The sequence below is a fragment of the Equus asinus genome, chromosome 14 (assembly GCF_041296235.1).
Source record: "Equus asinus isolate D_3611 breed Donkey chromosome 14, EquAss-T2T_v2, whole genome shotgun sequence".
Classification (NCBI taxonomy): Eukaryota; Metazoa; Chordata; class Mammalia; order Perissodactyla; family Equidae; genus Equus; species Equus asinus.
Genome location: NC_091803.1, coordinates 16089972 through 16157784, shown reverse-complemented (window position 1 = coordinate 16157784; position 67813 = coordinate 16089972). Strand labels below are relative to the sequence as shown.

At 55.4% G+C, this 67813-nt stretch overlaps 3 protein-coding genes across 10 annotated transcripts in view; all 3 read left to right on the top strand.

Annotated features, from left to right (window-relative positions):
* Positions 1 to 6552, top strand: part of ZP3 (zona pellucida glycoprotein 3) — an 8490-nt gene extending 1938 nt beyond the window's left edge. The window contains exons 2-8 of the mRNA XM_014854017.3: positions 267 to 385; positions 2147 to 2250; positions 2327 to 2504; positions 2603 to 2720; positions 5496 to 5587; positions 5723 to 5859; positions 6209 to 6552. Coding sequence (XP_014709503.2) covers positions 267 to 385; positions 2147 to 2250; positions 2327 to 2504; positions 2603 to 2720; positions 5496 to 5587; positions 5723 to 5859; positions 6209 to 6429 — 969 coding nt within the window. The 3' untranslated portion in view covers positions 6430 to 6552. The remainder of the gene's footprint in view (positions 1 to 266; positions 386 to 2146; positions 2251 to 2326; positions 2505 to 2602; positions 2721 to 5495; positions 5588 to 5722; positions 5860 to 6208) is intronic.
* Positions 6553 to 15789: 9237 nt separating this feature from the next.
* On the top strand, positions 15790 to 50549 carry DTX2 (deltex E3 ubiquitin ligase 2). Of its 7 annotated transcripts, none has more exons than XM_070484405.1 (11): positions 15790 to 15958; positions 17178 to 17264; positions 28390 to 28738; positions 30422 to 31061; positions 37197 to 37297; positions 41857 to 41997; positions 44894 to 44967; positions 46326 to 46484; positions 47164 to 47325; positions 48550 to 48639; positions 49875 to 50549. In XM_070484405.1, the coding sequence occupies exons 3-11, from the start codon at positions 28471 to 28473 to the stop codon at positions 50100 to 50102; spliced, it is 1863 nt and encodes a 620-aa protein (XP_070340506.1). In that variant the 5' UTR covers positions 15790 to 15958; positions 17178 to 17264; positions 28390 to 28470; the 3' UTR covers positions 50103 to 50549. The 7 variants fall into 7 exon arrangements, with proteins under 7 accessions (XP_070340506.1, XP_014709395.1, XP_014709392.1 ...); XM_014853906.3 differs by having other exon boundaries at positions 15799 to 15958; positions 17100 to 17264; XM_014853909.3 differs by lacking the exon at positions 41857 to 41997 and having other exon boundaries at positions 15795 to 15958; positions 17100 to 17264.
* Positions 50550 to 52801: 2252 nt separating this feature from the next.
* UPK3B (uroplakin 3B) lies at positions 52802 to 58252 on the top strand. 2 transcript variants are annotated; one of them, XM_014853911.3, is made up of 6 exons: positions 52802 to 53314; positions 53481 to 53630; positions 53899 to 54133; positions 55268 to 55347; positions 56170 to 56299; positions 56757 to 58252. In XM_014853911.3, the coding sequence occupies exons 1-6, from the start codon at positions 53230 to 53232 to the stop codon at positions 56914 to 56916; spliced, it is 840 nt and encodes a 279-aa protein (XP_014709397.1). In that variant the 5' UTR covers positions 52802 to 53229; the 3' UTR covers positions 56917 to 58252. The 2 variants fall into 2 exon arrangements, with proteins under 2 accessions (XP_014709397.1, XP_070340511.1); XM_070484410.1 differs by having other exon boundaries at positions 52860 to 53314; positions 55268 to 55518; positions 56757 to 58248.
* Positions 58253 to 67813: the final 9561 nt, after the last annotated feature.

Here is a 67813-nt window from a genome sequence, read left to right as displayed (position 1 = left end):
GGGACTTCTTAGCCCCAGGCTTCTCCTGAAAAAAGAAACTGTCTTGGGGTGGGGGTGGCAGCCTGAGAAGAGGAGCCTCGTCAGGTCCAGACCCCTGCCGCGATGTCAACACCTCAGGGTGGAACAGACTGAGGAGGAAGGTGGTACCCGGTCAGGCTCTCCATGAGTCACCGGCAGAGCGGGCTTTGTCTCCAGGGCCTGTGTTCTCTCCACCCCAGCGGGCTGCCGGTGATGCTGGCAGGGTTAACCCCATCCCTCCCCTTCAGGTGACTGAGGATGCCCTCGTGTACAGCACCTTCCTGCTCCACAACCCCCGCCCCGTGGGAAACCTGTCCATCCTGAGAACTAACCGCGCCGAGGTTCCCATCGAGTGTCGCTACCCCAGGTCAGTGTGGGACCAGGCCTGTTGCTGCCCGCACGTGGTGCAGAGGCGCCTCAGCAGCACGTTGGCCTCCTGGCGGAACGGCTGTGAGCAGGTGGAAGGGCTGTGGTCACTGCCCTCAGCCCCTGGTGGGAGTCGGGGGCCTGCTGAGTCTGCTCGGAGCCTCTGAAATGCACCAGGGCCTCAGCTGCCTGGGAGTGGAGGCTGCAGGGCTGTCCAGCAGAGTCTTTCACTAGTGCAGGGGTATGTTCCGGGCTCTGAACTTGGCTGTGGCAACCAGCAACTTGCCTATGGCTTCTCCCAAGACGCAGGTGCAGGTGGGGAAGAGCCTCAAGCCCTGAGCACTAAGCACGTGCCTGTGAACTTGAGCACTGAGATGGGAGGAGGGTGACTATGCCCAGTGCCCGGCCCGGTGCTGGGCTGAGGGCACTGCACAAGCCTCCATCCCTGCCTGCTCCTCCGGGAGGAGGTAGGGGAGATGGTGCTGAGACCATGAGGGCACAAGGGGTAGCCTCATGCCTGGGGAGGGCTTCCCAGAACAGATCCTGGGAGGGGGCTCGGGGACAAGTGGTCCGGGCAGAGCCACTCACACCTGAGGAGGACAGCATGTCACTGATCGGGGCTGCAGCCTGGGGGCCTGGAGCTCAGGGCCTCGTCAACAAGGAGGGGGACAGGTGGGCTCTAAATGCCCATCAGATGCAGTGAAGGTGTTCAGGCTCACTCTTCAGTGAGTGCCCCTTCCGAGGACCAAGCAGAGTGGGTGAGGACTGTTTCTCAACTGAGAAGGTGAGCTGGTAGCTGGTGCAGAAGATGGATGAGAGCTGGTCCAGCTGGGAGACTGGGATGAGATGAGTTCTGACCTGCAGCAGCAGGGCTGGAGGGGGCCGACTTGAGGGAGTTAGGGGGAACTGGAGGAGCTCAGTGTCTGACCGTGTTGGGTGGAGGAGACGGAGGAGCCCAGGGCAAGATGCCCAGCTCGCCCTCTTACTGGCCGGAGAGGCCGAAGCTCTTCTAGGACCACGGCTGTCGCTCACATAAAACTAGCTCTGCCTGGGACTGAGCTGAGGACGCTGGCTCACCCGATGGCTGCAGACAGGGCAGGGTGGCCTGCCACGGGCTGGGAGGCTTAACCAAGCTCCAGCTACCCAAGGTCTGGATCTGAGCAGATGCGTCACTTGGATGTAGCCTCTTCCATGGGACCCGGTGGGTTCAGCGGGGCAGACATCTGGAGACATCCACCTGCTCCCAAGGACCTTCCTGCCCCGGCTCAGGCTGTCTCAGTGGCTTCTCAAGAACCAGAGGCCTGTCTGCATTTATGTCTGAAGGACCTCCTTGTCTAGGACTCGCCTCAAGGATCCTGAGTGGTGCAGAGACGGCCTGCTGCCTCAGGCCCCACACCTGAGCCTCCAGGTTAACCTTAACGAGGAGCAGATCTGGGTCTAGCAACTAACTGGATGTATCGGTCTTCACGCTGCAGCCCAGGTGTCGGCATGGCTGGGTTGGTTGGGCCTAGGTGTCGTCATGGCTGGGTTTGTTGGACCCAGGTGTCGTCATGGCTGGGTTGGTTGGGCCCACTCATAGATGTCGAGTTCAGGAGATCAAGGGACAGGCTCTGGCTTCAGGTATGTGTTCAACAGGCTTGGACCAGCTGCCTGGACAAGCTACACCTGAGGCTCTGCAATGAAGTAGAAATTAGACCTCCTCCAAGGTGGGGTCAGATGGGGTGAGCCGGGCCAGTGTGGGCAGCCGCTGTTCTCTTCCCAGGCAGGGCAACGTGAGCAGCCAGGCCATCCTGCCCACGTGGGTGCCCTTCCGGACCACGATGTTCTCGGAGGAGAAGTTGGTTTTCTCTCTGCTCCTGATGGAAGGTAAGCAAGGAGGGCTGGCAAGGGGAGCTGGCAGGGAGAGTTCTGGCAATCTTGCATCCCTGGCTGTGCCTTTCAGAGGACTGGGGCACTGAGAAGAGGTCCCCCACCTTCCAGCTGGGAGAAATAGCCCACCTGCAGGCCGAAGTCCACACGGGCAGCCACGTGCCACTGCGACTGTTCGTGGACCACTGTGTGGCCACGCTGACACCAGACCGGAACGCCTCCCCTTATCACACCATCGTGGACTTCCACGGGTGAGGGCTGGGCTCCCATTCTAGAGAACCTTTGTAACAACATGACCGTGCCACCTTCCTCAGCCTTTAACCCTATTCTTCACCTGTTCTCTTCCCAGTTGTCTCGTGGATGGTCTCTCCGATGCCTCTTCTGCTTTCAAAGCCCCCAGACCCGGGCCAGAGACTCTCCAGTTCATGGTGGCTGTGTTCCACTTTGCTAATGACTCCAGAAACATGGTAATGGTTCTTTTTGATAGCTGGGAATAAGACTTGAACCATAGGGCGGGCTCACCAGGTTTGCTCTCTGCTGCGGTCTTTCGCTAGCCATCTCCTTAACAACTGGACAGCTCTGCCCCATCCTAGCAACTCCACAAACTTACCAAGTAGATAAAGCCATGGGCTCTAGTGAGATCCTTAAGGAGAAGGCACAGGTGACTCAGAGCCCTAGGAAAGTAGGAAATCCATGTGGATGGTGTGTCAGGAGTCCTGGAAATAGAACAAACTAGGAGAAGAGGAACCCAGGAGATTCAGCTGACAGCTCAGATGGGGACCAACAACCATGGCATCTGGGGACCAGGTCACTCACCCTGTCCTTGTCAGGGTCAGTAGGGCCAGAACCCAGATGATGGGTTTAGTAAAGGAGTTGACAAAAGCAAGTGTCCACCTTCCTGGAGCTTTCTGGAAGTCAAGAAAGTGGGTATGAACTCTTACACAGGCTAGCCTCTTGAACTTCACCATAGGCTAGACCAGTGACTTTTTTGAAACTTGAGTGCATCAGCCACCTGGAGGGCTTGTTGAAGGAGCTCGCTGGGCCCCATCCCCCGGGTTTGGTTGAGTAGGTCTGGAGTTGAGCCTAGAATCTGCATTCCTAAGTCTGCAGGTGCATGTTGTTTGGGGCCACCCTTTGAGAACCACTCAGCTAGAAAGCTCAGGTTGAAACTAAGGGAGGTGGAGGAGGAGGGAGCCACCGTGTGGCCTGTTCCTGATGGCTGAGACGGGGACAGACAGGCAGGTCAAAGGACTGGCCTCTAGCCAGAAAGTGCCAGTAGAATCTTACAAATAAAACGTAGCTTTTAAACAAGTTCCCCAAGATAGGAGTGGGGCATGTTGAAGGCTGGAATCGCTGGTCAGGAAAAAATGATTAAAGCAGGCGTTTTCAGGTCTGGCTCTATACTAGTCACCTGGAAAGGTCAAAACTGATGCTTGCATATAATACCATACATTTTCACTCAGTTGGGGTAGGGCCTAGCATCACCTTTCCCCAACATCTTATGAAAGTCTTCAAACATTAAGTTGAAAGAACTTGACAGCAAACACCTATGCACCTACTGTCTAGGTTCTACCATTAATTGTTTACTATCATCCATCTGCTAGTCTATCTTGTTTTACTTGGAAATGCATCAAAAATCACAAGCTCCCAGGTGCCTCTAGTAAGCAGCCAGATTTGCAAACCACCGAACCAGAGGCTCCTACGGCTGGGTGGCATTAAGAGACAAACTGGATTTGTAGAAGAGAACATCGTTGCTGCCTCGCCTTGCCCAGCAGTTCTGTCCTGAGAACAAGTTGCTTGATATAGACTGATAGTCAACAGCAGGAGGAGCATGAATTGAAGCTATTGGTGACGTGTCCTGAAGCTTCAGATGGCAGGTCCTGGGTTGAATGGGGCTGGGGATAAAAGAACAGACTCGAAGAAAGGGCCCTGGTCCCCACATCAATGACCTTGGGTCCTAGGGTAGAGGATCCTGGTTGGGGTAGAGAGTTGACGTTGCCTTCAGAGGTAATCCTGTGGGGAGGAGGAGGAATGGATGAGGTTTCATACAGGTGGTGGCCATCACCATGGGTGAAACTGGAGCTGGTATCTGCATGTCCAGGGATTGTAGGGGGAGTAACCAAGAGACCAGAGGACACTGCTGATCAATGGAAGGTAGCCTGAGCTCAGGGAGGGTTCTCCTTCAAAGGTGGGTGGGATGGCCTGGCTGACTCCTGCCATGGCACAAGGGAGAAGGAAGGCCCTTATTCAAAAGCTAACAGGGTGGGCCGACCCAGTGGCGCAGCGGTTAAGTGTGCATGTTCTGCTTTAGCGGCCCGGGGTTTGCCGATTCTGATCCTGGGTGCGGACGTGGCACAGCTTGGCATGCCATGCTGTGGTAGGCATCCCACATATAAAGTAGAGGAAGATGAGCACAGATGTTAGCTCAGGGCCAGTCTTCCTCAGCAAAAAGAGGATCGGCAGCAGTTAGCTCAGGGCTAATCTTCCTCAAAAAAAAAAAAAAAACTAACAGGGAACCACCCTAGGGTCTTAGGCCCCAGTTAGCATCAGAAAAATGGGAAGAAGCTGAGCATAAAAGCAGTTGCCTTCCTGGAATAGGGAATCTAAAGGACCCTGAAGCCCTTCTCTGGTGGGGCAGATGGACGGCAGGTGGCCAGAAGCGTATCCTGGCCTGTTCAAGTTCCTGAAATGGTTTCCCTGTCTGCCGGTGCACTTGGCCACTAGGTGGTGGCCAAGATTTGTGGCTCTGCAGAAGGCTTCAGAGAGAAGGGGGTGGAACTTCATGCCCTGGCAGGGTCGGTAGGGGCCTGTGGAAGCCCTACCCAGGGTTTGAAGGGGAACCCCTGGCTGGGGATGCCTCTGCTAAGAGGACCCGGGCCCACCTAGGCCCTGGCTCTGTCAAAGTTCCCCCTATCCCAGGGGGCTGGATGGGAATTGGCCCCTATGGGCTTGATCCCTGGCTCTGTCCTGAGGTTCTGACTTAGTGGGACCAGGGCTGGGCATGTGAAGTGACTAGACAAGTCTGGAAAAGACTGGGGGGGATAGAGGTGATGGGTTCCAACTTAGAATCCAACTGGCTACTTGCTCTGAAGTTTGGGGCAGGTTAAACTCTGAACCTCTCTTGCCTAATCTCTAAAATGGCTCTTCCCACCCCACAGGTTAAGGTTTATGTAAGAAGTGGCTTATTATAGTCAGTGGCACAGCCTAGAACTCTGCCTGGTCATAGCTGCTCTTATTTCCAGGTATATATCACCTGCCATCTGAAGGTCACTCTGGCTGACCACGTCCCAGACCAACTAAACAAAGCCTGTTCCTTCAGCAAGTCCTCGAATAGGTGAGACCAGATGGGACAGGGCTGGGGCAGAAAACCAAATCTGCCACCCTCGTGTCTATCCCCTCAAAGTGCACATTATCAGCAACTGCTTCTTGCACGCGACATAGATGTCTAACCCTTGTCTTTCCCTCTCAGCTGGTCCCCAGTAGAAGGCCCTGCTGACATCTGTCAATGCTGTGGCAACGGTAGCTGTGGCACTCCGGGCCATTCCGGCACGCAGTCCCGCACAGTGAGACAGTGGCACAAGTCTGCTTCCCGCAATCGCAGGCACGGTAGGTCTTAGGACGGCCGCAGGGCTGTTGCTCTCACCTCAGTCTTGGGTAGGGGGACATTCTTCTCCCTTGTCGCCTATTTAATGCTGCTCACCCCTAAGGGGATGCAGGCTGGGGCTTTCTTACATAAAAGTCCTGGGGCTAAGTGGGGGGGCCCTAAGCCTCCACCCAAGTGTCAGCCAGGGCAGCTCTGCTGTCATCCTGGGATTCTGACCCACAATTGCGGGTAGGGGAGAATGCCGCTCTTAGAACAAAACCTTACCAGTCCAGCCCACAGAGGCCCAGCAAAACCCCTAAGCCGATTCCTGGTTAAGCGACTAAGGTGAGCCCTGGATGTCTTGTCTTCCAGTGACAGAAGAAGCAGACGTCACGGTGGGGCCGCTGATCTTCCTGGGAAAGGCCAGTGACCGTGCTGAGGAGGGGTCGACCTCTTCTCCCGCCTCCGTGATGCTGGGCCTAGGCCTGGCTGCAGTGGGATCCCTCACCCTGGCTATGGTTGGCCTGGGTCTCGCCAGGAGGCGCCGGGCTGCTTCCCACCCTGTGCTGTGCCCCGTGTCTGCTCCCCAATAAAAGAAGAAAGTGACCTCTGGGGTGGAGCATAGTGGCTACTGGGAGGGGGGCAGACCGTAAAACAGCACCATGGGTTCAGAAACCCAGTCTAAGTGCAGCTGTGCCTCTAGTGTCTACACAGTGGAGAGGCCAGACTGGCTTGTGAAGGCAAGCCAGCACTTTCCTGGCTTTGGGTAACACGTCCTTCCCGGGGGCAAGGCTCATCTTCCCAGGGGCAACAATAGTCCTGTGTCTCTAAGGGGCTGAGATAAAAGCTGTTGGGGCTGGTGGGGTCCACCCAACTTTTGCCCAACTTCTAGGCTGGCCAAGTGTCTTGCGTATCTCCGGGCCCAGTGGATCTGGCTCTGGGGGTGGTGGAAGGAAGGAAAGAACTTCTAGTCCCCTTCTCTAGGGGCAGCGGGCAGAAAGCCACATGTCCACATGCCAGAGGTCCAAGGGCCAGAGGGGACCGGGTCTAGGGTAGTGGTCTGAGCAGGGCTCACCTTGCAGAGAAGCACTTCTGAGGGTGGTGAGCGTGCTGTGGCTAAGTCACTCTGAGGTGGGTGCCTTGGCAGGGCTGGGACCTGCTTCGGGCTACCTGTCACCGAGGGGAGCTGCCTCTCGGCCTTTGCCACCTTCACGTCGGTCTCCCCACAGAGGCTGCTGTCCTCCCCCAGATCCTGGCCACAGCCCCTGGGAGTGCTCAGCAAGGGAGTGAAACCCACGGAGCTTGTGGCGCCCACTGCAGGGCAGGTGGTCAAGCTCCCTCTGCTAGTGCTGTGAAGGCCCTCACTGTGGCCTGGCCCTTAGCTGGCTCCAACCTCACCCAGACCCCACTTCTTACTGAGTGAAGGTCGTCTTCGCTGTGGAATCCCAGCTTTGCTAGTTACCTGCTGTGAGCCCAAGGGTCCTCAGAGGCAAAACAGGGCTGGAACCTTCTGGGCACAGTGGTTAGGCATAAACTGATCAGAGCCAAACGGCTCTCAAATACACGCAGAGCAAGGTTTTGTGTGATTCTGGGTCTGGGAGGTGCAGGAAGGCCCTTGACCTAGGTCCTTGCCCCTCCAAGTGTGGCCTGTGAGCACCATTGGCATGACCTGGGGATTTGTGGGAAGGGCAGAGTTGAGGGTCCCACCCCAGACCTAAGCCTCTATGTCTTGACAAGATCCCCAGGTGACTCACACGTGTGTTGAAGTGTACTGGGCCAGGGGATTTGCATCAAGAAGGAATCATGCCCCCAAAGCAGGTTATGGTGTGCTGCATGAGGCAGTAAAAGACTAGGGGTAGGAAGGGTGGGCTTCCTGGAGGTGGCGGTCTTAGAGCAAATCTTCAAAGACCTAGCAGGTCCTAGCTGGACAAAATGGGGGAGATGAGTGTGGAGGGAGGTGAGAATGGGGAGAACCTGTGCCCTGGGGCAGTGGAGGGCCTCGATGTCCAAAGAGGGGAGAGGGAAGCCTCAGGGCTGACGATGGCAACGTGGAAAGGACACTGAAGTGCTCTCAGTGCCATGGATGGACCGTCCCCGTCAGGGAAATGAATTGGAGGAGCAGAGAAGGTAGCCTGGAGGCTGAGAGAAAGCCAGCCGGGCTCCCTGCCCTTGTCTGGCTTGCAGGTCACCTCATCCGTAAGATGGGGGTAACAGGTGACAAATAGAAATCAATCAAATATATTGGAGTATATGAGGAAGCCATTTGGTGTAAACCTAATTCGGCCTGACTTTTTCCAAAGGGGCCTGGTATGGCCATTGAGCATGCATTGTATATCTGCTTTAAGCATTTCCTATGGCAAGAATGAATGCCCTTAAGATAAAAGTGCAACTCCCCACACACACATTGGCGTTTCCTTAAGGATAAGCATCTCTCCCAGGTTAGGAACTGATTGCTGTGCTCACCTGTGACCACCCAGCTCAAGACGACAGACCTGCCACCCTGTTGTATCCACTGAGACAGCAGACCCACTACCTGCTGCGTCCATCAATCGCTGTGCAGACAGAGCAGTCTTGTGACTATTGTAAAAGGGACATTTCAATCATGTGAAACATCCTCTTTGGGGGTATATAACCACTCTGTCACCCCACTTCTTTGGTGCCCTTCCTTCCTTGGGGAAGGAAGGCCCTGGGCCACGGTCCTCACATTTAGGCTCAGAATAAAGTCACCCAAATTTCCATTTATAGGTTGGTTATGGATTGTTTTTGTTGACACAGGACTGTCTGGAGGTTGTGAGCAGGGCACTTGGTGGGCTCCTGGTCCATGCACAGGACTCTTGGGGCCAGATGGCCTGTCTCACCTCCCCCCCCAGCTCTACCCCGACTCTGTTTCCTCTCTTAGCATCGTCCTGCTTCAGATGGGGGAGTTCTTGACTTCAGGGTTATCGTGAGGACTAATGTGATACTTGGTACCCAGCATGTGTTCAGTTGGAGCTGCTCTCTAAGCTAGGGCTACTCCCAAGACATCCTGGGGGACTGTCCCTGCCACAAACACGCCTCCATTATTTGCCCTCCTGTTCCCGGGTGTTGCAACATTCTGGAAACTCATCTCTCGTTCAGCTTCTGCTGTCCTCAGCAGAAAGAGGAAGTGGCTGTGTATGGTGTGGGGAGGAAGTGTGACTAGGACATGACCCTGAGTGTCAGCCCCAGGCAGTTCCAGATGGGCCTCAGCTCAGGCTGAACCTGGCCCCGGTCAGGGCAGGAGAGGCAGCCGCCGGCAGTAACGTCACAGGGCCCTGCTTTCCGACCTCAAGGTGGAACTTGAGCAGGAAAGGGAGGGAGATGGCAGGCAGCCAAGGGTTGTCCCAATTTCTATCACCTCTCCCTGTTGTTTGGGGGAGCTTCCCATTATATCCTGTGCAACTCTCGGTGAATCAACACTTTGTGGGTTTAAAATTTTGCTTTTGTGCTTCCTGGTAGCCAGGGAAAAAAGGGAAATGAGGTATGTTAATGGACAATGGGGGGAAAATCATGATCATATAAATACAAAATGAAAATGTGTCAAACATCTTGTTTTAACTCATTCACTGAGGGAAACTGTAAGATGGAAAAAAACTGGTTCAAGGGAGAATTCAAAGACCAGACTTCTACAAAGCTAATCAGGAAAGGCAGAAGTGAATTTGCCGATAGATGCAAAAATGGCTTCTTCCATAGGGCAGAAGTCAATTGCATCTCTATACAGAAAAGAATCATTTGCAGTCATTTGCATGACTATCAGTTTTCTGCAATTCACAGAATTGCAAAATACCTTAGTCAAATACTAGGAAAGGCACCAATTTATGGACTCAGATAATCTGGGAAGGTGACAGCCAGGAATCTTTTTGCCCATTTCAGACTTTTTCCTGATAGTTGTTAGATTTGTCACATATTTTTAGTAATAAATTCTAAGCAACTCCTAGGCTAGTGGAAGTTTTCAGAGGGAGGTAATACCAGCAGAAAGATAGCACTGCGTCTCCCAAGATAACATTGTGCCCTCAGCCCTAGGCTAGGAAGCCTGGCTTGTCCACACACCACAGCTGACCCCTTGAGCAATTCTAGATCCCAACCAGGGTGCCAGAGCATTAATTCACAACCAGAACAATAACTACGGATGAGGGGAACAGGCCCAGTGCGATTGCTGAGTGTTAAACTTCTCTGATGAGTGAACTGAGCGCACGTCAGTTAATTTCAGACCTGCAGCAAGGGAACTCGAAAGAAGGACGAGCCAGTTCCAAATGTGTTCCAAGGGGCCGGAACTTACACAAGGCAGTGCTGTTTCAGGAGGCTGCTTCACTCCTCAGGGCTGCAAAGCCATCACGCTTTTGTTGACTGTGTGGCTCACACCTGGGTCCGGAGCCGGCACCTTGCCCAGAGATGCCAGGTGCTGTCTCTTAATCAGAAATAATGAGCAAGGCAGCTGTGGCTTCTCATCAGCCAATCCCTCCAGCGTGTCAGATGGGGGCCAATTAGCAGAGGCACCAAGCAACAGAATTCTGCCTTCGCAAGCAAAACATCCAAAAGTGCTGAGCCCCTTCGCAGTGACACTGGACCCCAGCGTCTTACCTTTCCCCAGCTTTACATTGGTCTTTTCTTGGTCCTGGGTGAGCCGGGGCTGGTTCCAGGATTGGAACCTCCCGAAGCAGCAAGCCCTGACACCTGGAGTGGAGTTCAAGGACTTTTTTTTTCAATCTAAGTTTCTTTGGCCACCACCACTCCCCACGGCCAACAGCCACATTCTTTCTTGGACCACGTCATTCATTCTCAGTTGCTTGGCCTCGAAGGCCTGTGGGCGGCACAGACTCCAGCCTTTGAGACATTAAAAAAAAAGGCTCCCCTTCTGGGGAGACCATTTAGGACACAGCCCCTGCCAGGAATGTTTCAGCTCCTGCGCACCCCGAGGCTTCGTGCCTTTGCACAAGGTACACCTAAGCTGCCCTACTGTGTGTGTGGGGGGGGGTGGGGGGGCAACCTCACATTTTTCTAGTAGAAAAAAACGGCATGAGTACATAGGAAATTTTAAAAAATTCTCAGCTCATCCCCGTCCTTCTCGGAGTTTCTTAGGTTTCCTCCCAGAAACTTTCTATGCCTGCAAGCCTGGCTGTGCATTAAAAACAAACCCCAAAAACACAAATAGGTGCCCCTCTGCTCTGAAAGTTCCTTTTTTACTTGACAATAGATCTTGGCCACCTGTTCCATCAGCACCTGTGTCTTCCTCATTCTTTCTACCCAGTGTTCCCTGGTTACTTGCCCAGCCCGCCTCTGCAGGGCAGGTCAGCGGTTTTGGGTCTTTTCCTATGTATATTGGCTTAAAGTTCTGTTTGCAAGTGGCCAGTCCTGTTTTCCTCCTTTCCAGCTTCCTGAGGGACATCCTGCTGCAGCCTCAGAACACAGCGCACTCACTCTTTCCTGGCTAAAACCGAAGAGGCCGTGCCCCGCCCCCCGCCACTTGCTGCTGCCCTATTTTGCTCCCTTTCACGATCAGAACTCTTTATTTTTCCCAAATAAAAATAGTCTTTCTTTTCAGGTTATAAAAATGGAACTATTCATTGGGACACTCAAATGATACAGGAAAAGGATAAAGAAAGTGAAAAATCACCTGCTGTCCCCCCACCCCGAGCTGTTACCTACCGTGTGGGCTAGCATGCTTCAGACACACACAGCTGTGGGCAACCTTATGTAAGTGGCGTCATCCCACACGAGTGGGTGTATCCTCTGCTGGCCCCTGCCCCCCGGCCCCCAGTGTATGGAACACAAAAGTTGTTCTTGAAAAAGTTGTCTCTACACTCCCAGACTGCATTCCTAGCCTTCACAACCACAGACATCTGCTCCAGCCCCTACCTCTCAATGGAAACCACTCTGTGGTCACCAATGGCCTCCCTGTACCTAAGTCAGAAGTTGGAGGCCTTTCTTTTTTTTCTCTTTTTTTGAGGAAGATTAGCCCTGAGCTAACATCTGCTGCCAATCCTCTTTTTGCTGAGGAAGACTGGCCCTGAGTTACCATCCGTGCCCATCTTCCTCTACTTTATATGTGGGACGCCTACCACAGCATGGCTTGCTGAGCGGTGCCATGTCCGCACCTGGGATCTGAACTGGTGAACCCCGGACCTCTGAAGCAGAACGTGCAAACAACTGCTGCACCACGGGGCCAGCCCCTTGGGACCTTTCTTGAAGTCAGCTGTTCAACTGAAAAAATGAGCCCAGAACTGGGAGGCCCTCCCAGGGGACCAGCTGGTTGGGCCTCTCAGAAGTGTCTGTCAGCACTGAGCACTGCCTTCTGGGACATTCTCCTTGGTTCTCTGCCATCATGCTCACCCGATGTTCCCCAGTCCCGCCTCTCTCCAGACACTTCTATCTCTCACCTGTTCTTCGAGAGTCAGAGTTCCTCAGTCCTGGATTTCTCTTTCTCATCCTCTGTGGTCCTCTCAGATGAATTCATTGCCTGTGACTCCTGAATCCCTGTTTCTGGCCCAGATCTCTCGAGAATCTCACATCTGGATGTTCTTCCCGCTCTCCTACCTCACGCTCAACTTGTTGACGAACCCACCCCTTTTCTAGTGTTCTCCATCTTGTGGAAGGGCACTCCCATGCACCCAGGTTGTGTCCTGCTTCCTGCCTCTGTGAAACTTCTCTACTCCAGCCTTTACCCTGGCTCCCACACTGGTCCCCAACCTTGGCAGCCCCAGGAAGCCTTCCCCGGAGCTCCTCCAGCTCGCTGTGCTTAGAGTCCTCCCCTCGGAAGAGCCTGGGCTCCAGAGCCTTTCCAGCCCAGCCTCCTCCATTGTTCTCTCCGAGGCTCTAGGTGAGTGTGCAGTGGGGTTTTTGGACAATAACTATTACTCCAGTGTTTGGCTGAGGGAAAAGGAAGCACTTAAGAAAATATGTTTTGGATGTTGAGAGGTTTCTCTAATGCATCAGACCATTTCCTCTGCAACCCCCTGGCAATGAGGCCAGTCACATGAGGGTGCTCAAATCTGGAGTTAGACACCACCTCGATTTAAAGACCAACTCTGCCAGTTGTCAACTGTGTGACTTTAGACACATTGCTTAAGCTCTGGGCCTCAGTATCCTCATCTTTAAAATGGGGATAATTTGGGCCAGCCCGGAGGTGCAGCAGTTAAGTTCGCACATTCCACTTTGGAGGCCTGGGGTTCACCGGTTCGGATCCCGGGTGCGGACATGGCACCGCTTGACATGCCATGCTGTGTCAGGCATCTCACATATAATGTAGAGGAAGATGGGCACAGATGTTAGCTCAGGGCCAGTCTTCCTCAGCAAAAAGAGGATTGGCAGCAGTTAGCTCAGGACTAATCTTCCTCAAAAAAAAAAGATTGAAAAAAGAAAAATAAAATAAAATGGGGATAATGATAGCACTGACCTCCTTGAGGGGATTCAATGAGGTGATGCATGGCAAGTGCATGGCATATATTAGGTGCTCGAGGAATGTTACAGATGGTGTCAATGCAAATAATCCATAACCAATCTATAAATGAAAATTTGGGTGAGTTTATTCTGAGCCAAAATGTGAGGACCATGGCCTGGGGCCTTTCTTCCCTGAGGAAGGAAGGGCACCAAAGAAGTGGGGTGGACAGAGAGGTTATATATCCTCAAAGAGGATGTTTCACATATGATTGAAATGTCCCTTTTACAATAGTCACGTGACTGCTCTGTCTGCACAGCAGGGTGGCAGTTCTATTGTCTTAAGGTGGGTGGTCACAGGTTGGCAGAGCAATCAGTTCCTAGCCTAAGGAAAGATGCTTATCCTTAAGGAAATGCCAATTTGGGGGGAAGGTGCACCTTTATTTTAAGGGCACTGATCTTGCCATAGGAAATGTTTAAAGCAGATATACAATGCCTGCTCAATGGCCATGTCAGGTTCTTTTAGAAAAACAAAGTCAGGCCGAATTAGGTTTACACCGAATGGCTTCTTCATACACTCCAATATATCCTATTGCTTGCCATTTCTATTTGTCAATGGTTATGGCTGAGAAAACTGCCACTTTCAGAGGGGAGGGGAAACGTTCCCATCCTAATCTGTAGCATTGCAGCCATCTAATATAAATCACAGGTAAAATGCTACCCTTCATTTCTCGAGGGAGGGCTGGCTCTGGGCGTAAGTGGGAGAACGTGACTCTGGTGCAGTCCTAGACTCAGGCCTGGGCCCTCTAAGTCAGCTCCTGGGCGGTAGATGCCTGGCCTAGGGCACTAAAGATGGCCTGATGCAGGCCCTCGTCCTTTCACGAACTTTGGGCGGGTTACTCCCCCTCTCGGGCCTCAGCTTCCTCTTCTATAAAACAAAGTGTTAGAACTGGATGATGGGGGAGGTCTCTTCTTCCAGCTCTAGCAGTCTAAATCTTCCTCAAATCCCTGATAAAGTATGAGTGACTTTAGATTACGTAAGGATACTTACCTAGACTCCAAGATTCAGAGGACTCTGAACCCCCTGAAACTGTATGCAATATTGTGTGCGTGTTAGGGGCTGGCCCGGTGGTGCAGCAGTTAAGTTCACACATTCCGATTCGGTGGCCGGGGGTTCACCAGTTCAGATCCCGGGTGCGGACATGGCACTGCTTGGCAAACCATGTTGTGGCAGGTGTCCCACATATAAAGTAGAGGAAGATGGGCACGAATGTTCACTCAGGGCCAGTCTTTCTCAGCAAAAAGAGGAGGATTGGCAGCAGATGTTAGCTCAGAGCTAATCTTCCTCAAAAAAATAAAGTAATTAATTAATTTTAAAAAAGATTGTATGTGTGTGTAATGTGTGGGTACACGTGTGAATAGTTACAGCAAACGTTTTTCTGGGAGTAGCTATCTTGAGCTTTGTAAAGGAGGTCTGTGATCCCAAAAGATTAGTCACCAGCCTCGTTCAAGTCTTATCACCTTTGACCTGGATTACAGCAACAGCCTCCAAACTGGTTTCCTGGTTCTTTTCTCTCTCTTTAATTTATCCTCCCCCACCACACAGGGTACCCTTCTAGAGTGCTATGCTGACCCTGTCATTCCCCTGCTAAACTCCTTCCATTGGCTCCAGTTGCCTAAATTCCTTGCATGGCATTTAAAGTTCATCATAATCTTACTCAGCCTTCTCCTCATACTCATATCCTGCCACACCCTAATTCATTTTCTCTGTCCTCATCCCCTCCATGTACCCTCTGTCCTGGCCACAAGGACAGCAATTTCACTGCTTCCTGAATGTTTCGGGCACTTTCCTAGCTCTCTTCCTCTGCAAGGGCTTCCCTGTACTCCATCTGTCAAACCCCTACATGGGCTTCAAAATCCAACTCGGGGGTCACCTCCTTTGTGATGACTTTCTGACACTAGCCCTGCCCCCCCATTAGGCACACCCTTCTGCGCTCCCACTTTTTAAAAATTTTTTCATTTTTTTATTTTTCCTCTTTCTCCCCAAAGGCCCCCCCGCCCCCGCCCTGTACATAGTTGTGTATTTTTTTTTTAGTTGTGGGTCCTTCTAGTTGTGGCATGTGGGTTGCCGCCTCAGCATGGCCTGACCAGCGGTGCCATGTCCGCGCCCAAGATCAGAACGGGCGAAACCCTGGGCCGCCAAAGCAGAGCACAGGAACTTAACCACTCGGCCACAGGGCTGGCCCCCGTGCTCCCACTTCTTGATCACATTTATCCCACTATATTGTAATTGTGTGTTTAAATGTCTGTCAAGTAGATACGAAGCTCTCCCAGAAGAGAAAACAAGTTTCTGATTCACCTTTTAATCCTCAGTACCTAGCACGCGGCCTGGCACCATGTCTGTGACGGTAAAAACTATTTAAAATGAGTCGGCAAATTAACGAAAGAGTAAGTAACGCGTGAACAGGCTAAGAAAAATAGATACACCTGACTAGGTGTGTGTCGAGTTCAGCCCCGCCCCCCGCAGCGCCACCGGAACTACATTTCCCAGAAGGCCCCGCGTCCTGAGCATGCGCACCGGGGCACAAGGAAGCTGCGACGCCGAGTTTCACTCGGGCTGCCTCCTCCTTAGAGTCAGAGCGGCAGCCGGAGCGGAGCCCAGGCCGAGCTCGAGCTGCTGCCCGAGCGCGGCGGTCTCCTCAGCCTGCCCCCTCGCCGTCCTCAGCCTCGGTGAGAGGGGCAGGCAGGCCACGGGCTCGTCGCCAGAGCTGGGGTCCCGAGGGCTCGGGGGAGACCGAGCCGAGCTGGGGCCGGAAGGGGGCGGGTGTGGGAGTGAGGGAGGGCTGGGCCGGGCCGAGGGGAGCCCCGGGGTGAGGTCCGGGGGGATTGTGAGGACTGGCCTCCAGGCTGGAGGTCCCGGAGGCGGGAGTTGGGGGAACTGGGAGGCGCTGGGAGCTCGGGGCAGGACTGGGTGCTGGGTGCGAGGGTGAGCGCCGGGGTGGAAGCCGAAGAGCTCTCAGGGGAGGGGCGCAGACCCCGAGTTTGGGTCTGTCGGGAGGCGTGCACCCTTCCCACAGGCCCCGGAGGAGGCGGTGGAGAGGTTTGCCACCGGGCTGCCTGGTTAGGGTGCGGGTTCTGCTGGGGTCTGCCTCCTGGTGGACGACTCGCTGGAGCCGGGGGCTGTACTTCAGAGGAGTTTGCCTCCGAACTCTGCTTCCCTCGTCTCCAGTAGGGTCCGCTTTCCAGGAAGCTGCTGTTCCTGAGGCCCGGGGTCACTTTTGGGGGGTCGTGGATGCTGAAGAGAACCTAGGAGACTTTTTCTGGAGCTCCCGTTTCATCCCGCCTTTCTCAGCCACCTACTGTCCTCCACACTGATTCCACTTCCCCAAGTGCCGGTGCCAGTGGAAAGTGTGTGTGCACGGACACTTAGACCCTTGAGAAACTCGGTATTGCTGCGTGCCATCCTAGCTCCTCTAGAGTTCTGTGAGGTGGACTTTCTGATAGCCAAAACCAGGCTTTACTTAAACCGTCAGGGTAACTGTAACTAGGCCTCTTCTTTATTTGCTGTGTGACCTTCGTCAGACTTTTACCCTCTCTGCTAATTTCCTGGGGACCTACACTGCAGACTGGCTTATGAAGTCCTTTTAGGCCTTTCTGTGAAAGGGCTGAGGTTTTTTTTAACTATCCCCTTGATTATTGTAGTGGGCAGAGGGAGACTATTGTACTTCTGCTCTGCCCAGGCTGTTGAACAATAAATCTGGTGGTTTCCAGTCCCCAGCCGTAGCACACGGACCCAACATCTGTGCATTCGTTTTCACCAACTGCTGTTTCTCAATTTAAAACCTGACCATCTTCTTCCTTGTTGGCAAAGGTGCCTTGGAATTTGTGTTGCTGAGTCAGCAAGACTTTCAGATTTGCCCAGTTTTTGTTGTTTGCATTTTATATCAAGATGGGAACTCAAACAAGTCATTCCTCCTAAGGATCTGGTGTCTCCATCCAGAAGGGACAGTTTGTGCCGGCTCTCCAGAGAGAAAAGGTGAGAGCCACGGGGAGCTGACACGGCTGCCTCTCAATCTGGTTTTCATTAGAGAAGGTGGGGACTGATGAGGGGGGAATGTGAGGTCTCCAGAATAAAGGTGAGCCCTGGGAGTTGATTGTTGATTGCGAACTCTCTCAAATAAATTCAAGTGGCTTCTTGCCAACAGCTTCTCCTGTTTAACCAGTCTTAGAAGATCCTTTCCACTTTAACACATGCTTTTCGGGATGAAGGACATAGGTCATGGTTTCTGCATTTGAACTGGAAAGTTTTATTTCTTTTGTTACATGGACACAACAGGATGCCTCCTTTGCGTCAAGCCCCACGCTCAGTCCTGGGGGTAGAGAGATGAGGAACCAGGGCTCTGTCGTCTGGGAGCTCATTGCTTGGTGGAAAAGACAGACGAACCATAGATAGTGAGAAGGTGTTGTCAGTGGGATGTGTGTTGGGAGGTGGGGGACTCACAGGGCAGAACCCCCACTCCTCCAAGAACGGGTAGGAGGGGAAGCTAGGAAGGTCAGAAAGGCTTCTGGAAGATGATAACTAAGGTGAGTTGTGAAGACAGAGTAGGACCCAGAAAGTGGGGGAGTAGGCTGGCGGAAGAGTTGGCGTGCGCGGTGTCGTGAAGCTCCATGGCACTCGTGGGCCCCTGTAAGCAGCTCATGTGGCTGGAGCAACAAGGCTTGGGTGTAGGGTGGAGGAGGCTGGAAGGGGAGGCGAGGGCTGAGTGTGAGGGTTTTGCGGCCCACGCCAAGGCTCTGGGGCGCAGCGGATTTTAGCAGAATTCCACGCTGGGCATTTTCAGTGAGCACACTGGCTGGAAAGTGGCGTGCATTCGATTGGATTGTTTTCTTTGTGACTATTCCTTCCATCGAGCCTGCCCCTGACACGGGGGTGGACGTGAGATTTTGCCCTCAGGTTCATAGTCTCGTTGAAGAGCTAGAATGGATATAGAGAACTGTAAGGGACCGACAGAATGCTGTGGAAGTTAGTAAGAGGTGTGTTCTTTCAGCTGGGCACCTCAAGGCATCGTGGAGGTGCTGTTTAAATTGGGCCTTGGAAGTATGGGTCAGGTGAGGATGGAGGTGGGCAAACCGGATGTATGTGAGGGTAGCGGGTCATCACTTCAACTCTGGGAGGGATCAAGAAGGGGGAGATGAAGATGCAAGAGTGTATTGAAGGGAAGTGCCCTGGCAAGTACTCTTGATAGGGAGGCATTGCAATGGGCTTTGAGTGTCAACCCAAGGAACTTGAACTTTGTCCCCGAAGTCCAGCACAGGTGTGGAGGAGACAGGGTCAGAGCAATACTTCAGGAAGCTCAGTCTTGCACCCGCCTCTGAGATGGACTAGGAGAGACAAGAATTAGAGAGGCCAGTGGGAGAGAGGACTGAGCAAGGTCGCAGCCAGATGCTGGCCGCTGGGGCTGAGGAGGTGAGGGGGGAGCAGAGAGGAAGCCGAGGCAGCTGTGGGGCTGTAGGGGAGAAGCTGAGGAGCGGGAATCCCAGGTTTTCTCCTAACTGCTTGGGGCAGAGTGGAGCCAGGGAATCTCGGAGGAAAAGGAGAGTTAGGAAGGGAGGGTGTTTGGCTTCAGACACGCACATGGTGCTCAGGGCGCCAACAGGGGTGGGGCCGTGGACTAGGGAGAAAAGTCCTCATTCATTCCACACGCGCCTGCAGAAATCGGGGGCCAGGCCTAGGAGTACAAAGATGAAGGAAACGGTCTCTTTTGTGTGTTTGTTTTCATTTTTACCTCAGGTAGACAGAAATAGATTAATACACACTCATTGGTGGTCACGTGTGGCTTGCTTTTACTTATTTACTAAGTTATTTTTAGTGAATGTATTAAGCTCCTGCATTCCATCCACCCAAAACAAAAGCTAGGGTCTTGAAACAAAATTTACATCTAATCATTTCATCTTTCCCCTGTTCCCACCTGAGATAACCATGGTCTCCTTGCTTTCATTTATATATAGTTTGGTACCTGTGTATTCTAAGGAAAGTAAAAAAATATATAGGTAAGATTTATCCATGTTATTGCATGGCATCTGGTTCATTTGTATTGACTACTGAGGAATATTCCATGGTGTGCACATGGTTTATGCGTCTGATCCTCTGTCCACGGGCACTTGGTGCTTTCTGGGTTTTTGCTATTGCTAGCGTGTTGCTGTGGACATTTGCAACCATGGTTCCTCTTGTACGTGTGCAGAAGTGTCCTTGGGTCTGAACTTCGGGGTGTTATTTTGCTGGGTCATAGGGTAAATAATGTTTGTAGATGTTGCCAGACTTTTCTGAGGTGGTCGTACCAATTTCCACTCCACCACCAGCAGAGTTTGGGACTTCCAGTTGCTCCACATTCTTCCCAAAATTTGCTGTATGTAAGCTTTTAAAATTTTTGCCAATCAAGTGGGTATAGAATGGATTCTTTGGAATCTTGATTTCTATGTCCCCGAGCCCTGACATTGAACATCTCTTCATAAGTTTATTGGCATATGTGTTTCCTGTGAAATATTTGTTCATGTCTTTCACCAAATTTTCTATGGGTTTCCTGGTGCTTTTTAAAAAAAATTGGTTTGTAGGAGTTCTTTTTTTTTTAGGATTGTATTTTTTTTTCCTTTTTCTCCCCAAGGCCCCCTGGTACACAGTTGTGTATTTTTAGTTGTGTGTCTTTCTAGTTGTGGCATGTGGGATGCCATCTCAGCATGGCTGCGCCCAGGACCTGAACCGGCGAAACCTTGGCCGAAGCGGAGTGCCCAAACTTGACCACTCGGCCGGGTCCCTCTTTTTTTTTTTTAAAGATTGGCACCTGAGCTAACATCTGTTGCCAATCTTCTTTTTTTTCTCTTGTTCTCCCTAAAGTGTCTCCCCCACCCCCCGCCCCCGTACATAGTTGTATATTCTAGTGGTGGGTGCCTCTGGTTGTGCTGTGTGGGACACCGTCTCAGCGTGGCCTGACGAGCAGTGCCGTGTCCACACCCAGGATCCGAACCGACGAAACCCTGGGCTGCCAAAGCAGAGCGCGTGAACTTAACCACTCGGCCACGGGGCCAGCCCTGTAGGAGTTCTTTATATATTCTTGATTTTAATCCTTTGTGCTTATTGTAAATATCTGCTTCCAGCTTGTAACTTATCTTTGTACTTTCTTTAAGGCATGTTTTGTTGAACAACCATACTTAATTTTAACATAATGAAATGTATTTTATCATTTATGGTCAGTGTTGTGTGTCTTGTTCGAAAAATCTTTCCCTGATGGCCTAGCGGTTAAAGTTCAGCACACTCTGCTTCGGCGGCCTGGGTTCGGTTCCTGGGCGTGGAGCCACACCACCTGTGTGTCAGTAGCTGTGATGTGGCGGCAGCTCCCGTAGAAGAACCAGAAGGACTTGCAATTAAAATATACAACTATGGGCTGGGGCATTGGGGAAAAAAAAAGTAGAGAGGAAGATTGGCAACAGATGTTAGCTCAGAGTGAATCTTTCCCAGCAAAAAAAAAAAAAAAAAAACTTTTCCTGGCCATAATGCTTGCCTTTCAGGAACCTATGTCCTAGTGGAGGGGACGGTAGATCATTGCACTCAGAAGTCACTTGGTTGTTGGTTGTTACAAGTGCCACTTCTCCCTGTGGGTGTAGGAAACATTTCACAGGGCAGAGAGCCTCAAGCTGGGAATTAAGAAATAAGTAAGTGGACAGGTGGGATGGACACTCTCGGTGGGGGTGAGGGGCATGAAGAAGCCTGGCCAGTTCGGGGCCCTTCATGGAGTTGCTGATGGCTGGAGCAGAGAGTCGGGGGACTCAGGCAGGTATCTGAAGAAAGATTTGGGTGATCTGCATGCATGGGATTATGGAAGCTGTGGGAACAGGGAAAAGGGTCCAGGGGAAGTGTGCAGAGCTAGAGAGGTAGGCCAGGGCCTGATTTCCCCATGTAGGGGGAGGTGTCGAGGCCTGGTCTGGCTCTGGGAAGCAGTTGGGGTGCCTGGGGGTGGCCCTGACAACATGCTGTGTTTCATCCTCAGGTGCTGGGCAAAGACTGACATGTCTGCAGAGGGCAGGGCGTGTTGTTGGGGAGGCTAGCCGGAGGCGTAAGCGCTCGCCCACTTTGTGATAGAGAAATGGGTTGAGAGAAGGATTTCTCAACTCGATGGCAGTGGGCGCGCTGTGATAGCTGTGGAGAGGCAGTAGGGCAGGGTTGGCACACCATGTGCCGTGGGCCAAATCCCGCCCCCAGCCTGTTTTTGTTAATAAAATTTTATTGGAACACAACTACTCTGGTTAGTTTACATGTTGTCTATGGCTGTTTTCACACTATAATGGCAGAGTCGCGTAGTTGCAACAGACGCTTTTTGTCCTGCAAAGCTTAAAATACAGTCACGTGCCGCATAATGATGTTTCAGTCGACAACAGACCGCATATAAGACAGGGTTCCCTAAGATTGTAGTGGATCCTAGGTGTGTAGTCGGCTATACCATCTACGTTTGTGTAAGTACGCTCTGTGGTGTTCGCACAACCACAAAATCGCCTAACAGTGCATGTGTTTCTCAGAACGGATCCCCGTCGTGAGTGTGTACTTTCTGGCCCTTTACAGGAAGTGTTTGCTGACTGACCCCTGCCACGAGGAGTCATGGTAACTGTGGCAACCTGCAGAGGACGTCCCTGTCCTCGTGGTGGTTCAGCTAGTTGTTGCTGGCTGGGTAATGAATCTAGGTCAGGCCAGCAAATGTTGCCAACTTTTCTGGTTTTCAAGAGAAGCTGGAGATCTGGACTTTGTTTTTTGGTTTTTTTTTAATGGCAAATATTCCGAGTTTTAAACATTGGCTCAATTTTAAAAAACTGAAAATTATGTTGGCAGACACACATCTGGCCTGCTGATTTGCCCAGTATCAGTTCACCCCTTCTGTCTTGGTGGACTCTGGAAACTGATTCGCATTTACATATACAGCTTATTCTTGGGCAAGTTGCTTATCTTCTTTTGCCTCACTTTTCTCATTTATAAAATTAGAGATTAACACCCGCCCCCTGGGATCATGAGGATTAAATGAGAACATGTATGAGGTACTTAGCACGCTGACTGGTGCATAGTAAGGTCTTTGTTGGTAGCCGTTGCTGTGCTCACTGCCAGTGCACCTGCCACTGCTGCCACAGTCCCCCTTTTGGCCCATGCGTAGACCTGGGAACGGGGGCTCTGCCCTCGGACTACATGTGGGTGGTCGGGTTGCTCCTGGCGGAGAAAGAGCTGCAGGTTCTTGGTGCTGATGGAGGAGGTGCCCACAAGGGAATTGTAGGTTGCTGGAGCCCGCCCCAGGCCACCCTGTGGCTTCCTGAGCTCCGTTTGGAAGGTTCTGCCCTGACCTGCCCCTGGGGGGCTCAAGGCGGGCACCAGCTAGAAGACGAGTTGTCACTTCCCTTCCAGCAGCCCAGTGTGCAAGGGACAAGTCGTGTGTTAGTTTCCTTCCGTCTCAGAGACCTAGTAAGTCCTGGGTGGCGTGGGCTTGAGCCAGTTCTCTCAAGACAAAAGGCCCATCTTGCAGTGCTCAACCTTGCAATGGTTTAGGCACCTGCATGGTCTGTTTTACGCATTTTCTTGGAGCCCAGGGATGGGGGATGCGTCTCTTGGCAGGGAGATGCTGTGGTACTTTGACAAGTCCTGTTATTAGTGAAACTCCCCTGGGGTAGTAGCAGCCGCTTAAAGTAATGATGGTGGAGCCGGCCCAGTGGTGCAGCAGTTAAGTTCACATGTTCCATTTCAGCGGCCCGGGGTTTGCTGGTTTGGATCCTGGGTGCAGACCTACACACCACTTGTCAGGCCATGCTGTGGCAGGCATCACACATAGAAAGTAGAGGAAGATGGCCATGGATGTTAGCTCAGGGCCAGTCTTCCTCAGCAAAAAAAAAAAAAAAAAAAAAAAAAGGGAGAAGAAAAAAAAAAAGGATTGGCAGTGGATGTTAGCTTACCCCCAAAAATTAATAAAAAATAATAAAGTGACAATGGTAGGTAACAGTGGTGGTGGTCGGGTTTATATTTATGATCTTTTAAAAGTGTTGGGCATTTTAAAGAGGTTTGTTTCCGATAACAGAAGTGATACTTTCTCACTTTAGAAAATGTGAAAAGTTCAGATATATAAGGAAGTTGAACAAAAGGTCTCCTATCGTTTCTCCACTCAAAGGCAGCCGTTGTTAACATTTTGGTACATTTCTATTGAGTTTCCTCTGTGCTTCTCTTCTACCTGGTTAAAATAGTGCCGTGGTGAATATGTCTGTATGTCAAAGTTTTTCTGTAATCTCCTTAAGTTAGATTCTTTACTGGGTCAAAGGAAGTGAACATTTTTAAACCTTTTGGTACATTACCAAACTGTTCTCTGGAAAGGTTTTATCCTTCCCAGCCGTGTGAAGTCTCAGTGTACTCTTCCCAGCGCTGAGTGTTGAAATTAAGTTATTTTTACTATTTTGATAGGCAAAAAATAACATTTCATTGTTTTAAATTTGTATTAAAAAGCGATTTCAGTAAAGGAGATGGTTTCTTGGATGTTCCTGTGCGGCCTTCCTCTTTCCCAGGTCCGTGGGGAGGCTTCCTGACGGTGCTGGGGGCCGCCTGCGCTGTCAGGAGTCCTCGCAGGCCGTGCTGTAGTTAAGGTCATGCTCACCGTGTCACCTGCTTGGCGTGGGGTGTGGAGTTTCAGGCCCAGGAAAGTGCCCGAAAGAGGCAGCTCAGGAAATAGGACTTGAAGTCACCTCCTGGTCTCACTGGTTTCCAATCCCTCTGTTCTGCAAAGATTAGGAATGGAGGCCACTTTTGTGTCGAAAAGAGCACCCGCACGTTTCTGCGTCTTGCATATCAGTGGGTGGCGTGTGAACACATTTGGAGGAAAGTTCTGCTCATACAAGGCTGGAAAGCCCATCCCACTGCCTGAGTAGTAGAGCGTGGAGAAGGGGAGGTGACTGTCCCGAGGTCACCGATCATGGGGGAGGCCGAGTGGAGGTGCCCCTTGCTGCGGCACAGGGGTGAGCTGGGCTCCTCTCTGCTCAGGACAGCCGGGGAGCACAGTGCGGCAGCAGTGGGGACTGAAGGTAAATGGCCGGGCCCAGGCAGAGTCCAGGCTGTTACATATTTTGGTGGGCTCGGGAGTGTTGAAACGGGCTTCTCACTTGTTGGCAAGTTGATAATCTCTTGATCTGAGCACCGGTTTAGAAACCACACCTGGGGCCTTCTTCCCGGAGGCCGCAACTGCACCGGGACCGTTTGGGTGGTTCTCCCTCCCCGAGGCCCACAGTTAGGCAGGATGATTTTCGCTAAGATTCTTGTGCCAGCTCAGACCTTGTTCTAAAGCTTTTCTAAATCCTCTGCAAATAGAAGGGCTCTTGGTGGGCACGTGCAACTTTTTTCTTCTGTGTGAAAATGGTTGGCTGGCGGCCTTCCTCTGTGCCTCAGAGCCACAGCGCTGGGCACAGGGCTTTGCAGCTATGTCTGACAGGAGAATGCAGGGGAAAGCAGGATGGTTTTCTCGTGGTCAAAGTTGTTGATATTTTTAAAAAAATAACTTTGTTCTGATCATGAAAGGACATATGATCGTTGTAGAACATTTGCAAGTACAGAAAGAGCTAAAGAAAAATGATCCTAGAATTTAATCACTCCTATTAAAAGAGTGTACCTCCCAGCCGTTTAAAAATTTTTTTATATAAGATCGAAACAACACAGGCTTCATGGTTCCACAGACTGGCCGCCTGGCCTTGGATAAGTTCTGAATTTCTTTTGGCCTCAGCTCTCTCGTTTGTAGAATGGGGATAGTCCCTACCTGCGAGGGCAGTTGAGGGTTGAGAGAACTGGATGACAAAAGCACCAGTGTGTGCCACATGGTAGGTGCTCAGTAAATGGCACACTCACCTGCCTGAGAGCATAGTGTGTCCAGTTACGCATCCTGTGTTAACTTGTGAGCATGATCTCAGGTCTGTAAGCCTTTTGCTAAACATTTTGCAGGGCTTGTATCTCCTCATTAGGATGTACCATAATTTATGAAGAATTCTCTTATTGTAAGATGTTTAGGTTGTCTCCAAATTGAGGCTTTTCTCCATGGCCGATTATAATATAATTGTCATAATTAAGAACACCCTAAATAGCCGCCATTCTTAGGAGCCAAGACAAATTAGGTTTTTGAACTGCAGCTTCGTGATGGCAGAGGTTTTGCAGAGAATGGGCGCATTGACACAACTGCTGTGTGTGCATAATTGCTGTGTTCAAGTGGAACACCAGTGGGTGTTTCTGGGCATTGCACCAAACGTGCCCCAGGCCCCCAGAGCGGAAGGTTCTCCTTGCTTTCGTCCTCTGGGGGTTCAGACCCTCTGGGATATTGGGCATTTGAAGAGCCGCGGCCCCAGCTTAGGTCTGCCGCAGCTCTGCCCTCAGGAAGTTCCTGCTCCAATGGGGAGACATACTGAAACCAGTAAATACAGTCGTGTTTGGGTGAGCAGGTTATGCAGTGAAGACACACTGGAGGGTGGAGTCAGCCCTTTCTGGTGGGTCAGAGGGCTCAGGAGAGGAGGTGGCTGAGTCTGGAAAAATGGCTGTTTGCTTGGGGGCTCAGGTGGAGAGAGGACAGGAGTCTGGACACATATACCAGCAGGATCAATGGCTGGGAGGCGAGAAATGGCTCCGAATCTTCTGGCATTTGCTGGATTTTGACAGGGCTGGATATAGGTACCAAGGGTGGAGGCCTTGGTATGAGTGGGGACCGTGGCCAGTCATGGGGGGGGCTTGTACACCATGACCTCCTCATCTCTGGGTCTCCAGGACCCCGACAGGGCCTGGACCATGGTGGGCCCAGAGTCTGGGGGCTGAACGCTTTCATGAAAAGCTTTAGCTGAAGTTCTTGACTGTGTTTCGCAGGCTGTTTGGCAGAGCTCTGCGAGTTGGTTCATCTGGGGATGTGTGGGCATGCTGGGACATCTACATGCGCTGGTGTGTGGGAGGTCCCTGCTGCTTGAGGGATGAGTGACGCTGCCAGGAGGAAAGTCCGGACTCAGGAGTAGTTGGCTCCGAAGCCAGTCCTGTGATTTGTTCTTGGATGTGGTTACAGAGACTCCTAATTGCAGGCACTGAGTTAATAAGCCAACCAGCCATCCTGAGGGCATCCCAGGTCTAATCTTCCAGGGCTGGATATGGGCTTTTGTTGGAACAATTGGCAGCTCAGTGGCAGGCCTGCCACCCACAGGTGTGCTCAGGGTGATTGCAGGCCTGACTCATGGCCTGCGTTCTCATACTGTGTAGCCTGGGGCCGCCCGGGGCCGCCACTCCTCACCCAGGCTGGAAGGGTGGGTAGGTGTGGGGGGTGAGGGCAGGGAAAGGGAGGGAGGCCAAGGTGCTTGGTGAGCTTAAATACCATCCTCAAGATGATGCCACAGCAAGCGGAGCAAGGAAGCGGCGAGGTGACGCCAGAGCCCGTGCCTGCTCCTCTTCACCGCTGCTCCAGCTCTCCCTCCCTTGGGGGGCAGCTGCCTGTGGCTTCTCACCGAAACCTTGATGGTGTCTGCAGTCCGAGGGACAGCAGCACAAGCTCAGTCCCAGCCCTGTTACTTGCCACGTAAGCAAGCCATTGTAACTCCCTGGGCCTCTGCAAAATGAGGATAAAATTCGATGTGTGTGCTTAAGGGGGTTGTGTGGTAATCAGAGCAGATGGTGTGACTAGGAACCTGTTGGCACCAGGGCCCTGCGAGGAGCTAAGGGGACTTGGGGCTTGAGATGAGGGTTCCTCTCTCCCTTCCTTCTTCTGCCCAAGTGGGGCCTGTAAGTGGAGCCTAAGGCAGAGCTCAGGCTGAGCCTTCCTCTCTAAGAAAATGGGCGTTAGAGCTAGATCGATCTGGGTTGGTTCTCTGTGCTGCCACTTAGCAGAATACTGTGACCTTCAATAAGACCTTGACTTCTTTGAGCCTTGGTTTCCTGTCCATAAAGTGGGAGAAGTACCATCTGTCAGTCTGTTAGGCTGAAATGAGACGGGTACATTTGGCGTCTGTCACTAAATGTTGGTCCTGTTCCTCTTGACTCTAGAGCTGGTGCTCCGGGGTACCACACGATGGAATGCGTTCACAGACCTCTTTGCTCCTTCAGATAGCCGCAGAACGTAGAATCATCCTCCACTTGCGTTCAGCCGTGTTTTGAACTATGACCCTTATACATGACAAGGCTTGTGCTGGGCTTGGCGATACGGCTGTGGACAAGGCAGTCTCCTGGGTGGCTGCCATCTGGGGGGGCAGAGAGACATGGAACGTCATTGTACTTATGTGTGGATGGGCATTAGCCTTCTGGTTGGTGCGGCCAAGGAGAAGTTCATGTGCCGAGTGGCCGGGGAAGGGCTCCCTGAATGGCGCAGGCTGGGCTTGAAGGACGGTAGAGTTTCCAAGGGAAGAGGGAGGGGTGGAGTGACTGGGAGAAAGTCTCAGGAGATGAATGTAAGCTCTCTGGACCTGCCTGCTGGCCAGTGAAGCACAGGCACAGGGAGAGGGATGCAGAGAGGCCAGGGAGGGAGGGCTTTGGCATGCTGAGATTTTAATGTCCGCCTAGGGCATCCTTTGTGGTTAATGATGCCGGAAGGGGCAGCCTGGAGACCTGGGTGGAGCTAGGACCCATGCTTTAGTCCCAGCTCTGCCACTGACCCCCTGGGTGTCCTTGAGCCTCTGGTTCTTTCTGACACAGTTTGTTCCCATCTGTAGCCTAGCAGGTGTTAATAAACAAACCAGCTTTGGAAACCGTAGAGCCCTCACACAGATCTCAGGGGTCATCATGGCCTTGGCCCACGAAGGATTTGGGGTGACTCATGAAAATACATACAGTATAAAAGGATACACATGTAGTAGTTGGGTCAGAGGGAAATTATTGGTAAAAAGACAAGCTGGGCTGATGATTAGGACCCAAAATTCACTCTACTGTATCTTCCTGAACATCCGCAGAGGTAGGTAGGCTGCTTGGTTGACTCTGAATTCTTCGTGGCTGACTGAGCAAAAAGCAGGATCAGGTACTTGATTCACGATGCCCTTAAGGTGTTTGGAAAAAACCGACTGTGGAAGAGCATGATTTTTTCCCTGCTCTGAGGCCATCTCTGGCAGGGCCACTGTGTGTGTCGGTAACTGCTTGTCTGTCCTGTTTACAGGTCTGCTGGAAGCACTGGGCGATGAACCCAAGACTCCAGCCCAGAGTGGTCTAAAGCTGTTTGGGAGGAGTCCTGGGGAAGATGGCCATGGCCCCAAGCCCTTCCCTGGCTCAGGTGTATGCCAGCCCCGTGGCAGTGGCCGTGTGGGAATGGCAGGACGGGCTGGGCACCTGGCATCCCTACAGTGCCACTGTCTGCAGCTACATCGAGCAGCAATTTGTCCAGCAGAAGGGCCAGCGCTTTGGCCTAGGGAGCCTGGCCCACAGCATCCCCTTAGGCCAAGCTGACCCCTCACTGGCCCCGTACATCATCGACCTCCCCAGCTGGACCCAGTTCCGCCAGGACACGGGTAAGACACTTCTTGCCTCTAGTACATGTCTGAGCACCTGCTTTGGGCTGGGTGCCGTGCTACGTGTCGGGGTTATAGAAGTGACTCTCAGAGCTTCGTCCTGTCCCTGAAATGCAGGCGATTGGGAGGCGGGTGCTGTGAGTGATGGCAGGTACCACACTGTATGCAATGTCCCCCTTAGTAGGAGAGCATGCCTTGGGAGCACAGTTAGAGGCCTTCCCAGCCCCTTTTCCCATGTCTTCCAAACCAAAGATGCCTCTCTCTACCTGCAGAGATTCGAAGGCAAGCAGGCTGGCATGAAGGTAGTACGCCATGCTGATTAGGAGGGCCTGGTGCTGAATACTGCTCCACTGCACTGTAACTCTGTGTCCTGGGCAGGTTGCTTCACTCTCCTGTGTATCTGTGTTTGTTTTGTGTGTGTGTGTGTTTTTCGTCTTCTTGTCCCCAAAGCCCCCCAGTGCATAGTTGTATATTCTAGTTGTAGGTCCTTCTAGTTGTGCTGTCGGATGCCATCTCAGCATGGCTCGACAAGCGGTGCTAGGTCCGCACCCAGGATCCGAACCAGTGAAACCCTGGACCGCCAAAGTGGAGTGCATGAACTTAACCGCTCGGCCATGAGGCTGGCCCCACTTTGTGTTTTGGTCAGTGTTACTGTGAATGGGGCCACCGGCTTCCTCCCGGTGCTATACCCTGTCCGTCTAACTCAGTGGTTCTCAACTGGGAGCGATTTTTGTCTCCCAGGGCGTTTGACAATGTTTGGAGGCATTTTTGATTATCGTGACTATGGTGGGGAGAGGTGCTACTGGCATCTAGGGGTGGAGGCCAGGGATGCTACTAAACATCCTACAATGTACAGGACTGGCCCCATGACAAAGAATTATTGGCCCAGGGGCTGGCCCCATGGCCGAGTGGTTAAGTTTGCAGGGATCAGCTTTTGGCAAGTGCTGTTGGAAGCATGGCCCAAAGTGGTCTTTTTTCTTTTTTTCCTCAATCTTCAGGTTTGGTTTATTAAGAATAATAGCTACCCATGGGGTGCTTCCCAGTAGTTGCTACTTGAGAAGTCGAAGGGAATGGCAGATCCATATAAAAGAATTATGTAACAATTATTGAGTTTTACGAGGTGGTAGAGACATAGGAAGTCCTTAAGGCATGATACATGAAAACGGCAGGAAGTTTCCAGTGTGGTCAGCAGCCACCTAAGTGCACGTGCTTGAAAGACTGGATGGGAAGAAAGGCCTTGCCATATAAACTGTGTGCCTTCCTTTTGGTGGTTGGGTTACAGATGATTTAATTTTCTTTGTTCTCTTTTGTTTTCAGTTTTTTAAGTGGGGCTGTATAGGTTTCAGCATTAGAAATCTGAGGAGCTTCCTGGAGTCTGAGCCACAGCTGTTCTCTGTCCTAAGCTTCCAGCATCCCTGCCTCCTGGCGAGGATCGCGGCTACCCTTCTGCTGTTTGATCTCTTTGGGCCCCAGTTTCTTTACCTCAAGAGAGCTGTCTACCCTTCACCCAAAATTTGGGAAAAATAACCAATGCCAGCCTTTAGGTCAAATAACAGCATGACCATAGATGCACTGTGATCATACTGGTTTATTTTGGTTGTGGGAAAATGAATTTTTAAACTCTCTTGGTTTTGGGGGGCTTGCAGATTAACCATTTATGTGTAAATATTCCTTTTAAAACAGGCACCATGCGGTCTGTGCGGAGACACCTGTTTCCCCAGCACTCAGCCCCTGGTCGGGGCATCATCTGGGAGTGGCTGAGTGACGACGGCTCCTGGACAGCGTATGAAGCCAGCGTCTGTGACTATCTGGAGCAGCAGGTGGCCAGGGGCAACCAGCTCGTGGACTTGGCCCCCCTGGGGTACAACTATACTGTCAACTACAGCACCCACACGCAGACCAACAAGACTTCGAGCTTCTGCCGTAGCGTGCGGCGCCAGGCAGGGCCCCCTTACCCGGTGACCACCATCATTGCTCCACCAGGCCACACAGGAGTCGCCTGCTCTTGCCATCAGTGCCTCAACAGCGGCAGAACTGGCCCCGTGTCGGGCCGCTACCGCCACTCCATGACCAACCTCCCCGCGTACCCTGTCTCCCAGCATCCCCACAGGACCGCCATTGTCTTTGGGGCCCACCAGGCCTTTGCCCCATACAACAAGCCCTCACTCTCTGGGGCCAGGTCTGCGCCCAGGCTGAACACCACCAACCCCTGGGGTGGGGTGCCGCCGCCCTCCCTGGGGAACCAGCCCCTCTACCGCTCCAGCCTCTCCCACCTGGGAGCGCAGCACCAGCCCCCAGCACCGTCCACTGCCAGTGGAGCCAGGTATCTTGCCTTATGGAGGGTTGTTTTGTCCACCCGCATGCCTTAGCAGGTTTGGGTTTCTGCTGTTACTTAGCTGGAAATTCTTGCCCAAATACCTGTCAGTCAACCTGCCTCCTTGGTCGTCCCTCCTGCGTCTCCTTGTGTGTTCAAAGGCCGTTCACAGCCTTGCGTCCCACAGAGCCTAGCTGACCTTTGTACTTGAGGGTTGGTAGTTGCCGTAGGGGTTAAACCCGGTAATGCCTTCATTCACTCAGGAGAATCAGGCCCTCTGTGTGGAGCAGTTCATGGCCTTGTGGCTGTGCCTGTGTGCCGCATAGCTGGTGCCGTGTACCTGAGCACATTTCATTGGCTCCTCCTGTGTGCCAGGCCCTGAAGACACAGACATGGAAGATTCAGCCCCCTCCCTAAGCCCACGGTTAGGAAGGCTGTGAACCCAGTTTTGGTGCTTAAAAGTTGGTTGAAGAGAAAACAAAATGCTGAGTTAGGGGCAGTGGCAACAGGTGACACGGGACAGCCCCTGTGTTGGTGCAGTCCAGCCCAGAGCCCTCTGCACTTTGAGAAGGATGATAAAATAGGCCCCCTCCAGACCACATGGCACTTTGAAGTGAGAAAGCCCCTGGCATGGCCAGCATGTGTGTGTAGTGGGCTGCTCCCAGGTGCTCAGAGGCCCGTCACTGATGAGGTGCCTCATCACTGATCATTACTGGGAGTCTTGGGCCAGGAGAACATTCTGAGAATTCAGAGTGTTAGCTGGGATCGGGCTGATTTCTGAGAGAGGGTGACCTGGGCAGCAGGTGACAGGACATGTCGGCCTGTGGCTGCCCTGATCCCTAGGGAGTCAGTCATGTCTTGTTGATTTGAACCAACATCGGCCAGTCGGCATCGTGGTGCCGCCTCGCTCACCCAGCCCCAGCCCTGCCCGCTTGACCACAGTGAGGGCTGAAGCTGCCCAGTGTGGCCAAGACCATTCTCAGCAGCTTCTTGGGCCTCTAGCATTTTTTCAAGCTAGGTTTCAGAGGACCCTGCCAGCTTCTGTAAGACACAGTGACAGCTGCCATTCACTGAGCACATATTATAGCTGGGCCCTGTTGAGCAGGCTGCGTGAGTGATTTCATGAATCCTCACGACGGCCGTGTGGTGGGTGTTGTCTTCAGCTTGCAGGTGAACACACTGAGGCTGGAGGTTGGCAGCACAGCCAACAAGTGGCAGAGCTGGAATTAAACCTAGGCCCCAGAGTGGGCTGTGGGGGACAATAGAGTTCTTGAAGCTCTCTTAGAGTCAGGGTGGGAGGGAGGCAGCAGGCGTCCTGGGGCTGAGTGTGGAGGAGTCCTGTAGACCGAGGGGCACGGGCCAGGCTGGGGCGGGCGTCTTCTCCTGGGAGTCGAGGCGTGTGGATCGGCGATCTTTCTGGGAACTGGGAGCACAGGGAGGTCTCCCTTGGGCCTTCCCTGTGGACCCTCACGTGGGCCTGAGCAGTCTGTGCTGTCCGGGCCCCCAGTGCTCCACGAGGCCTCTCCGACATGCGGCTCAGCCTCTCTGAGAGAGGTGTGCTGTGGCTTTCTGCCCAGAGTGCTTCTCAGCAGGGCTGGAGCTCCTTCTCCTAGGTGGGCTTTGCCTCGCCTCCTGGGGCTTCTTAAGGGCTTACAAATTATCTTGAGGCAAATTTCTAGATAGTTCTAGAGCTGGGGTTCTGGGATTGAGCCAGGCGACTTAATGGGCTTTGTTGTTTTCTTCTGGTGTGGGGCTCTCCTTGGTCTCCCCTGATATTTCTCTGGGGTCTCCCCTCCCCACCCTGAGGGCCTGAGAGACTGCTGATGTGGGCTCTCCTGGCTCAGGCCAGGCAAGTTACAGAAGGGAGGGCGGGTGGGCCAGGCGGTGTTGCCTTTGCTGCTGGGCCATGCGTGTTGCTGCTTGCCCTGTGTTGTAAGCCAGGAGGGAACCAGGCCAGCTGGCTGTGCTAGTCGAAACAGCCTCAAAGGGGCCTGCCTCCTAAGGTGGGTGTTCATCTGCATCTCCTCCAGTTTTTCAGGAGCTGGGAGGGGTGGCCCTCACTTGCATGGGCCTATCCTTGCTTTGAAAAACAGGGTTTTCCCCTATCTAATTTGTAGTGGGGCCATCCTGAGTTAACCTGTCTCTGATGGGTGTTGTAGAGCCAGAGGGGGCTTAGTAAATACCTGACCTCTTAACCCAGCAGGGCTGGGAGGATTGACAACACTTGACACTTTGGTCTCCCTGGAGGCTGTGATAGAGTTCTCCAAGCCAGATGAACGGCAGGAGCATTAGGTGAAAGTTGCCATGTGGGAACGCGGTGGGGCGGGCAACGCCATGGGCTGGGGAGGCCCAGTAACTGACTGTATTTGCTGGTAGCCTCTTGAAATAACACTGGAGCGAGCGAAATCAAAATTTGTGGAAGTGTTGTGGTTTCAAATGGCTTCTTGCTCAATCTGGGTAAAATTCTGGCTGACTGATTTCCTTGGGCCCCGGGAGGCTCTCTCGGTAGACAGTAATACATCAAGAAGCTGCGTCATTTGTCACACAGCTGCAGGGCTTAAGTAAATTCCTGGTAGCTGAAGTTTTATCCCTTTAAGCACCAAAATTTGTTTTGATGATGTTAGGTGGAAAACTTTCCAAAATGTGTCACGCACACTCTTGTCTTTAATAGAGGGTGTGCCGGCTTGTCGAGTATTTCGATGACTTGGGGTGGTGGTTATGACCAGCGGCCTGTTGCAGTTTTGCTGTGGCTGAGCCTCAAGGCGCTTTGCTCTGCACTAGAAGTGTCTCTCCCAGGTTGCTTTCTTCGGCCATGTTCTTGCTGCTGCTGCTCTCTAGCCTCTAAAAGTGCCCCCCCCCTCCGCCCCCCCCACCGCCCGCCGTCAGCCTGGCTCTTTAGGCTGGAGTGATTGGAGACCTGGGCTTCAGGTGGGGCCCCGGGTCAGCTCTGTTCCTGGTCTACGTCTCTCTTCCCCTCGTAAGACTGAGGAGTGGGCCGAGCAGTTCCTGAAGTTTCCTTTTGCTCTAATATCGCTGTGCCTTTCAGGATGTAGTGGGGGCCCTTCAGCTCTCCTGTACCCACTTTGCTCCTCTGAGACCTGGGAAACAATGCACATTTGTGTCAGGCTGCAGATTGAGCCTCATGCCCGCCCTGGGGGCCTTTTGGAATTCTTCAGACAAACTGAAGCTCGAAAAGGGGTCTTGACGGGCCTGAGGGCACACAGCCTTGTGTGGAGCGGGCACTAGAAGTGGGGTCTCCAGGCTTCACACCTTCTGCTTCTTGTACTGCACAAGCTGTCACAGGTTCCCCAGGGCCAACCTGAACCAGAAACTGGGGGCGGCTGAGGAAGGCTTTGCATTTCCTTACTGCCCAGCCTCCCAGCTCTGCCCCTTGCCTGGGGCTGTCAAATCCTGTCTTCAGAGAGGCCCAGACATCCTCATGTCTCATGTTCTCAGCTCCGTTTGGAAGCTCCTCCAAATGCTCCCAGACAGGAAAGCTAGGTAGGGCCTACTAGGTAGACCCAGAAGCGGGAGGTGGGCGGGGGTGCCTGAGGCAGTGACTGGAGAAATTCTCAAAGCAGGGCACTTCATGGGGCAAATGGTGCCTACATCGGGGAACACTGTGCTAGTCTGAGCCTTTGAGGACGGTGGAGGGGGCTTGGTAACCTCTGAGGTTCTGTCCACCCCTGAGAGGCCCTGTCTTAGGAACTGCTGGATGCTTTTACTGCTCATTCCTTCTGATCCAGGAACATATGGAGGAGGAACCCGGGATAAGTCACGGAGGAAGTGGCAGCATTGTGAGACTCCTGTGCAGAGCATACTGGTTCGTGGTCCCAGTTCCAGGCCGGGCTGCCATTTGGAAGCCTCACTCCCTGTCTGCTTTCTGCTCCAGTTCTTGGTGGTGGAACCTGAAACTAGGCCTTCTGCCTCAGATGCATGCCTTTCCCTGGCGAAGGAAGACCCCACTTCGTGGCCCCCTCCGGTGATGGCTAGCTCACTGAGTAGCCACCTAGTTTTGGGGAGTTGTAGAGCCAGGCTTCGGCTTCCCAGCTTCCTAGCTAAAGGCTCAAGCTCAGTGCTCCCTGTAGGGTTGGCTTGGGAGAGGAAGCGTGCCGGCAAGGGCTGTAGCTTCTCGAATTCCTTCACTTATAGAACCTGAGAATTGGAAAGACCATCAGAGATTATCTTCCTTTAAGAAAATGAAATGGAGAAACAGGCTCAGCAAGTGGAGGGACTTGCTCCAGATTAAGTAGTTTAGTGGGGCCGAAACCTTAGCCCAGGGGTGAAGGCCCAGCCTGCCTTCCACTGCATTTTCAGCACTCCAGATCCAGTTCCATCCTTCTCCTGGTGTTGAGAATAGTTGAGGAGGGCGAGAAGCTGCTATTTGAGTGACCTGGCCACACAGGTTATTCTCTTTCAGGTTGTTCACAGAAATAAAAACAGAACAACCTCTTTCTTCACTCAGACGAATACCGGAGCACTCGCTGTGCTCCAGACCCTGTGCGAGGCCCTGGCGGCTTCAGCACCAGCAGGGTATGAGGTTTTCTGGTTTGGATCAGAACCAGCCAGCTCCCTGTAGTTTCCACCCGTGGGCTCTGTGACCCATGGCTGGTCGTAGGGAAGGATCTGGGGCAGCTTCCAGAAGCAGTTGCTGTACCCAGGCAGGTTGTCGGGTTGCTGGCAGCTGGAAGAGTGGCACAGTGGACTGGAGCCATCCTTTATTTCCTGAGCACCTTCCCAGTTCCTGGCTCCAGCCTGGGCCCAGTGGAACAGAGGTGAACGCGCCCAGGCCCTGTCCTTGGGGAGCTGCAGTGTAGGGACTCCGTGGGAGGGTTCCCTAACCTTTCCCATTTCATCATCTGTCACGTGGGTAGGGATGCATTGGAGGACACAGGAATTGGCAGGGGGAGGAGGTGGCAGGCATCTCGGGCAGTCTTCACCAACTGTTCTCCAGTGTGGAGCTCCCCCCAGCCATAACGGCAAGGATTTGTTACCATCTTAAAAATATAATGGCTTAAAACCAAATGAGTGACTCAAACATAGTCACTGTGGGAAGCAAGACCCTCAATAAAAAATAGTTCCCTTTATTTTGAACTAATTTTAGGTTTACTAAAAGGTTACAAAAATAGTACAGTTTCCCTGTCTCCCTCCCTCGACTTCTCACCTGTTAACATCTTTCATAATAAACACAATGCAGTGGTCAGAGCCAGAGAACTACCATCGGTGCGATACGATTAGCTGAACCAAAGACTTCTTTCGATTCTCACCAGTTTTCCCGCTACTGTTCTCTGTCTGTTCCAGGATCCCACTTTGCATCCGGTTGTCATTTCTCCTCCTCCTTCTGTCAGTAACAGTTCCTCACTTTTGCTTCATCTTCCATAACCTTGACACCTTTGAACAGTTGCTTTGTCGAATGTTCCTTAATTTGGGCTTGTCGGTGTTTTCTCACGATTGGAGTGAGGTTACGCAGCCGTGGCAGGAACCACAAACATGGCGCTTGTCCTTCTCGGAGCATCGTTTCTTGGGCTTCCTGATGCTTACGGGTCATATTACTGGTGGTGTTGGTCCTGATCACTTGTTAGAGTGACTCCTGCCGGTTTCCCCTCTATGGGTACCGTGGAGCCCTTATTTGGATGAAGTTAGCGAGCTCAAAATTCTTCCGGGATTGTCTGCAGGGTCTCGGAATTGCCCAGGGCAACCTTGTTTGACAGTTAAAGCTTCCTTCTTTTTACAAGGAAGAGACTCGTGCCCCGCAGTGTTCTTCCTGTCACTGTTTTGTCCCCGCCTGCCCTTCCTTCCCCTCCCCAACACCTGGCCTGGAATGTGACTTTCATCACTTAATTTTCCCAGAGCAAGTGATGGGCCAGGCTCTGGGCTTAACATCTTAAGTATTCAGATTCTCTAAGGTAGTTTGGGTCTAAGAGTGGTGAAATTCACATTTCTTTGCTCCTCTTTCTAGATCCTTTTCTTCAGGGTCTTTAATTTAAAAAAAGAAAAGAAAAGCCCTCGCTCACAGAAGCCATAGAAAGTGAGGCTGTGAGCTGCCTCGGCAGCACCGAGTTATTCCTGACTTGCTGTATTTCTCTGACTCTTGTTCCTGCCGAGTTGGCTGTGCATATTAAGTTCTGCTCTCTTTTCCCCCAGTGCCTCCCTCCCCAGCGGTCCCTCGCGCAGCCCTGGGAGCGTCCCCACCACTGTGCCCGTGCAGATGCCGAAGCCCAGCAGGGTCCAGCAAGCCCTCGCAGGTAGGCACGCTGCTCCTGACTTCCGGAACAGACTGTGTCCAGCAGGGCCTGGTAGGGTGGGGAGGACGTTGTGGGCGGGGGTCTTGTTATCCTCTGTGTTCTCATGGAAACCCAAAAGGGCTCCATGGGGGGCAGTACCTCTTTTTGGTGATGATGTACCCCTAGTGAGTGAGCCTGTGGTGCCCCCTACTTTGTCTCTCAAGAGGAGTCATGCCTGATGACTGTGGGTGCCCTGGTGTGGACCTCTCCCCATCCTTTAAATTTTTGCGTCACCTTGAATTAGGGTTCCAGAATTACTTTTCTGTCCTGAAATGCTTTAGGCGTTTCCCTTAAGGGGCCCTTTGGGGGACGCAGAGGACTATTTTGGCTAGAGTTATGCTTCAGATAGTGGCTTTTGTATCCAACTAGGTGTTTTGTTAACCATACGTCTTTGAACTGTTTTCAGAATTCCTTTTATAGGTGTTAGGGAGCCACTGAAAGTTACTTTTTAACTTGTAGGAAATATACAGTATGTAGAAAGATAGACTGAGGAGTGTGGTGAACCTCCATCCTTTAAAGGGAGCAAGGTAACCAGAGTCTGTGTGTCAGGTGGGTCACTTTGCTAGCACAGGGCACAGGAGGGACCAGGCCCAGGGCAGGGAGACCGATGTGGAGCCTGACTCCATGCTCAGGTGAGCCAGCTGAGGCCTGGTGGGGCTGGGGCCGGGGGCCAGAGGTGAGAGCTTGTGACCTGGTGCTTGGATTGGTTCTGAGCGAGGAGGAGTAGAATGAGGCCTGGTGCGCAGCTGCCCATGGCGCTGCTGTAACCGGTCACCATCACTGATGGGGATCACTAGGGCCTTCACATGTGTGTGAATTCTTTCATCCCAATAACAACTGTGTCAGGTAAGAGCTTTTATTCCCATTTTACGTTTGAAGAAATGAGGCTCAAAGAATTCCACAAACTTCCCAAGGTCAGCCAGCCAGTTGGTGGCAGAGCTAGGATTCAGCCCCAGGTCCTCTTGGCCTCAGAATCTGGGCTCTTCGTGGATACTCCTGAGTCTGGTGGGGTGCTGGCTGTGGTTGTAGACAGGCAGAGCTGTCCTGGGGCAGTGGGAGTTCAGATGTGCAGCTCAGAGGAGCAGGCTGGGGTGGCCTCTGCCCCCCGGGGAGCGTGTGAACTCAGAGGCCACAGTGGGCCGCCGGGAAAAAGAGCCCTTGGAGGAAATGGAAGGACCAGTTAGAGAGGTGGTGGAAGGTGTGGGAGTGGGGCGGGAAAGCCCAGAAGGGAGCCCCTGCCCAGCGGGCTCTGTGCAGCCTGCTTCAGCTGCTCGGCCATCAGCCCTCTGCTGGGGCAGAGAGAACAGTGGGCAAAGATATGGTGACTAGAAAGCTCCTGCCCAGTGTAGGTCTTCTCGTGCCATAGGTGAGTGGGACCTGTGTGTGTATGCGCGTGTGTGCGGTGGTGATCTTGTTGGTGAAGGGTTGTGGGTGAGCAGGCCCGGCCACACATGATCCATGCAGCTCTGTGATCACTACGGCTTTAACACAAATGTTATAACATCCTCTCTCAGTGCATCACACAAGTGGTCTGCTGTTGAGCAGCTCTGGCTCCCTTTCCTCCGCTCTTGAGGCTGAGGACCCTGTCCAAGCTGCGTCCAGGTTGTCCTCAGTGTCCCTGTCGCCTTGGCTCTCAGCAATCCTGGAGGTCACCACGTATTTTAACCTCCATTTTACTCATTGGGGAAACAGATTGCAGAGGTTCAGGGTTTGGTCCCAGCTAGGAAAGACTAGGGATGGGAGCCTGTGGCCAGACACCGCCTCCCTGAATGCAAGGCTCTGGCTGGTACCTGTGGGTGGGCCCATTGGCTGGGGCACCGCTGAGAAGTGGTGTCTGGAGAGTGTCTGCTCAGCCTGGACCATGTTTATGAATCGAGGAATACACACGGCCACAGTGGGCAGAGCGCTGGGGCACAGGGTTCTGCAGGTGGGCTTACAAACAAGTGGTTGTGCCGGGGAGGGACTGTGTGCCCCTCTGCACTGGCGGAGGAGGAGATCCACAGGGGAGCCACCTCCAGGTCAGGCCCAGAGTGTCTCAGGTGACAGCTTTGCCAGCGGCTGCGTGGCCCACCCTCTCCTTTATGAGAGTGTGGTGGAATGGCCGCTGAGGCTGGCACCAGGTTCCCACCCCACGTGGGAGGAGGAGTCTCTGTGCTTTATGCCGCTGCTGCCCAGACCAGACCAGTCAGCCGGGGAGGAGTGTGCTGGGCGTGAAGCCAGCTTGATAAGGCCAGAACCGAAGGAGGGTCAGCTTGGACCCGAACCCTGGTCGCTAGACAGAAGGCCGAGCCTTGGTGTCAGGGAGGGGCTGTTTGCGCAGCTGACTGTACAGGGACTCTGGGAGCTCTGACAGATCACGTGGGAATCCTCTCGGGAACGAAGGAAAGGCCGTAGCTGTCTGAGCTGTCAGAGTTACTTGGGGATGTTAGGAGTTTAGGGGGCTGTCCCTGAACCCTTGCTGTTGGGGAAGATGTGATGGCCCACTCTTACTGTCCCTCACATCCTGGCCACTGGACTCTGCTTTTGTAGAGTGTTGGGCGTGGGAGACTCACACTTTTCCTAAGAGGGCTGACCTGCTGCTCTGTAGCCTTCTAAGTTGAGACTTCTCCATCAGTGCCTTGGATTCATGGAAATGGGTCCTGCATTGAAAAAGGCAGGAGCTGTGTTCATGCCGGCCTCTTGGGGGCTGATGTGGTGGCCTCAGGGATGTGTTTGTTCCCAGCAGACGGGTACTGTGCACCTCCTGTGACCAGGCTTTGCTCTAGGTGCTCAGTGGAAATGGGAGACAGTCACAGAACAGATAGGCGAGTCCCTTCCAGTGGTCAGAATGCTCAGCAGAGTAAAGGGGACAGTTGGAGGGGACGTGGCCCTCTTAGACGGGGTGGTCAGGGAAGGGCTGCCTGCAGAGGTGATGTTTAAAGAGCGGTCTGGTCGAAGGGAGGGAGCTAGTAGATGTTGGGGGAAGAGGTCATGGTCAGTACAAAGGCCCAGGATCTCCTAAGGAATTGTTCCCATTCTCTCCATCTTTCCGCCCCCTGTGCCTGCTTGTCATTCGGTCTGCTGACCGTTAGTTCCCAGGGGAACCCACCTTTGAGCCCCTTGGGACGCTTGGGAGCAACCTTGGGATGCTGCTGGTGCTGCATTACCTGATGAACGGGCGCTCAGGGTCCAGCCTTGGTCTTCTGATGTGCGCTTCAGCGTCTCCTGCTGAGCGGCCACGCACCACACCCTGTCCATCTTGGCTGTGCTGCTCTGGCTGGCCTCGCTTCTGCCCGACTGGGCGCGTATGCTGCATTGAGAGCCGTTCTTTGGGTAGAGGTCACAGTGGCTGGCCCTGGTGGATCTCTAGGCCAGGTTTACCCTCACCCCTCCGGAGGGGTGGTGCTGTCTATCTGTCCTGTCCTGGGCCAAGAATGGGGCCCAGTGGGGCCAGGCCCTCCACTTCCTACCCCAGGCTGACTGTTGTGCCCAGCCTTCCAGCCAGATCCTGAGCTGGGCAGGAGGTGCTTTTGAGCCAGACTGAGGACAGGGAGGGTTGGGTGGGTGGTGCTGTAGTCAGCAGGGTAGATGGAGGGTGTGGCAGTAACAGGGGCTCCAGCAGGAGGACGTCCTGTGTTCCAGGAAGTGTATGTCGGGTCCTCAGGGAGTGAGAAAGGAGCATTGTGGGGTGAGCATCCCACTAGGACGGGTGTGGAGCTCCTGGCTGGGGAGTGAGGCCTCCCCCAGCAGGCATCGGAAAGGAGTGACAAGAACGGACAGTCCTTGGCACACTGCCTGACGCCACTCCCTCCCCCTGTGGGTGTGCCCGCCATGCTACCACCCAGGGCAGACGAGCTGTCTGAGCCTCGGCTGAGGGCACCAGAGAAGAAAGCCACAGCCCGGGACCTCTGCTGCTCCAGAGGAGCAGTCACAGGGGCCGTGGGATGCCTCCGTGTTGGAGCAGACCTGGGGGCAGCATGCCTGCTCACCCACCCTGGTGAGGGCGCTGAAGGCACTGAGACAGCCAGGTGGGGCGTGGAAAGCAGGCAGCAAGCACCCCTCTGGAGGCAAGGGAACTGGGAGCCAAAGGAGCACAGCCAGGGGGAGCACACAGGGAGGACTGTGAGCTTGAGACCTGTCCACCTTCCTGTAGTTTGGCTGTACCCTTCATGGCTCTCCTTCCTGTGCCTGGCACAGGGAGACGCCACCCACAACTGCTCAGGCGGCTTCCTGGGCAGGCATTCTGCCCTCTGCCCCCGCCTGCTCCCAGCACGGGCTGATTGGTTGCTTGACACCTGTGGAACTCGGGCCCAGGGCTCTGATGAGCTGAGTGTTTCACTGGTTCCTGGCCCAGGGCTTAGCCCTGCCCACCTGGGTAGGCCCAGGAGTCCAGCAGCTGGGTTCCCTGGGGAGATCGGTGGGTCCTGATGGCTGTTCACAGTGCCGCCTGGACCCAGCCGGGGTTTGTGGACGTCACATGCTGAATGACTCCTTCTAACGTTTCTCCCCTCTCTGCATGTCTGATCTCGTACCCCGTGTAGGCATGACGAGTATTCTGATGTCAGCCATTGGACTCCCTGTGTGTCTTAGCCGCGCACCCCAGCCCGCCAGCCCTCCCGCCTCCTGTCTGGCCTCTAAAAGTCACAGCTCAGTTAAGAGATTGAGGAAAATGTCCGTGAAAGGTAGTTCCTGCTCGCCAATACTCTCTGGCCTCTGCTAAGCATCCTCGAGTCTTGCTGCCTCTGACTCCCGCATCGATCGCTCTTCTCTGACTCCCCTGGCTCTTCTCCGCTTCCCATACTCCGCTGGGGGATGGGCTCAGTGGCCCTTCGCCCCACCCCCAGCAGCAGAAGTGGCCCCTGGGAATCTGCTTTCGCTCCAGAGTTCAGGTCGTGTTTTCCTGGCAGTTAGAGCACGAGGGGCCCGTTCTTGACCACTCTGTGACTTTAAGCACAGGTGTGGGGTGAGTCCTGGCTCAGGATGGGGGACAACTCGGTCCCTTCCACTGGGGCCAGCTTGTGTCTCAGGAAAGCCTCCTGGCCCTGTCTGGCCACGAATGTGGGGCTACTTCCAAGGGGTCCCTTGCTGACCCCTGCCCTGCCCATCGTGTGGCCAGGGAAGGTGTGTCAGGACCGTGGAAGGTGCTGTGAGGTTTAACAAAACTTGTGTGGAGGGGCCTGTGGGTAGTAAGTTCTAAACTTGCCATTTCTAAAGCCGATTGTGCCTTTGCCTTCATCACTAGGCCGGAGAAGCACGGATTTCTGAAAGCCCAGAGACCTTCAGGGTGGTGTGGGGAGCAGGGAGCAAGGCCCTGGCTTGGCCAGTCCTGGGTGTCGGTCTCTGCTCCAGCGTTTACTGGCTTCGTGTCACTTTGTGATCTCACACAGTCATCTCCATTCGCCAGCCGGCTGCCTCCTACTTAGCAGATTGGTTGTGGGAGGAATAGGAAATACACACGTGAAGCGCGTGGCACGCCATAATGGTCGCTGCTCCGATCGTGTCCATCACCTGGGCTGACATCATCCCCTCAGGGTGGGAGGGAGGCCTGGGGAGAGGCAGGGCTCCAACTGTACAGCCCCCCACCCCATTGCCAGCGATCAGGGCGGGCCTGGGGGCTGGCTCCGTTCCCGTTCTCACTTCCTTAGGGGTGGAGACGGATCTGTGGGCAGGGCAGGCTGGCCACTTTCTGAGGCACTCGGCTTTGCCTGGGGAGTGCACAGGCTCTCAGCAGACCCCCAGGCCTTCCTAGTCTCTGAGGTCTAGTCTAGTCCGCTGGCTGTCGCCCTTGGAGAAATGTGGCTCGTGGAGAGCTCCCTTCAGTTCTGAAAGGCTGCCTGGGTGTGGGCAAGTAGGGGGCAGTGGCATGCTGAGCTGGGCCTCTCGACGTGGGCCAGGAGCTGGTCCTGGCAGATGGCGGGTCCTGGGGTTCATCTGGAAACTGGCCTGTAGCTACCAGGCTTTTCTAAAAGGCCCCTCACCTCAATCTGAGTAGAGTTCCAGCTACCAGGACGGCCACCCTGCGCTGGCCTGTGCTTTGACCTGGCTTTCTCAGCACAGTGACCAGAGTCGGGGTCCTGGAAGTCTGTGTGTGGGTATGGGGCGTGTGTGGGTGTGTATTGGGAACGTGTGTGTATGAGTGTGTGTGGTGTTCCTTTGCCTGTAGCTGCCATTCAGGTCATAGCAGCTAAGCTTTTACAACCACCACAGCTTTGGTTAGTATTAGGTCTCTTTTTAGATGAGGGAACTGAGACTCAGAGGTGACGTGATTTGGTCACAGCTTGAGAGCCAGAATCAAACCTGATGTCACCTGGTCCCAGCCTCTCTGCTCCCCTCATAACTGTTACCTGCCTTCTCTGGTCTAGAGGGAGCTGAGCTGTTGAGCCCTCAGACTTGTGAGTCTTTTCAGCCACAGGCTGATGGCCATGAGCTTGGGTTCAGAGCAGAGGCCTTGGTCTCGGACGGAGGCCAAGCCCAGGAGCTCCCCAGCAACCTGGAGGTGGGGTGAGGCGCGCTGCCAGGGCTGCTTACCCAGGCCGCACTGGCCTCCCCGCCCCTCCTTTCTGCTCCCCCATGGGCTTGGCTATTGTTCTCTGGTGCTGCCGCTGCCTGGAGAAGCCTCGGGGCCATGCTGATTCTCTCTTGCTAGCGGGGGAGTTTCTTGTCCTTGGGGTGGGTCTGGTTGGTGCAGGGTGGCCCCTCCCATCTTCAGGCACATGTGTGCACAGAAGATGAGAGGTTTCGAGAGGAGTCAGGTGGGTGAGGCACCCTTCCTGCTACATCTCAGCAGCTTCCCAGATCTGCTCAGCTTAGGAAACGAGTAGGTGTGTCACTGAGACCCCACAGTCCAGGCACACGTGCAAGAAGTCTGCGGTTTATCGTGGTAGAGTCAGTGTGGCCGATGTCTGTAGTTGTCATGCACACAGATGCTTGCACAGAGTAGGCACCCGCTACATGCTCGACTTACAAAACTTCTTTTTTTCCCTGGGGGAGATTAGCCCTGAGCTAACATCTGTGCCAATCTTCCTCCACTTTATATGTGGGTCACCACCATAGCAGGGGAGATGCATGGTGTAGGTCCATGCCCGTTATCTCAACCTGGGAACCCAGGCCCCTGAAGCAGAGTGTGCTGAACTTAACCACTATGCCATGGGGCCAGCCCCCAAACTTACTTTTCTTACCAAGACTTTCACACAAGAGTAGTTCGTTTTAGAAGCTGCTATTTGAGTCTTCCGTGCATCCTCCGAGGAGCCTGAGTCCACTTTCCTGACCCAGAGTGCACAGGGTTGTGGCTCTTGAGGGTCGTGACCAGCTGCTGTCTCTGCCCCTCTTCCACCTCCAGCGGGGCTCCTGGGGCTGGGCCCCCAGTGGTGGGCTGGATAGGGCTCTGCCAGGCAGCGCTCTGGCGTGTTCTGCGCCCGGCACCAGCTCTCTCCTCCCTTGCACGCTAACCTTCGTGTCTTCGCCCCTCTAACATCCCTCCTGGCAGCTTGGACCTCTCCCTTGTCCTCCTTCCTCTCTGGCTTCAGCATCTCCAGTTAGTGTTCCTCAGGATCCTGCTTATGTTCTTCTCTCTTCTAGGAGGGACTCCAAAGCCAGAGCCAGAGCAGGTGATAAGAAACTATACTGAAGAGCTGAAAACATCCCCGGATGAGGTGGGTGTCACAGGAGCCACGCTGCTTTGGATTTTGTTTGGAAACTAGGGGCAGCTCCAGACGAAGGATGCAGCCTGTTCTCTGCTGGAAGGACACTTCTCAAGGTGGCTCTGGGTGCCAGGTGCCAAGCTCCTGGCACTTGGGTTAACCTGTTAAGAGGCCTTAACAGGAGGAGGACTCAGCCTCTGAGACCTGGATCCCGATCTTAGGTTTGCCACAAACGGGCTGTGATCCTGAGCAAAGCTCCTTCCGCACCCAGGCCTCTGTGTAGCCTCCTCCCTGGGCCACCCTGGGGGCCAGGCTTCCTGGAGACGAGGCATGGGAGAGCCTGCCCCCGTCCCCGAGGGCTGATGCTGTGTGGAAGCCAGCAGCCTTGTTCAGGGAGCGGTCCTGCCCTCTGGCTTTTGGGGGAGCTGGTTAGCGTTCCCGTAATTAACGGGGCCTGCCAGACCCCTGTCACAGCTTTGGTATGACCTGAAACTCTTTCCCAAGCCACATTTTTGGAGCTCCAGTGCCACTTTTCTCCGATTTGAATGGAAGATCCTGGAGAATCTGGAGGGGGTTAGTGGGCTGGGTCAAAGGTCAGTGGTGCCAGACAGATCTGAGGACTGTCTTCACCTGCCTCTTTCTCGTGCAAGTCAGGCACGTGAGACATACCTGGTTGGTAAAGGTTTGGGCAGAAACCTGTCCCTCCTGCCCTCTCTACTCCTGCTTCGCAGCATCACTCTCTCTGTCTCTTTGTGCTCATCCAGCCCCACTGGGCTGCTTTCTGCCCCCAGGCTCCTCCCCTCCATGCTGCGGTCTACACGGCCGTGGTCATGATGGAACCCCCTGCTTAAAAGCCGTCAGCGGGGCCGCTGACGTGTAAGATAAAGCTCCAACGCCTGAGCACAGCGATCAGAACCTTCCAGGATCTGGTCCTCTTCCGCCATAGGCCCCTGCAGGTGTCACCAGCCTTCCAAACTGTATGCTGGTTCATGCTCCAGAACACTCTCTTCCTTCTCCCTGGGATGCCCATTCTCGTGCTTGTCCATCTGACAAGTTCCCTTTTCCCTGGCAAAGCCCAGTGTTGAGGGCCTCCGCTCTTCTCTCCTCCTGATCTGGCTGTTCTCGCTGCCCTCTTGGCCTGTGGTTCTCTTATTATGCTGGACCCATGCTCCACGCTGCCTGTCGTCCCCTCCACTGCCGTGAGCCCTCTGAGGACACAGATCCCCGTGACTCTTCTGTGTCCCCAGCCTCTGGAGCAAATGACTGTCGAATTGCCTTTGACTGCAGATGAAGGGCTTTTCCTGTGACACTCGCCTCCTCGGCTGCGGCGGGCCGTTGCTGAGCATGCCCTGTGTTTGGTCTTCCTCCAGGACTGCATCATCTGTATGGAGAAGCTCTCTGTGGTATCTGGGTACAGCGACGTGACCGACAGCAAGACCATCGGGCCCGTGGCCGTGGGCCGCTTGGCCAAGTGCAACCATGCCTTCCACCTGCTCTGCCTGCTGGCCATGTACTGCAACGGGAACAAGGTGCCCCACAGCAGGCCCCGGGTGGGGTCAGGGGCCCTGCCACAGCCCCGTCGCAGTCCCACTGCATCTGAGCAGGACCAGCAGTCCTGTGAAGGACCCAGGCTCGGAGCAGCCCTCGCCCTGCAGCAGGATGGGGTTGACACCTGGGGGCTGAGGGTGGCAGGTGCCTGGCCTCTCTTCCTCCAGTGAAGTTTAACCAGCGTGGACAGAGGTTGGGAGGACAGAGAGAACCGATCACGGGCAGACCTTCCCGCCTGGGGTGGCCTCTCCGCGCTCTCCCTATGCCATCCTGTACCAGCCAGGGTGCCAGCACCAACAGTTGATCGATCAGTCGCAGGATTTTGTTCCATTTTAAACGTGATTGCACTGTGGAGGCTTCTGCTCCTAAACCTAATTGTCCTCCTTGACGCCAGTCTCCCGGTACCTGGCCTCTTTAGTGGGAATTGCATCATGAGTTTCTGGTGCAAAAGTTGCCCTTCCAAGCAGTCTGTTGGAATCGAGTTTCTGTGCGAGGAGGCTGCTGGGAGTGGGGCAGTCTGCCCGGAACCCTCTGCGACAGTGGCCGACCCGGGCCCCTGTGGGCCTCTTTCCTGTCTAGACAGCTAGACAGCGGGGTGGCTGTGCTCAGGGGCTCTCCCAGGGCCGCCAACTCAGTCTATGCTGGTCTGCCCTGTCTCAGGATGGAAGTTTACAGTGTCCTTCCTGCAAAACCATCTACGGAGAGAAAACAGGGACCCAGCCCCGGGGGAAGATGGAGGTGTTCAAGTTCCAGGTGTCCCTCCCAGGTCATGAGGACTGCGGGACAATACTCATCGTTTACAACATTCCCCATGGCATTCAGGTGAGGCAGGGAGTTGGGGTGGTGCTCCTCAGACCTTTCCAGAATCATTCGGGCGCCATTCTTCCTGCCTCACCCCTCTCCCACCAGTCTGCCCCGGGCACTGTGAGAATGCTCATGCTGCCAAGCTGAGGCCCCCAGGAACCAGGAGGTGCTAGTGCTGGGGTTAGAGCAAGCTCTTAGGGCCGTGGAAGCAAAGAAATGGCCTTCAGCCCTTTCCTGAGCCCAGGAGGGCTTCCTGGAAGTGGAGACATCTTAGCTGGACTTGTACTGGGCAAAGGCCAAGCATATAAGCAGGAAGAACACTTGTTTTGAGGGGCTGGATAACTGGGGAGCCCATGGGCAGGACCCCTCCCAGGGGCAGTGTGAGGTGGAGAGGTGCTGGCAGTGGGGACTGATGGTTCTCGAGAGACTGGCCCAGTGCCCAGATCCATTGAGAGTGGCAGGGCTGGATCTAGATGTCAGGAACAAGACAAGAACCCAAGCAGAGAGCCCCAGGGTCTCTTTAGACCTTCTGCCTTGGGCAAGTTGGGAAGATGCAGGGCAGTAGGGACCAGGAGCCGATGGGGCCCATCTGTCACAGGTGGGGATGGGGGTGGGGGGCTCCCTTTGTTTGCTTTAATCACGTACTTTCCCCTGGTTTTCTTCCACTTCTCTGTGGCTCAAAGTACAATTTAAAAACATTCTAGACAGCATTAGGGCCCCAGAGTGGGAGGGGGATTTGGAGCTGTACATGGATGTGTCACTGTGTCGCAGAGGGTGGGAGCAAGGGCCGTCTGCTGTCCCGGCCCCCCACCCTGCCAGTGTCTCAGGGCCCCTCCCTAGCCACTTCTAGAGGGAGGAGTGGAGGGCATTGTGTGCCGGAGGACGTGCGTCATGGAGGGCCCTGCCACCCAGTCCAGAGAGCCCCGTGCCTGGAGGAGCGTCCATCCCAATCTTGGACGGGTCCAGTCTCATCAGGAAAAGGGGACATTAGCAGGAGTGTCTGATGCCAGGCAGAGTGGGCGGCACGGGTTCAGGGTGGGCAGCCGTGGGTAGAAGGCCATGGTCATGGTGGGTCTTCAGGCGGTAGGATTCTGAGACGGTGATTTATTTGGTCACTGGAGCGCAGGAACCGCCCCAGCCAGGAAGGCGAAGGGGCAGGCTGGGCTTGTGTGCCCTGTGCGCTGTGCCGCGGCAGGCCCTTCCTGGCCACTCTCACTCCCCAGGTCTGTGTTCCTCCTGCAGGGCCCCGAACACCCCAACCCCGGGAAGCCGTTCACCGCCAGAGGGTTTCCCCGTCAGTGTTACCTCCCGGACAACGCCCAGGGCCGCAAGGTGAGGGCCTGGCCACCGTGCCTGCGGAGGGCCCGTGGCCCGAGGGTCTCACCGCAGCTGCTCGGGCGCAGGGCAGGGTGGGGCAGGGAGGGCCCGGCCTGGTGGCCACACCAGCTCTGCCTGCGCTCACCTTACTGTGACCGGAGGAGGGCCGAGACCTGGCTGGGGTGGTAGCTGCTCCTTCCCAGGGACCCACTGTGGGGTAGACATCTTTGGGTGCCGGGTTACAGGGGGAGATGTCCCAGACTTCACAGGTGCTAGAGCGGGGAGGACAGGCCGTCTTCCAGCAGGCTGTTGGGCCAGGTTATGTGTTCTTCAGTCAGGCTATTGTAATGCGACAGGAGAGACTGAGGCCACCTTAGCCTGGGTGACCACGCAGCCTGTGGCGCTACCTCTGCATTGATACCTGAGTTGGGATTTTCCAGCTCTGAGAAGGCCGGGGAAGAGCATTCCAGGCAGATGGAACAGCTAGTGCACTGGCGTTGAGGTGGGAACAGGTGGGAGAGCGTGAAGAGCCTGAGGGAGGACTGTAGCAGCCCCCGGGGTGGGGGAGTGAGGCAGCGAGGGGTGGGGAAGGCAGGCACGCCAGCAGAGGAGTGAGAGCTGCTGGGTTTAGGTTTGAAAAGGCCCCCTCCAGCTGCTGTGAGAGGATGGACTGAGGTCCCACTGTGGAGGGCAGCAGGGCTGGGAGAGAGCAGGGAGGCCTGGATTCCGGAGGGCGGAGGGGAGGGGCCTCGTCCAGGATGCACTTGGAAGTAGGGAAGGGTCAGGATGCCTGCCGGCAGCTGAGTAAAGGGCAGCCTCTCCGACGGGGAGGGCCAGGTGAGCGGTGGGGCAAGGCTTCTGGCGGTGCCCAGTGTGAGGTCCTGGGCAGTGGGTTGGCAGTTGGAGTTCAGGGGGTCAGGGTTGGAGCTGGAGACAGAGACCCCCACAGATGGAGTTTCACGCCCCAGGACTGGATGAGATCACTCAGGAGGGAGTGGAATGGAACAGAGAGGAGGACCCCCGTCCCGCAGCACCGGCAGGGTGCCTGACTCACACGTGGAGTTTGGTGGATGGCTGCTGCCGCTGTCCTGTCCCCATCGCTGGGGCACATCAAACCGGCAGCGGGGGGAAGGCAGGGCAGTGGACGTTCCCACCCTGTGGCCTCACCACCCCTGCCCTAGGGTGGAAAACAGAAGGCACGGGCCAGTGCTGCTTCACCAGGCTGCCCTCCCGCTCCCCTCTGCGGGCAGGTCCTGGAGCTGCTGAAGGTGGCCTGGAAGAGGCGACTTATCTTCACAGTAGGAACGTCCAGCACCACGGGCGAGACCGACACAGTGGTGTGGAACGAGATCCACCACAAGACAGAGATGGACCGCAATGTGACAGGCCACGGCTACCCTGACCCCAACTACCTGCAGAACGTGCTGGCCGAGCTGGCCGCCCAGGGGGTGACCGAGGACTGCCTGGAGCAGCAGTGACCACCAGCCTGCCTGGCCCCTTCCCTGCCCCACACCTGCCTCTGGCACCAGCTGCTCCTCGCCCCCTGCCGGCGGGGCTGCTTCTGGGGTGGGCAGGTGGCAGGTGCCTTTGCTCAGGCTGCAGCATTGTCGGGAGCACGGGTGTGCTCCTCTGGGAGCCAGAGCTTCTCCTGCCTGCCTTTCCCCCTCCTCCTCCCCTCCTGGGCCTGGACCTGCGTGGGAAGTGGACAAGCTGGGGAGTTGTCCTCGTGGGGGCTTAAGTTGCAGCTACCTCAGTGCACGGGGCCCTCTGTCCTCAGCAGGCTGCTTCGGGGCCCTAGTGCCTGGGGCCTGGCATAGGGTGAGGAGAGACCACCTTGTCCCCAGCCAGGGGCAGGCATGGGTTCTGGGTCAGCTTCTCATACCTCACATGTTCTGTTTGCAATAAATGCCCTATAGCCAAAGTCATCAGGCCTGGGAATGTTTGTCAGTGCAGAGGTTCTGGTTGTGTCTGTGTGTGAGTGTGCATGTGAGATCTGATGTGTGAAGGCCAGCACGCACGTCCTGCTGCGTCAGAGCAGGTAGGGACCTTACAGGCTGCCCATTCACCCCCGTCTCCCAGAGGAAGACACTGAGGCTGCGGTGAGGGCTGGAGAGCCCACAGCCCACTCCGGTCTCCTTGCACTGTGCGGTCCAGCCCCTCAGAGCCCACGGTCCCGTTGACTGCCCCAGGCTTTGGGTTTACTGACACTTCTCCCCTGGGGTGGGTGCCACTGTCTCCATTTTACAGATGAGGAAGATGAGGTTCAAGGATGCAGTGATGGCCCAAGGTTACCGGCTAGTGCTAGAGCCGGGGCTGGAACCCGGGGCAGGGTTCGTCTGACGCTGTCCTCAAAGTTCTAATTCTTCTCAACCCTCTTAGGAGGATCAGATCTTCCCAGACTTGTCTGCCAAGGGAGTGTGGTTGTGGCCTGGGGCTGGAGGGACTCACAGGGCCTGTTAGAAGTGGCCAGGGGCACTTCTGCCTTTATAAGCCCCCTTTCTCTGTAAGAAAATTCTGTTTTACGGTGTGTTTGGTATAAAGATGAATACATTATAAGAGCATTTTTTTTAACCTAAGTGGGGGGGGGCGGGTTTCCTTCCGAGTTTGAAATAAAACATTTTTGTGGGTCCCTAAGAGTATTGTGGGCCCTGGGCCCCGAGCCCACTGTGCCTCGCAGAGGAGCTGGTCCTGGGGACGGCGGGGAGACCTGGCTGGACCCCAGACCCGTCAGGTTCCACAGTGAGGCTCGCTCCACTGGCTTAGAGCACAGGAGTCGGGGGGGCATCTGAGTGCCGCCCTGTTGGCTCCCACCCTGGGAGTGACGTGAGAATCAGAGGGGAGGAAATGTTCCCAAGTCATCTGTCTGGTAAGAGTCTAGTCTCCAGAACATATACAGAACCCTTACAGCTCAAGAAGGAAAAGGCAGATGCTCAGGTTAAAAAATGATTGAAGGACTTGACATTTCTCCAAGATAGATGGCTGACGAGCGCACAAAAAATGCTCAGCGTCCTTAGGGAAACAGATCAAACCCACAAAGTGATACCACTTCACACCCATTAGGATGGCTCTTACCAAAAAAACGAGAAATGGCGAACACTGGTGAGGATGTGGAGAAATGGGAGCCCTCATCCGCTGCTGGTGGGAATGCAAAGCAGCCGCTTCAGAGAGCACTCAGGCGGTTCCTCAAAAAGTAGTTACCGTTTGACTCAGCGGTTCCACCCTAGGTGTATATCCAAGAACTGAAAACGTGTCCACCCAAGGCTTGTATGTGAATGTTCCTGGCAACCTTACTCATAATAGCCAAAAAAGGGCCACAACCCAAGTACCCATGAGACAGTCCCTCTGGGGCTGGCCCGGTGGCGCAGTGGTTAAGTGCACACGTTCTGCTTTGGTGGCCCAGGGTTCGCCAGTTCAGATCCCAGGTGCGGACATGGCACCACTCAGCACGCCATGCTGTGGTAGGCATCCCACGTATAAAGTAGAGGAAGATGGGCATGGATGTTAGCTCAGGGCCAGGCTTCCTCAGCAAAAAGAGGAGGATTGGCAGCAGATGTTAGGGCTGATCTTCCTCCAAAAAAAAAAAAAACAAAACCCTCCACACACTGGAATATCATTCAGCCATAAAAAAGGAATGAAGTCCCAATACACGCTACAACTTGGATGAACCTTGAAAACATCCTAGAAGCCAGACAGAAAAGGCCACGTATCTTGTGAGTCCATTCATACAAAATGTCCAGAATAGGCAAATCCATAGAGGCTGACGGTAGATTAGTGGTTGCGGGGGGCAGGGAGGGATGGGAGTGACTTTTCAAGGGTATGGTGTTTCCTTTCGGAGTGATGAAAATATTCTGAAATTAGTGGTGGTGATTGCACAACCTTGTGAATATGCTAAAAACCACTGAGCCGTATACTTTAAAAGGATGGATTTTATGGTATGTAAATTACATCTTGATAAAAAAATACAAGCACGGCAGTAATGTAAGTGGGGGGCCTGTCAGCTGTCAAGGGCTCTGCAGTTCTCTGACTCTAGCTTCTTTGGACAGGGGAGCTGAGGAGTGAGGGACAGTGTGGAGGGAGGGCATCAGGGCCAGGGGCTGTGATGGGGCTGGAGCCCAGCAGGTTGGGGCCGCCCTGCTCCTGCGCCTGCGCCTGCTCCCTGGGCGGGGATGGAAGTCCAGAGGGAGGCTCCTGGCACCTGGGGTGCAAGAATTTCAGGCACGTGGCCCTGAGCCCGTATTCTGGAGATTGGCGTCCTCCCCAGGGCTGGGAGATTGCATAGAGCCCAAATTCAGACTTGGGACTCTGGGGTGGCTGGGCTGGCATCTAGGGGTTCGGCGGCCTCTCCCTCAGCCCTGGCTGTGGGGCCTGGCACTGGCCTGCCCTGCACTAGATCGCTACCCAGCCCCCTCCCCGCGGTGGGCTGGCCTGGTGGGAGGGGTGGGGGGGTTCATTTACATTTTCAGGTCTTTCCAGCTCTCGGCCAGCCTGGCAGCCTGACTAACCAGCTCCTCCAGGCCCAAGGAGAGGGTGGGGGCTGCAGCAGGAGGCAGCCAGACCAGCCCCAGGCTGTGGAAGTGGAAGAAGGCCTGTGGTCAGGCGGCCATCATGGGGCTCCTCCAGAGACAGCCTCACCCTCGGCTGCTGCTCCTCGTGGTGGCGCTGGTCTGGCCCCAGCCCTGCATGAGCCTGGGTGAGTGGGGGTCCCAGGATGAATGCGCCTGGCCAGACGCTGGGGCTGGGGGACCTGCTGGAGAGATTGGACCCTGGGAGCCCATGCCCTCCGACTGGGAGAGGCAGCCCAGGGGCGGGGGTGGGGCGGCAGCCTGGGACCCTCACGCCTCTCTCCATGGCCACAGAGCTGATCCCCTACACGCCGCGGATAACAGCCTGGGACCTGGAAGGAAAGGTCACGGCCACCACGTTCTCCCTGGAGCAGCCGCGCTGTGTCCTGGATGGGCGTGCCAGTGGTGCCGACACCGTCTGGCTGGTGGTGGCCTTCAGCAATGGTGTGTCCTGGTGCAAGTCTGGGGCCTGGGGTGAGGGTGGAGCCAAGGAGAGTTGCAGGCTCCTGGGAGCCCCTCCCTCCCTCACCATCACCTTCTACAATAGGGCTGCAGTGGGAGTTGGGCTCTACCCCAGGCAGCTCTGAGAGGGTGACAAAGGGACTTGATTTGTGTCTCTGGGCCCTGAGGCATGGAGGGCCAGGACCAGAGGCCTTGGACCCAGCCAGGGGCTATGCCCTCCAGCCCCACTGTCTGTCCCTCCCTCCTGCAGTCTCCAGGGACTTCCAGAACCCTCAGACGCTGGCTGAGATCCCAGCCTCCCCACAGCTGCTGACCGATGGCCACTATATGACGCTGCCCCTGTCCCTGGACCAGCTGCCCTGCAAGGACCCCGTGGATGGCAGCAGCGCCCCCGTGCTGCGGGTGGGCAATGACCCTGGCTGCCTTGCTGACCTCCACCAGCCACCTTACTGCAACGCCCCCCTCCCTGGCCCAGGGCCGTACAGGTGGGTCACCCTGCCCGGACCCTGGGACAGGGCCTGTGCTGGAAGAGGAGGGATTGGGGCACCAAGCCTGCCCTCCTTAGCCTCTCCTCAGGCCCTTGTCCTGGTCCCTCCCCTACACAAGCCTCAGTTTCTTGCTCTGTGGGGTCTCACGCTGGTGCTTATCCGAGTGGGGGGGCAGGCAGAACGCAGCCTTTCCAGGGGGCCCATGAGGAGGAGGTGGACACCACAGAGCTGGCGGAGGTGGAGACCCAGCCGGGGGGTATGAGGTGGGGAAGCAAGAGAGAAACTACCACTCACTTCCACAGGTGACAAAACTGAGGCACAGAGCACCAAGTGGCTTGTCAAAGTCAGGGTGGAGCCAGGGTAGGAGAGCCGGTGTCCAGACCAGGGCTGCCCCCACCACAGGAGGAGGCCAGTGTCCTCAGGGGGACCAGGTCCAGCTGGGAGAACCGGCAGGGGTGCAGGGAGGGCCAGGCAAGGTGTGGGCTGGACCAGCTCCTCCACCCGCCGCCTCCCTCTGCCCTCTCCCCCAGCCCTGCCAGGTCCACCTTCCCCGCCCCGTGGCCACTCCCCAGCTTGGCCTCCAGTCTCACCTCCTGCCCCAACCCTAGCAGCCACTAGAGCCACTCCCCTTCAGACCAGCTCCCTCGATGCTCAGAAACCCTCCAGAGCTCCCCACCCTGCGCAAAGATACAACTCGGTGCCCTCTATGCTCAGCCCGCCCCTGCCTGTGATCCTGGGCTCTGAGTACGCCCTGACCACACCCCTCCCTGGGCCTTTGCCCGGGGTGCCCGCCCCTACTGGGGGGCCTTCCACAGCCTCAGGACTCCACACGGCCAGCGGTTCTTCTCCAGGAGGCCTGGGGGTCCCAGCCCCATAAGCCACTCTGCAGCACCCCTTATGGAACATTTGGTGACTGGGGCCCCTAAACCAGACAGGGTGTCTGCTGGCAGAGGTCACCGTGACCGGAGAGGTCAGGGCAGGGCCAGTTCATGGCTGGTCCTGGTGTGCTCCCACGCTTCCCCATGGGAAAGGCCCACAGTTTGGCACAGAGAGCTGCCTGGAGCCTGGCCTCGGTGGGTGCCCTGCCTGGGGCAGTTGAGGCTCTGAGCCTCACCCTCCTCCTCTCCCCAGGGTGAAGTTCCTTCTGACGGATGCCAGGGGCTCACCCCAGGCCGAGACCAGGTGGTCCGACCCCATCGCTCTCCACCAAGGTAGTGCTGGTGGGGGAGGGGGTGTCTGGCTCCAGTCTGGCCTGTGTGGACTGGTCACCCCTACAAAATGGTCATCGTTGGCCAGTCCATCCCCCTGCTGCTATGGGACTGGGGGCCTGGAGGCAGTGTCCAAATCAGGCCCACCCCCGAAAAAGAACCTAGCGCTGGAGGGTAAGGCACCGGTCAGCCCCATTGGCAGAGGCACCAGCTCTGTCCACCTCTAAATGTTTGCCAACCCTTGGGTGCTAGGCTCCAGCCCAGTCGTGGGCAGCAACAGCCTCTCATGGGGAGCCAGCCCCATGGCCAGCGGTCAGGAGAAGGGCCAGGGCAGAAAGGAGGCCGGGGTCAGAGTCAGGGCCATGGGTTTTGGGGGGCTTCCCTCAGCAGGACCCCAAGGGACCAGGGATTCACCAGGCCGAGGAAACTGCATGTGGGAAGGCCAGAGTGTCTGGTGTGTGGGATGCTCAGAAGACAAACTGGAGGTCAGGGGTGGTGGTGGGGGGCCTTGTTGTCTGAAGGCCTTGAATGCCAGGCTCCAGATAGCAGGGAGCCACATGATCAGTTCTGAGGTCTGCCACCACTCTGCCAGCTATGGGCTGGGCAGTGGGCGGCGCACTCGTGGGAACAGCCCAGTGAGACCAGGGTGGAGGCCGGAGCTGTGGGTGGTCCAGGCTGGCAGAGCACAGATGCTGAGATGGACTGATGGGTGGGCTCCAGAGGCTGTCTGGGGATGTGAGCAGCCAGGCCTTGGGTGTGACATGGGTGGGGAGGTGACTGCCCTGGGGTTGAGGGGCAGCCTCTGAGCAGCCGCTGTGTGTGCAGGGAAGTCCCCAGGCTCCATCGACACGTGGCCAGGGCGGCGGAGTGGTGACATGATCATCATCACCTCCATCCTCTCTTCTCTGGCCTGCCTCCTACTCTTGGCCTTCCTGGCTGCCTCCACTGTGCGCTTGTGAGTGGTGACATCCCGTGGGCCCCTCTTCTACCCAGAACCCCTCCTCTCTCACGGGCCCCAGATCCTGGAAGCCTTTTGCGAACTCTGTGGGCTGGAGTCAGGCAGTGTCCCTTCCAGGCATGTGCAGGGACTTGCCACTGAGTATCTCTCACCTGGGACGTCAGAGAGGTGGTGAGCAGCTCCTCTGATGACAGGTTCAAAGAAGGAGCCACCTCGCTCTGCCCCTGTCCTCCTGGGCCTTGTTTTCCTTCCAGTGAGCCCTCCGTCATGTCAATGAACCGACACCAGGGTAGTCAGGGAGCCACCTGGAGGAGGTGTGCCTCCAGCTGGTTCTACCCCGGAGGAGAGGGCTATCAGAGGCTGCAGGAGGAGGATCTGGGAGTGGAGAGGAGGCCCTGACTTGGCAGCCGGCTCCACCCAGCAGGGACACAGCTCCCCTCCTCTCCCCATCCAGTTCCAGCCTGTGGTGGCCTGAGGAGGCCCCGGAGCAGCTGCGGATCGGCTCCTTCATGGGCAAGCGCTACATGACCCACCACATCCCGCCCAGTGAGGCCGCCACCCTGCCTGTGGGCTGTGAGCCTAGCCTGGACTCCCTCCCCAGCCTCAGCCCCTAGCCTGGCCTGTGTGGCTGGGCCTGGGGCAGTGGGGGTGAGGGGCGACAGTGCACCAGGCTCCTTGCCAGCCTCTGCATCCACATGCTCCCTACCCCATCACACTCCCCCACCCCACCCCAGGGCCTGGAGTCACTGCTAGCAGCCCTGCCTTTGGCTTTCCCATTCCCCACCTTCTCCAGGCAATTGAAGTTGCCTTTAGGGGAGTTGAAGGGAGGGCCACGGTCCGGCTGGGCGTCCAGCCCCCTCTTCCACCTCTGCCTCTGTTCTGCCTGGCCTCCTGCGAGTGCGAGGCTGGAGGTGATGTGGAGAGGCTGCCCTGACCCCAAGCTTCCAGGCCCAGGAGGACGCCTGCAGGGCCCTTCTCTGCCCTGGGCAGGGGGCTGGCCGGGCCCGTCATGGGGTGTGTGGGGTCTGAGCCACCCTCTGTCCCTGTGTCCCACCACCCAGCGGCTGGGGCTGCAGTCAAGCCTTTAGAGGCCCCTCCATTGTCACTGGGAGTGAGCCCTTGCTGAGGGTGGCCCTCCCCGGCTGGAAGGTGGACAGAGTGTAGACGTCTGTCCATTATGACCATCCGGGCACTGCTTCCAACCCCCTTGCACACAGATGGCTCACTGCTTGTCCACTCACGCTCATCCAGTCACTCCACAAACATTTATTGAGCGCCTGCTGTATGCCACGCAGTGTTAGACATGGGGACCTCAGGCACAGTCGGTCGATTCACTCTGCTCTGGGCATCAGATGACCACCGGTCCAGATGTGACCTGTTACTGCTGGGGGGCTGTCACGCCCTCAGATTGTCACATACCCTGGGTCTCACACTCCCTCAGACAACCACCCCAGTAGGCTCTCTCAGGCTTAGGAGCGCGCCCCGCCCCCTCCCCAACACCGGGGAGGTCCTGCTTCAGACGCCCCCGGGCATCCGTCTGCCCCAAGGCCGCTGGTGGCCACACGAGGGCGCGAGTGCACCGCAGCCCACGGCCCTGCGCATGCGCACTCCTCTCCACGGACCCGCAAGGCTGTAGGCCGCGGGTTCAGGTTTGGTGACCTGATGTCGCAGAGCGGATCAAGCCGGAGGGATCAGCGCTCCCGCCTGAGAGCCTCTTGTGCCGTCCAGTCCTCGCAGACGCCACGGTCTAGATGGAGAAACTGAGGCTCCGTGACCTGCCCCCGCGCTCTTCCACGGGCTGCCCACCCCGTGTCCCTGGGCGGGTCCTGGTCTCCCAGTGTGACCGGGGCTCCCAGCACTCAGACCCTCGCGGAGGGCCCGGCGGTGGCCAGTAGGGGTGCCCCGTCTTTGGAGTTAAATAAATACGGTCCGCCTCTTCCATCACCTCCGAGCGGTGGCCGCGTGGTATGGGGAGAGGAGCATTTGCGCGTGGACCCAGCCCGGGCTCGCTGTGCCCAGCCGGCCCACCACCACCCCCGGGGCTGCCCTGAGCTGTCCCCTTGATTGCTATCCCGACTTGTACTTTGGAAGAGGGGAGCCGGGGAAACCCACCCGTGTGCTGCTGGCCAGGAAGCCGGCCACTAAGGTGGATTTAGCAGGACTACCTCCCAGGCAAACGCTCCGGGGGAGTCTTTGCTTTCAAAACCGGTCAACCCCCTAGTCCCTGATGGTCTCTGCCATCCTGCCTGCACCGCCACCAGCCACAAGACCTACTCCAGGTGCAGACACAAGCAGACTCAAATGCAATCAGGAGCTCAGACCCCCACAGTCCTGCATGACATCTGGCCATGGGAGCCAGCCCCTTTGGGTACCACTTTTGAAATTCTGCCACTGTGAGCCCAGGTCCCTCTTGGCATCTTGGAATCTGAGGAGAGTTAAAAGTGCCCCCCACTCTCACTGACTACCCCTGGTAGAGCCTGTCTCATACTGTCCTGTCCAGGCCTGGCTCCAACACCACACAGGAAGGCCCTCGAGGCCCGGATGCCCAGCCTGGGGCTTGCCCAGGATGGGTATGACAAGAGGAAGAGGGGTCCACTGGCATTTGCTGGGTGAAAACATGAATGAACCCACCCTGGGCCAAAGGATCAGCCAGGACCAGAAGTTGCCCCAGGCTTTTATGTGTCCCTGGGCCCTCTTGTGGCTTGTTCTTAGTGCCAGAATCTGTGCTGCTCCCTGGCACAGCCCCAGTGACATCCTGTGCACGCATGTGGCTGCCTATCGCTTCTGAACGGTCCTCCGGAGCCTGAGGAGCTGCTCTCATCCAGTCGGGGGCTTGACCATTGGGTCAGGCTCTAAACAGACATCTCAACACGCTGGGCAAAGACTGAAGTGTAGCCCAGGGGCCAGGGAGGCACCCGACGCCTCCTGAGGGTCAAGGGCCTTCCTAGGGAAGATTTCCAAGCTGAGCCTTAAGAGGCAAATGGAAGTTAGTCAAGCAGAGGGGTCCAGAAGGACGGAGGAAGAGAGAGCGAGACTTGGGGAGACCAGATGTGAATAGTCTTGCCCTGCGGCAGCCCGGATGGTGCCTGGGGGTGGCAGGAGGGACTGAGGGCTGAGATGCCAGTGAGAGGGAGACTGGCCTGGTCTTCCAGGCAGATGGGACCAGCCATGAACCAGGGCAGAAGAAGGGGGTTGGAGAGGAAGAGGTGGATTCCAGAAATACTCAGGAGTGACCGGAGAAATTGAGACTTCTTCGATGTGGGAGATAAGTCAGAAGGAGAGGCCGTGCCCGGGTTTCTGATGTGGGGCTGGGGGTGAATGCAAAATGAAGGCCCTTATCTTCTGAATGTGGTCATATCACCCCAGCTTTCTTCAAAGCAGATCCCAAGGTTCAAAAAATGGTTAATCTTTTACAAAGATGGAAACCACCTGGTCAGTGGGAGGCCATCCTGTGGGCCCGCCCGACTGTGGGTGTTCTGCCCCAGGGCTGTGCTGGCAAGCATGGCGGGGTGTCACAGAATCACACAGAGAAGGGGCAGCAGGACCCGTCATCGCCCAGCACAGGCAGTGTCACGCTGGGCCCGAGTCACGCTGGAGAGAGTCATCAGCCGGACCCCAGCCCTGCACGGGCCAGCTCGTGACAGCTTGTGACAGCCTTGAGCAGAGCACACAGTGACAGCCACCTTGTGGAGAATCTTTCATTAAATGGCATTTCAAATTTTCTCCACGGCTGTATTTGGGGAAGTGCCTCCAAATCCATCGACCTGGAACGAAATGGCCCGGTGGTTAAAAACAAGTTCATTGTTAAAAAGGAAAAAACAGCAGCGATTGTGGGGATGACTCAAAGGTGAGTCATCAGGCCAAAAATCAAAGGAATTGGGATGACAGCAGGTGCCCCCGTGCCACACCCCTCCCTCTCACCGGCTGGCTTCACTTTTCTCCTCTGCATCTCTGAGCTGTCTGTTTCTCTCCACCATCCTGCAACCCCAGGCCAGCCACCCTTGTCTCTCACTGGCATGTCTGCAGCTGCCCCCTCGCTGGTCTCCCCACACCAGCGTTCTTCATCCCCATTCCCCTCCCAGCATCCGGAGGGACCAGATTGTAAAGTTGATGGTGTCACACCCTTGCTCACAGCTTTCAGAGAATTCCTGCTGCAAGGACAGAATCCAGATTCATTATCTCAGTTGTGAGGCCCCCTGATCCATCCTTTGCTCCCTGGATTCCCACTGCACGGGCCGCAGGGCCTTTGCCTTGCTGTTCCCTCAATGTAGAACACTCCTTCGCTTCGCTCCCCTGCCTGTGCATCAGTCCTCAGCTCCAATGTCGCTTCTTCAGGGAAGCCCCTCCTGACCCCTAGCTCTCCTAGAACCATCTTCTTTTCTTTCTCAGCACATTTTCTATTTTGTAATTAGACATTTAAAATTGTGAGTTTTGCATCTCCCCGGCTAAACTGTAAACTCCAGGAGGGCAGGGACGGTTGTCACCAGGTGCCCCCAGAGCTAGTACAGTGCCCAGCTCCCAGTAAGTCCTCAAATATTTATTGACTGAATGCCTTATCAAAGGCAAATATATCTCCACACTCCTTTTCTAATATCAACTTGACTGAGATATAATTCGAATACCATACAATATACCTCTTTAAAGCATTCAATTTAAGGGGTTTTATTATATTCACAGAGTTGTGCAACCATCACCATGATCAACTTTAGAACATTTTCACACCTCCAAGAGAAACCCTGTCCCCATCCAGCAGTCGCTCAGTTCCTCTCAACTCCTGGGCAAGCACTCACCTACTTTCTGGACCCTTCATCGAAATGGAATCACATGCTATGTGGTCCTTTGTGACTGGCTTGTTTCACTGCATGGAATTTGGGGGAAAGGAAACAGAAGCCCTGATGTCCCCTGTTGTGGGCTCTGTCACTCACTGCTGCTGTCACTTGGCTGAATCACTTCCTAATCATTTTTAATTGGGTGGAACTGCATTCTGGCGTCCAGTCTGGTAAAATTGGAGTCTCTTTCAACCACCCAGGACAGCCGCCAAGTAGGCTCAGTCTCCCCAGGGACTCAGGACCCCCAGCCCAGTGTATGCTCAGCCGCAAACAGCAGGAACCAACCTCAGTGAGTTAGGTGGGGAAAGAACACTCTAGAGGAGATTGGGGAGCCCCTGGAGGCTCCGACAGCCAGGCATGGAGATCACCCTAGGAATCCGAGCGCGGAACAAAACTGTTTTCCCAGGGTCCCTCTGTGGGAGCTTCTGGCCCTGTCACCTCTGGAAGCTGGGCATGGTGGCCACTGCCCTGGCCAGAATGGATTGGCCATGGTACCTGCTTCCTTGTCAGGTGTGGGAGCGTGATGGATGGGCTTCCTGGCTGCACGGGAGGCTGGAAAGTCACCCACTGTGGCTGCTACCGTGGGAGGTGGGCTGGGCACTGGGGCGCCTGGGTGTGGGTGAGGGGGCCGAGTCTGCCCGGAGAAGGGACGCCTTCTGGGGATTCTCACAAAGACGTCATGTGGCTAGTGCTGGCTCTGGGAACACGTGCACAAGAAGGCAATGTCCCAGACACAAGGCAGGTGTGGCAGGGCTGGGCCGTCAGAAGGAATGGCAGCCCTCCCTCACGCCCGGGAGCATGACAGGCTTGAGCTTGGTTTATGATCACTGACTGACTGTCTGCAAGTACCACTTAATGACAGCATTTCATTCAATGCCGGGAGTTCTTCGGAGCCTCGCTGGCGTTTGTGACTGTCCGCCTTCTACGAGGGCCCAGGGCCAGTGTTGGGGTGAGCACGGACTTCTCTAGGGATCAGCCAGGGGCATGTCGTACCCCACCTCGAGCCTCAGCATTCACGTCTGCACAATGAGGACGGTGATGGTCATCGCACAGGGCTGCCATGAGAGGCAGGGAGAGGAGGTGGTTGAAGGGTCTCATGAGTTTTTAAATTTTCTTTTGAGATATTTTTCGTTATTTCAGAGGAAGACCAAGCTGTGACTTTGACCACTCGTAGCTGTCAGCTCAGATCCCCCACCCCCTCCCCAGGATGGGGACACAAGGACCCTCTGCAGAGCTCAGCCCCTTGCCAACGTCCAAGGAGGAAGCTGGAGCACAGAGAGGGCACATTCAGCACCTGGCCACACAGCTGGGCCGTGGGCTCCTGACAGCCAAGCCCGCTGCCTCCTGGGCCCCCTGGAGCCCCCTCCCCTCCCTGCCCACAGAGGCCAGGCCTGTCGTATGGGTGGTGCAGGCACCAGCCTGAAACAGGAGCAGAGGGACCTCGTCACACCTCACTGCGCACTCTGCAGCCCGCCCCACCCTCCCTGGGGGAGGGCAGTTGCCGGGCACCCACTTCTGGGCTGGGCGACAGGCCTAGGGACCAGCCCAGAGACCCCACAGGCCATGCAGAGGGCTCAGATCTGGTCCCCGTCCCCAGGGATTGTCCCACTTGCTGAGAGGTGCACCACTGTCACAGACTGAGTCATGTTCCCTCAGAGCCCCGGGAGTGAGACAGGGGCCCGGGGGCCCCTTTGGCGCCTCCTCTGCTGTGAGCCCCGCCGGGCGGCCCTGACTGTCTCCCCGGGCCTCAGCCTGTCTGTAAAATGTGAAGCTCTCAGAGCTCCTGCCGACCGCTCCCTGTGCGCCATGTGGGCTGGTTATCCACGGGGTGGGGGGGAATGCCTTGCCTTTGACAACCATTCTTCTCCCTGACGTCTCCCCTGAGGGACGGAGAGGAACCTCCCATCAATCATCCTGGCCTCTCCCTCCCTGTCTCCAGCCCCCTCCTTCTGCTCCCGGTGCAGGTGCCCCGCAGGCCTAACGATTGTTTCCTGGGAGCTCTGGCTCAGCTTTGCCCTCCAGTCCCTGTGCCTGGAGCCTGTCCAGGTCTGAGACTCCATGGGCCGGGCCAGTGGGAGAGCCCCCAGGGCAGGGGGTGGGCCAGGCTGGGGGATGAGCAGGAGGGGTGAGGGGCTGAGAGTGGGCTCAGGTCAGCAGAGGTCTCTGGGGGCCTCTTCCGTGTGGGGTCCTCTGCCAGGCAGAGCTGGGAGCGCAGACAAAACCCAGCACAGAAAGTACAGTGCAAAGGAAGGGGACCTGTGATGGGGCAACAAGGCGGTGGTGAGAGCCCAGGGCAGGCATCTGGCCCAGCTTGGAAGAGTGGGGGAACAAGGAGGACTTCCTGGAGGAGGTGGTATCTGAGTGGAAGCCTTTGTTGAGGATGGAGGGGAGGAAGGTAGGGAATGAGACATCAGAGTGGGTTTGTTGATGGGCTTAGCTGGCCAGGATGAGGCGGGTGTGGAGTTGGGGGTCAAAAGGGTGAGGTAGGAGATGTGGCCTGGGGCCAGGCGTGGGAGGCCCTGGATGCCACCCAGAGGAGCTGATCCAAGAGAGGTGGGGCAGACTGGGTTTGGGGAAGGCCTTCAGTGGCCCAGGTGGGATGAGTGACAGGAGAGGCAGGTCCAGGGCAGAGCAGGGAGGTGGCCTCAGCAGGGCCTCGGTGGACAGTGTCTCCCATGAACACCTCCCAGCTGCTCCCAGGGTTGGCACGGGGGTGCTGGGATGTCTGATAAGACAGAGGATCCCCCTCTGCCCCTGACAGCATCACTGCAGCCAGCAGCCAGTGCCAGGTGGCCCCAGCCACTTAGGCTCCCGTGCAGAGGGCTTCGGAGCTTCAGAAACACCTCCTCTCAAGGGCGGGCCTCTGCACAGCCCGGGGTGGAAAATGACCTTAGAGAGGGTCTCGCTGCCACCACGCTTGTCTCCCCGCTGGACCACCGCAGCAGCCTCCTCACAGGGCACCGCAAAGCCTTGCCCCCGGTGTTGGGCTAAATAGCATCCCCCAAAATTCATGTCTATGCAGAACCTGTGAGTATGACCTTCTTTGGAACTCGGGTCTTTGCCGTTGAGATGAGATTGTACTGGATTAGGCGTTTAAGTGGGCCCTATACCAAGCAGGACTGATGTCCCTATAAAAACAGGGAAATCTGGCCACAGAGACAGACACACAGATAGAACAGCATGTGAAGATGGAGGCAGAGATGGGGGTGAGGCCAGGGAGCACCAAGGATGTACGCAACCATAGGAATGAGAAGAGGAAAAGGGAGATTCTTCCCAGAGCCCAGAGCCTTTGGAGGGAGCATGGCCCCGTGACACCTTGATTTTGCAAGAACCGTGACAGCATAAACTTGTGGAGCTCTAAGCCTCCTAGTTTATGGTCATTTGTTATGGCACCCCCCAGCTCCAGTCTGCTCTCTCCCCACAGCAGCCCGAGGGGGCCAGGCCAAACCCTTCCTCTGCTCCAGCCCTGCAGTGACCCACATCTCTCTCAGGGTCAAAACCAAAGTCCAGATAATGACCTGCACAGTCCCACAGCATCTGCACTGCCCCTTGCCCTCGAGGACCTCATCTCCTACAACTTCTCTTCTCCCTATTTAATCCCCCAACCACACTGACCCCAGCAAACCCAACGCCACCAAGATGCTCCCTCCTCTGGCCCTATGGGCACCGGCATTTCCACCCAGCCCTGTGTGGGTGCTGCAGCTCCCTCCGGTGGCGTCTCCGCCCCTCCTTGATCCTGGGCCGTCCTGTGGCTTTCTCTGGCCATAGAATGTGGCTGCAATGATGCTGTGTGACTTTCAGCCCTTGAGAGACCTGCCAGCTTCCATTTTTGCCCTCTTGGGCTTCTCACTGCCATGAAAAGAAGCTTAGGCTGGACCAGTGAATGATGAGCAATCTCATGGAGAGAAAAAGAGAGAGCAAGAGAGGTGGGGGAGAAGGAAGAGAGAGGGGAGGGGAGAGGACAAGAGAAGAGGGGAGGTCCAGCCAGCCCCCAGCTGTTCCAGCCACTGCAGACATGTGGGTGAAGCCAAGCTCCCGGCTGGATTTAGCCACAGGAGGAAATCCAGCTGACACCCTAGGGAGCAGAAGAACTGCCCAGCTGAGCCCAGCCCACCCACGGGACCAAGAGAGATGATAAAATGGCTGTTGTTTAATCTCAGAGCTCTGGGGGCATTTATTACACGGCACAGACAACTGATCTGGGACCTCGGCACATGCCTGCTTCTGCCAGTGGAGGACTTTCTCGGGGTCCCATGGTTCTCCCTCTCCTGGGCCATTCAGGCTCAGTTCATGTCACCTTGTTAGGGTTCCACCATCTCCCTGTCTGAAATAGCCCCATCTTCCCTAACTGCCACCTCTCAGCCCTGCTTTTGTTTCCTTGAAGCCTTATCACCACCAGACCTTCCATCAAGCCTGTATGTGTTTATTTACTGTCTGTCCCTCCCAACCAGCTTGTCAGACTTGGCTTTTGTTCCCTGAGGTAACCCAGAGCCTGGCAGGGTGCCTGGCCCAGGGCAGGGGCCGTGATGACCTGTTGGCGGAATGGATGGATGAAGTCCCCCCCTTTGCCACCCTCCACATCTCCTCTAGAGCTTCTGCCCGCAGCCCGTGCCCACGGCAGTCCCGGCACATGGTGGGCCCTCAGTGAACGGTGTGCCACTTGTACTGGGTGTAACAACTAGAAAGCCCTCAGTGTGCTGACCCCCAGCCACCTGGTGTCCAGCAGGGGGACACAGGCCCGGAGCAGGAAGGACGTGGCCCCAGGTTTAGGTGGATCAGTGACCAGCCAGTGGTATCTGCCTCTTGGCCCCGAAATTGTGAGAGTTTACTCAAAGGAGGCATTCCTCTACTAAAAGAGCTTTCTAGTTTATGATTCCAGGTGTATGATGCTTTAACCAGACTGGGGAGGTGGTGAGCTGCCTGGCATAAGGGATGTTCAAACAGACCTGGAAGGGGCTGGACCACTGTGTGGTAGAGATTTGGGGCCAGGGCAGGGTCAGTGAACCGTGGGGTCTCTTCCCCTTAATACTGGCACAGGTGGGTCTCTGTCAGGGTCTGGTGTGGCGGGGGAAGGGACTGGGTCACCTGTACATTCCCTCTCTGCTCAAAGTCCCAGGTCACAGATCTGGCTGGGGAGGGTCTAGAGAGCCTTGCGGCCCTCCGAGCCGCCCAGAGCTACCCCCGTGCGCCTCCTCATGACGCAGTGTGATGGTTACCATGGAGCCAGGGCCTTGTTTGGTGACACAGGGCTGGGTGGGCCTTTGGGAGCCTTTAGCTGGCTGCCCTGCATGACAGGGTGGGTGGGAGCTCCACCCTGTCTCATGAGTCACTCCAAAGGTACGTCCTTAGGAACAGAATATTCCCCAGGGCTTGGCATGGCCACCTCCCTCGCCCTGCCCAGCCCCTCTGGGCATCCTGGGCCCCCTCCCTTTGCACTGCGCCTCACTGGACCTGGGGATGTCTGGACCACGAAGAGAGGACACAGCAGAGAAACTGGCCTCTGCCCAGAAGCCACGACATTCTGGTTATCAGCCTGATGCTGTAAAACAAAATGGCACCCACGGGCCACCTGGCCAGATACACAGAGCAAGGAGGATCCGTATCAGCAGTGAAATAATTATTGAGTACAACTATTGCACCAGACCCTGGGCTCAGGCCTGGGGACACAGTGGGGGAACGAAAGAGACCCCGTCCCTGCCCTCAGGGAGCTACAGTTTAAGGGAGAAAAGAGGCATCCAGCAAGTAATGCTGTGGCCAACCGGCAACTCACGACTGTGAGAGATGGTTCATCCTGCGGTGGAGGAAAGCCTGGTGTAAAGTTACAGAGACTAAAATGGTCAGATACTGATGCCTGAAAAGACAGATTGGTCCAAGAAACGAGTAGCAAAGTCCAGAAGCTGACCTGCACGCAACACACACACACACACGTGCACATCAGGCACGAGTGTCTCCGTGACCCTTGTGGAGTAAGGCGCGTCAGAGTTCTTTGTTTTCTGTATCACAGCAACTCTGGTTCCTGGCATCTGCTCCTTCAGGCTGTGGGTCCAGTGCCGGTCACTTTGTGTGGCTTCTCTCACCTCCTGAGCTTGTGCCGAAGCCCCAGCGCTGACCCGGGATAGCAAAACGGCAGGGAGTGGAGGGAGTCTCTGGCCTTGGGTCTGCCCTGGTCCCCCTGTTATTGTCGTCGTTTCTCCCACACAGTGGCACTGCTGGGAGCTCCTTTCTGGTGACGTCCACTTGTCCCCGAGTGAGAGCCAGCCGCCCGCTTGCTGGCCAGGCCCCTGTCCAGGACTGCGGGAGGGGGCATTCCTGGGCCTGCTGAGTCTTTGCTTGTCTGCTGCCTGACTCCTCTGTTGTCAACCTGCAGCGGCCCCAGGATGAATGCAGGACCCAGGTGGGGGGGACTTCCGGAGCCCTGTGGGTCTGAGAAGGAGCCCTCAGCCCTGCGCCCAGGGGCACAAACTGAGCAGGCAGGTGCCCCGAGTGGGCTGTGGGTGTGGACATACAAGAGCTTGTCCCAGATCAAGCTGAGAGCGGACACTGAGGACTGCCTACGTCTGCGGTGTATGATAAAAACGGCATTTCAAATCATAGGGAAAGAACTGATTTTTCCGTATTTTAAGTTTTTTCGGTATTTTGGGTTTTTATGAAGACTTCATTGCATAGGCATGATTGATTAAAC

Bases quoted from the DNA above. Each gene is read 5' to 3' on its own strand.
- UPK3B (XM_070484410.1), top strand. From the start codon at position 53,230: ATGGGGCTCCTCCAGAGACAGCCTCACCCTCGGCTGCTGCTCCTCGTG. The intron at 54,134-55,267 runs GTGGGTCACCCT...TCCTCTCCCCAG, and splicing joins CCTGGCCCAGGGCCGTACAG to GGTGAAGTTCCTTCTGACGG. The intron at 56,300-56,756 runs GTGAGTGGTGAC...CTCCCCATCCAG, and splicing joins GCTGCCTCCACTGTGCGCTT to TTCCAGCCTGTGGTGGCCTG.
- DTX2 (XM_070484405.1), top strand. From the start codon at position 28,471: ATGGCCATGGCCCCAAGCCCTTCCCTGGCTCAGGTGTATGCCAGCCCC. The intron at 44,968-46,325 runs GTGGGTGTCACA...GTCTTCCTCCAG, and splicing joins TGAAAACATCCCCGGATGAG to GACTGCATCATCTGTATGGA. The intron at 46,485-47,163 runs GTGCCCCACAGC...GCCCTGTCTCAG, and splicing joins TGTACTGCAACGGGAACAAG to GATGGAAGTTTACAGTGTCC.